Below are 72089 nucleotides of genomic sequence, written 5' to 3'. Positions count from 1 at the left end.
TATACTCAAATGCTTTGAGCTCGTCAAAATCAAATGGGGTTTTAATCAATCACTCCACAATCTCCTCCTTTTTGATGATGACAAAACTTTGAGTATATGTAAAATGAATTGCTCAATAAATAATGAAATAAAATCCATAAATGAATTCAAATATCTGGTAATTCAATTTATCCAAGCTTTGAAAGGAGTGAAACAATAAATTTCGGAGTTAAAGCTCCCCCTTTCATTTGGAATTCTATAAGCCTTCATATTATGCAATCAATTGTTTGGCTTATATGTCATTAATGATTTAGTTTGATTAAAATTCAGATTCTCCCCCTCAACATATGCATTCAACTATGTTTTGATTCTCTGAATTTCCTTTTAATGCTTTGAAGTTTTTGAACTGAATTTTTTGTATTTAGAGGGAAAATCTGTCAATTTGTTCTTGAGTAGGATTCAGCTAATCTCCGAATATCCCTTGAATAGATTCTGGAGATTACTCCATTAGGAGCCCCAAAAGAGAGATAATGAGCCTCGAGGTACCGAATCCACTTAGAACAAATTTGTGTGTTTTAAGAGTTTATCTTTCCATTGATTCCTTTTACATATTTTATGCATATTTCTCCCCCTTTTACATATTTTATACATATTTCTCCCCCTTTTTGTCATCATATCAAAAAGGAGGTAATCAGAACACACAATCAAACATAGATCAAAAGGCACAGTATTGAAGAAAAATGCGGCTACTCATTGTATTAATTTGTATGTAAGTACATTTCAGAATACAATAAGTAAAGCAAAACAATACATGTCAAAACAAAACACAAAAAGTAGCTATGGTCTCCTCGAGGATGTAGCTCCTCCTCTCGAGGATGTGGCTCCTCCTCTCGAGGATGTGTCTCCTCGAGGCATGCGCTCCACGAGTGATTGGACCGCATTGGTGACGTTCTCGAGCTGGCGAATGATGGCCTGGATGGCCCTGCTCTGTGTCGTATCCAGCTCGAGCACCGACTTCTGCATTTCGTCCAGTTTGTAGATGAGCACATTCGACAAGCGCTCGGCCCCTGCGGTGGTGGTGGACATGTCACGGCCGATGTCATCCCGCATCTGTCGAGTGGTGCTCGTGACCTCACTCATGCTGTGGAACTGGGCCTGTATCAAGGTCCTCATGTTGTATATCTCTTGCCGCACCTCAGCCGTCATGTCTGTCACGGCTGTCAGGGAAGGGACCAATGCGGAAGATGTGGGCGCAGGAGAGGGAGTAGGCACCGAACCTCGGAGCTCCCGAAGCAACTCATCCCTCAGATCTCGGACTATCTCCTGCCGCAGCTCCCGGAGCTGCTCAGGATCAATGCGGACCTCCATGGGTGGTGGAGCCGAGGAGGAAGGTCCAGCGGAGGTGGTAGGAGCAGGAGTGGATGGAAGATCTGGTAAGTCTGGAAAGTCAGAGTCTGGCTCAGGACTGGGGGAAGGTCTGGTGGTCTGTGTGGTGAGGGTAGACTTCCTAACCCAAATCCCCTCTCTCTTCCGAAACCCCATCCTGTGTAGGGTCCCCGGACGCATGCGATCAGTCCATCGCAATGCGCGAGAGGGTTCCCCCTCAGGGATAGGAATCTCGTACTCCCTAAATAATAATGTGAAGACCATGCCGTAGGGTAGGGTGAGCCTAGGTCTGTCTAGTGGCTCACACATGTATCGATATATGAGTTTGGGGAAGTTGATTGGGGTGTCATGAAGCGTATAGAACATCAGAGCTAGGTCTCTCTCATTTACAAAATCAAATCTCCCTGTCTTAGGGAAGATGGACCTAGACAATATACTCAAGAGGATCCGCACCTCAATCGGTAGTGAGCTAGCGGATACCTCGTCTAGAGGTGACTGGGGTGGATGTCCTAGAACGGCCGTAAGGGCCTCAACCCTATCCTCAGGGTGTGCGGGAGCCACCCCTGCTAATGGAAGGTGGAGGATGTGGGCAATAAGATCCTCCGTGACACGCAAAGGAACACCGGCTACTGTGCCCTCGATACCCCCATCTCCCCGATGGACGGTACCGTAAAACTCTCTAACAAGGCCAGGGTACGTGGGGAGATCTAAGGTGAGGAAATACTCTAAGCCCTGGGCCCTGAGTCTATCACCTATAATGAACCCTTCCCGGGAGAGATAGTCGAAGTCGACATATCTCCCGGTGGTGACGGCCTTCCCGGCTAATGGCCTCGCGGGAACCGCCCTAGGCGGGGAACGAGCCGGAGGTGGTTGCCTCGCGGGATCGTGCCGCGCCTTGGAGCGCCGCTCGGGACCGGCCTCGGGTCGGGACCTCTTCCTAACTACGGTCTTACGCGGCATTTTGACCTAAACAGAGAGGAAAAACCTAGAGGACGGTGAAAGACCGACGGAAAAGACTCGGAACCGACCGGGAATGACCTAGGAAGGGAGGAGAACTCAATGTCCGGTGAAGAATCGACGGGAAAATGGCTTGGAGACGATCGGGGACGACCTAGGAGTCGGCTCTAGGGTTTTTTGAACAGTGGTGGCTTGAAAGAAAAGTGTTTTCGAAACGACAAATCTAGGGTTAAAAAGTCGGATCCCGACTGCGAGTCGACTCCACTGAGTCGCGAGTCGACTCGACCTCGATTCGACTCCAGAATATGCGCGAGTCGACTCTCCTTATGCGCCTGTGGACCTCGAGTCGACTCCCGACAGTATGCGAGTCGACTCCCCCTCTGCTGCCATCTTTGCGAGTCGACTCCCGCCAATGCGCGAGTCGACTCCCGCTTAGGAGCCGGTGATGGGGGCTCACGGTCCAAAGCCCCTCACCAAGCCTCTTTTCCTTGCGCTCCTCGCGTGCGCCTCCAAAATCCTTTGATGGTGGACCGATTGTAGGTAACGCCGGTGGATTAACTCAATGAAAGAGATCAACAATGAAAGAAGACTTGATTTGTATTCCACTAACTTGAAGAACGAAGAACAATAATAAAGAAAGCAAAAGAAATCTAGAAAGAGATTGAAGGGATCTCTTCCTAGCCCAATCTAGTGGAGATTGATGTATCTACCACTAGCCCAAGTCCTAGAACACAAGATCTAAGACCGAACTCGGCACAAACGCCGCCCAAGCCTTCCGGCCGACATAACCATGACTCTCCAAAGAACTCTTCATGGCCTCCAATGGCCCCTTTACATCTCTTTTTATACCCTAAGCCCTAGACAAAACATGGTACTATGGATCCAAGGCTTCTCCTCCGTTGATTGGCATGAGATGGATGGCTAAAGATCACCCAAGAAGGGCCCTCCCACGGCTGAACTTTGGCTTGCACTTTGGCCCTTGGATGAAAAGGGATGGAGGGTGGGATCTGCCAGGTTCCGCGGACCGGACGCACGGGACGCGAGTCCCGGTTGACCGGGTCGCGCGTCCCGGCTGGGCGTGTCCCAGTCCGGGCGGGACTGGGACTGGGCGCGCGCCAGGCGGGCGGGCGCGCACGGGCGCGCGCGTGGGCGCTGGCGCACGGGCGGGCGCGGTCGGCTGGCGCTGGCGCACGGGCGGGCGCAGGCGGGCGGGTGCAGGCGCGCGGGCGGGCGCGGGCGCGCGGGCGCGCGGGCGGGCGCGCGGGCGGGCGCGCGGGCGGGCGCGGGCGCGCTGGCTGGCGTGCGGGCGGGCGCGGGCGGTCGGCCTGCTGGGCGCACGGGCGGGCAGGCGCGCGGGCGGGGCTGGGCGCGGACCTGGGCGCGCAGGCGGGGCTGGGCGCGCAGGGGCCTGGGCACGGGCACTGTAGCACTGTAGCATGCGAGGTTCTTGGCCAAGAACCTCGCTGCACTGTAGCAATGGCAGGATTGGGCTGTGGCTTGGCTTTGGCGGGGCGGTGCGCGCGGCGGGTTCGGCCAAGGTTGGGCATGCTTGGCCATGGCTTGGGCATGCATGGGCACATGTTTGGCTTGGCCGAGGTTGGGCGTGCTCGGCCGTATGAAGGTGGTTGGCCAAGGCTTTCCAAGCAAAGTAGTTGGCCTTGGCTTGACCCTCCGTTGGCCTCCTTGTGGTCCGATGGCCCTCTTTGGTTGGCATGGCTACTTTGGCCCTCAGTTGGTGTGCGACTGTTGCTCCTCTTGCGGCGTGGCTTGCGGGGGTCCTCAACATTCCTCCTCCCTTGAAGAACATCCTTGCCCTCAAGGATGAAGTTAGGGTACCTCTGAGAGACCTCGTCATAGTCCTCCCACGTAGCATCTTCCTTGGGCAAGCCGCCCCACTGAATCAAGACTTGCCAGATTTTGCGTCGTTCTCGGCCTCGTCTCCATATGCGGTACTTGAGAGCTTCAACTGGTTGTAGAAGTAGTCGACCCTCTTCGTTGAATGTGGGAAGGTCCGGTGCAACTAATGTCGGGTCACCAACCTTCTCTTTGAGCAACGACACATGGAAGACTGGATGCAGATGAGATGAGGCGGGTAACTCCAGTCGGTAGGCAACCTCTCCGATGCGTTCTATGATTCTGAACGGTCCATAAAATTTTTGAGATAGCTTGCGGCTGAACTTGTCTTTTAATGATTTCTGTTGGTAGGGCTTCAGCTTTAAGTAGACATACTGGCCAGGGTTGAAGACAACTTCTCGGCGACCTTGGTCATAGTACCTCTTCATTCTTTCTTGTGCCTTCTGAAGCTCTCTTTTTGCATTTGCTAGGACTTCGTCTCTTGTCATTAATTCTTGTTCAACTTCCTCACTTCGGGCCGTGCCTCTCTCATATGTAGTCAGTAGTGGAGGGGGCCTCCCATACACAAGTTCAAAAGGACTCAATTTAATGGATGAGTGGTAGGAAGTATTATACCAGAATTCAGCCCAGGGTATGAAAGCTTCCCATCGTGATTGTTGCTCATGGCAGAAGCAGCGCAAGTATTGCCCCAAGGTCCTGTTGACTATCTCTGTTTGTCCGTCCGTCTGCGGGTGGTAAGAGGAACTGGCTTTCAGTTTGCTTCCTTGCAAGGTGAACAGCTCCTTCCAGAAAGTACTCATGAAGACTCGATCTCGGTCGGTGACGATGCTCCTTGGTACTCCATGGAGTCGAACAATGGTCTCCACGAATGCATGTGCAACTGACTTGGCTGTGTAAGGATGTTTAAGAGGTATGAAGTGTGCATACTTACTTAGCCGATCAACCACCACTAGGATCACTTCGTAGCCTTTGCTTGCTGGTAGACCCTCGATGAAGTCCATGGTCAGATCCTCCCATATCATGTTCGGAATGGGAAGTGGTTGCAGCAGTCCGGTGGGTGCCCGTGGATCATATTTGGTCTTCTGGCATGTCTCGCACTCGGCCACCAAGGTTTTGACGTCGCGCTTCAACCCTTCCCAATAGAAAAAGTGCTTCACACGAAGATAGGTGCGAAGCCATCCTGAATGGCCACCTTCCTTGCTGTTGTGGAAGTGGTCTAAGATGTTTCTTCTCAAGTCGGGGACGTCGGGGACATAGATATTTCCCTTGTAAAAAATCAGACCATCGCGCACCTTAAATTCTGCAACACCCGTAGCCGCTGCATCAAGTTTCTCTTGGATTTCTTGTGCTCGGGCGTCAAGCTTTGATGCTTCACGAACTCGGTCCCAAATCCTCCAATCAACGCCGCTGATTGCTGCAAAATTCTGCGGCTCATCCATGTCTTCAGCCACCCACAACATCTGGTCGTTCTCCCTTCGCGACAACGCGTCAGCCACTTTGTTTTCTTTGCCGGGTTGATAGATGATGTCGTACTCGAATCCCAGCAATTTGACAAGAAATTTTTGCTGCTCGGGAGTCACTATCTTCTGTTGAAGTAGATGGCGGAGGGCTTGCTGGTCTGTGATGATGGTGAAGCGCCGGCCGAGAAGGTATGGCCTCCAAATCTTCACCGCATGTACAACCGCCAACAATTCTCTTGCGTAGGTGCTCCAAGCCTTCTTTCTTGGCCCTAATGCTTTGGAAATAAAGGCCAAGGGTCGTCTTTCCTGCACCAAAACAGCACCTATACCTTCGCCACTGGCGTCGGTGTAGACCTCGAATGGTTTGGAAAAGTCAGGCAAGGCAAGTACCGGTGTTTGTGTCATAGCTTCCTTGAGGTCTTCGAATGCCTTGCGTGCTTGAATGGTCCACATGAAACCTCCTTTCTTCAGCATGGTGGTTAGTGGCTTTGCAATCAGCCCATAATCCTTTACGAATCGTCGGTAGTAGCCTGTTAGCCCCAAAAATCCTCTTAGGGCTGTGATATCCTTCGGCCATGGCCAATCGAGCATGGCCTGAATTTTTCGCTGATCCACACGAACTCCTTCGGCTGAAATTATGTGGCCCAAGTACTCGAGCTCCGCTTGTGCGAATGCACACTTTGAAGGCTTGATGTGAAAGTGGTGCTCCTCCAAGGTGCGTAGAACAATCTCCAAGTGCTCAAGGTGCTCGTCCATGGATCTGGAATATATCAAGATGTCATCAAAAAATACTAAGACAAACCTTCGCAAGTGGGGTCTGAAAATTTCGTTCATGGCCGCTTGGAATGTTGATGGCGCATTGCATAGACCGAATGGCATCACCAAGTACTCGTAGTGGCCGGAATGTGTCCTGAAGGCCGTCTTGTGCACATCCTCCTCTTTCATTCTGATTTGATGGTAGCCGGCTCGTAAGTCCAATTTGGTGAAGAACTTGGCACCATGCAATTCATCGAGCATCTCGTCCACCGTAGGGATCGGAAAACGGTCTTTGATGGTTGCTTCATTAAGAGCTCGGTAGTCGGTGCAGAACCTCCATGAGCCATCCTTCTTTCTCACCAATAGGACGGGTGAGGAGAAGGGACTCGAGCTATGTCGGATCAGCCCCTGGCTAAGCATTTCATCAACTTGACGCTCAATTTCTCCCTTTTGAAAGTGTGCGTACCTGTATGGTGGAACATTGACTGCAGCAGCCTCATCTTTCATCCGAATTGGATGATCAAAGTCTCGTTGTGGCGGGAGGGAAGTAGGCTTCTGGAGGACACTTTGATGAGCCTCTAACACCCTCCGGATTGGTGGTGGCAGCCCCTCAAGTGCTTGCTGCTGTTGCTGAATTTCTGCATCATCTTGGAGAGGACCTTCTTGGTTCGGGCTAGCCATAACAACGGCAAAGCAGCTAGCCCCTCCTTTGCATAGTTTTTCTATCATGTTGGCCTCGCAAGGCCGTACTTCCTTGCTGCTCAAGGCCGTCCATGTCCTCTTTCGGCCACCAAGTTTAAACTCCATGGTCATTGCGTCGAAGTCGGTCACCACCCGGCCTAGACTGCGTAACCATGCATTTCCCAATACAATGTCTAAGCCGACTAATTGAAGTACATGTAGATCGGCTTTAACTCTCACCCCTTGTACATTCATCCTTACATTATTAACAATTTCAGCACATAGCAATTTTTCACCACTAGCAATTTTTACGTCAAACGGTGAAACCGATGTACCTTTGAGTCCAACCTTGCGTACGATTGCTGAGTTGATGAAATTGTGAGAAGAGCCGCTGTCCACTAACAAGGAGACTTCATGCTTGCCGATCCAAGCCATGAGCCTCATTGTCGAGGGTTTTGGTGCGCCGCAAAGTGCATTGAGTGACAATTCGGCTTGCTGATTTTCTGCACATGGTTCGGTCTCTTCGGGGTGATCTTCCTCCTCGCTGCTGCTATCTGAATTTTCAGATGCAGCGGGCTCTTCGTCGCTGCTTGCATCAAGGACATAGACTTGGCCGGTCTTACAACGATGCTCCCGGCTCCACTTTTCACCGCACTTGAAACATAGACCCTTTTTTATGTAGTCTTGCAGCTCATCACGTGACAACTTCTTTACCTCCCTTTGCTGATTTTTGGAACCTGTTGAAGTTATCTCTTTGGATCTGAAATTTACCTTGGATGGTTGTGGTTTGGTGAACTTGCTGATGGCACCATCCTTGGTTGGACGTTGTTCCGGGTTGTAGCTTTGGTCTAGGATCTCCGCCATGCGCATTGCCTCTTGTAGCCGTGTTGGTTGTTTGAGTTTGATCTCCTTGGCTAGCCATGGTTTGAGGCCGTCGATGAAGGTACCAAGCAAGGCTTCGTCGGACCATCCGCTGACCATAGTTTGTAATTGCCGGAACTCATCGATGTAGGTCTGGACTTTGCCTTCTTGTTTAAGTTTTGCAAGTTGACCATGATGATTGACAATGGGGGATGGTCCCCATTGTTTCATGAATTCATCCATAAAGGCCGTCCACCCCAACCTTCTCCCTTCTTTCTCATACAAGGCCCGGATCCACCTCCACCATCGGCTAGCCCTACCCTCTAAGTGAAAACTGGCTAGGGTCACCCGATCAGCCCGTGGGATGTCATAAACGTCAAAGTACTGATCCGCCTTGTCAAGCCACTCATACGGGTCTCCTCCACCAAACTTTGGGAAGTCAATTTTGGGTTTCCTAAGCCCTTCTCCTCTAGGCCGTGGACCCCTATAGTCATCATCTCCAAAGTCATTACCCCGCATGTTTCTTCCTCTCCTTGCCATGGGTTCTCTCCGGCCATAAGGCCTTTGAGCATGGAAGGGGCGTTCTTCGGGTTCACTATCGGCCTCATCATGATTGTTATGGCCATTACTAACCCGCTCATCATCAAGCCACCTCTCAAACACTAAGCCTTCGGCTTCAATCCTTCCTCCCATTCGCCCATGGTGCCTAATGTCATGATCTACATGATGTGTACCCTGAACACTAATGGCATCGCTCTCATACCTTGCCCGGCCCTGCCGTGCGGCATGCGACCTAGGCACTTCCTCTTGCACCCTCTTATGTTCCCTCTCTAGCATCCTCCTTTCCAACCTCTCCATGTTGGCATTGTTTTCTCTCCTTATTTCAGCCATATTTGCAGCCATAGTATTGGACAAGGTTTCCAATGCGCGGTTAAGGTTGGCTGAACTAACTTCAAGGGCTTCTAACCTCCTATCTTGGTTGCTATAATGGGGGGACTCCATCTCCTGTTAACCCTCTGTTTTAGGACTCTAAAACCTTGAGACAATAGCCCCTCAAACTCCCAAAAACCAACCCACTCAAGCCCCAAAGACTTGCTGCAGAAAATTTCTGGACTGCAGAAAATTTCTGCGGCAGTCCACAAACTTCAGCAGCCAAGATCTCCCTCAAAACAGAACCAAATCAACACGTGGGGATGCCTATTACAGTGAATAATAAGCTCTGAAACTCTCCACCAAAACTCAAAATCAAAGCTTCAGAACCCTGTTCTTAACACCCAAAGCAAGCACCTAGTTGCAGAATTTTTCTGCAACAAAGGAACTTCACAAACCAGCCCCCAATCCTCCTGCGGTTGTCACCCAATGGATGAACCAACCCACCTCACGTGTACACCACTCAATCAGCCTCCGACAGGGGTTTTACAATAATAAAAACAGAAATTAAACATCCCCCAATCGTATACAAATTCAAGCCAAATATAGGATGCAGAATTTTTATGAACTTCCCCAAAATCTATGATCTGAATTTTAACTTTAGATCAAACAGAATATGCAACGAAAATTCAGATCTGGAAGATTGGGATTCAAGCGTTACCTCCTTGAGAGGATCTCTCAATGAAAGCACCAAATTGATGGGGGCTCACGGTCCAAAGCCCCTCACCAAGCCTCTTTTCCTTGCGCTCCTCGCGTGCGCCTCCAAAATCCTTTGATGGTGGACCGATTGTAGGTAACGCCGGTGGATTAACTCAATGAAAGAGATCAACAATGAAAGAAGACTTGATTTGTATTCCACTAACTTGAAGAACGAAGAACAATAATAAAGAAAGCAAAAGAAATCTAGAAAGAGATTGAAGGGATCTCTTCCTAGCCCAATCTAGTGGAGATTGATGTATCTACCACTAGCCCAAGTCCTAGAACACAAGATCTAAGACCGAACTCGGCACAAACGCCGCCCAAGCCTTCCGGCCGACATAACCATGACTCTCCAAAGAACTCTTCATGGCCTCCAATGGCCCCTTTACATCTCTTTTTATACCCTAAGCCCTAGACAAAACATGGTACTATGGATCCAAGGCTTCTCCTCCGTTGATTGGCATGAGATGGATGGCTAAAGATCACCCAAGAAGGGCCCTCCCACGGCTGAACTTTGGCTTGCACTTTGGCCCTTGGATGAAAAGGGATGGAGGGTGGGATCTGCCAGGTTCCGCGGGCGGTCGGCCTGCTGGGCGCACGGGCGGGCAGGCGCGCGGGCGGGGCTGGGCGCGGGCCTGGGCGCGCGGGCGGGGCTGGGCGCGGGCCTGGGCGCGCAGGGGCCTGGGCACGGGCACTGTAGCACTGTAGCATGCGAGGTTCTTGGCCAAGAACCTCGCTGCACTGTAGCAATGGCAGGATTGGGCTGTGGCTTGGCTTTGGCGGGGCGGTGCGCGCGGCGGGTTCGGCCAAGGTTGGGCATGCTTGGCCATGGCTTGGGCATGCATGGGCACATGTTTGGCTTGGCCGAGGTTGGGCGTGCTCGGCCGTATGAAGGTGGTTGGCCAAGGCTTTCCAAGCAAAGTAGTTGGCCTTGGCTTGACCCTCCGTTGGCCTCCTTGTGGTCCGATGGCCCTCTTTGGTTGGCATGGCTACTTTGGCCCTCAGTTGGTGTGCGACTGTTGCTCCTCTTGCGGCGTGGCTTGCGGGGGTCCTCAACAGCCGGCTCTGAAACTTACTCGAGTCGTCTCTAACTTTGGCACGCACCTAAAAATCATGCTACATTCGTGCCAAATGAGGGAAAAACACTAAAGTATGATCTGATTTGATGATCAGGGAAAAGAAACTCTATTTTAACCACAATCTAATCATCAAAATCAATGAATCTAGTGGAAACTACCACTAGGATGGATCAATCACTCCTAATCCCCTTCTAAGCACACTAAACCTCTCTTCACTTAGAGGTTTTGTAAAAATATCTGCTAATTGATCATCAGTACAAACAAATTGGAGTGTCACATCACCATTCAATACATGGTCTCTTATGAAGTGATGTCTTATCTCAATGTGTTTAGTTCTTGAATGCTGAATTGGATTTTTAGTTAGATTAATGGCACTTGTATTATCACAATTAATGGGAATTTTATCTTGCTTAATGCCATAATCTTCTAGTTGTTATTTAATCCACAAGATTTGAGCACAACAACTCCCGGCTGCAACATATTCAGCTTCAGCAGTAGATAATGCAACCGAATTTTGTTTCTTGCTAAACCATGAGATTAAGTTTTCTCCTAGGAATTGACATGACCCGCTGGTGCTTTTTCTATCAAGTTTACATCCAGCAAAGTCTGAATCTGTGTATCCTATTAAGTTTAGGCTAGATTCTTTAGAGTACCATAATCCTATATTCTTAGTTCCTATTAAGTATTTAAAAATTCTCTTAACTGCAACTAGATGTGATTCCTTAGGATTAGCCTGATATCTAGCACACATGCAGACACTAAACATAATATCAGGTCTACTTGCAGTAAGATACAATAAAGATCCTATCATACCTCTATACAGTTTCTGATCTACAGATTTACCTGATTCATCTTGGTCTAATTTGCATGATGAGCTCATGGGGGTGCTGATTGACTTGTTTCCCTCCATTTCAAACTTCTTGAGCATCTCCTTGATATATTTGGCTTGATTGATGAAGATGCCTCCTTCAGACTGTTTGATTTGAAGCCCAAGAAAGTAGTTCAGCTCTCCCATCATGCTCATCTCAAATTCACTCTGCATCAAATCAGCAAATTCTTCGCAGAGGCGATTGTTAGTAGCACCGAAAATGATATCATCAACATAAATCTGTACTAGTAGCATATCTTGGTTTTTCTTTTTCAGAAATAGTGTTGTATCTACATTACCCCTAGAGAACTCATGTTCTAGTAGGAATTTGCTAAGCCTCTCATACCATGCTCTAGGTGCTTGTTTTAAACCATAAAGTGCTTTGTTCAGTTTATATACATGATTAGGGTATTGATGATTTTCAAAACCAGGAGGTTGTTCTACATATACCTCCTCATTTATATACCCATTTAAAAATGCACTTTTTACATCCATTTGAAATAGTTTGAAGTCCTTAGAGCATGCATATGCTAATAATAATCTAATAGCCTCAAGTCTAGCTACAGGAGCAAAGGTTTCATCAAAATCTATACCTTCTTCTTGATTATAACCCTTTGCTACTAGTCTAGCCTTATTCCTTATAACAATTCCATTTTCATCAAGTTTATTTTTATAAATCCATTTAGTACCTATAATCGGATATTCAGACGGTCTCTCTACTAGATTCTATACCTTGTTTCTAGTAAATTGGTTTAATTCTTCTTGCATTGCATTTATCCAATTTACATCTTTTTCAGCTTCTTCTATGTGTTTGGGCTCAAAATGAGAAACAAAGGCTAGATGATTATTTAAGTTCCTAAGGGATGCCCTAGTCCTAATAGGTTGAGATGGATCATCTAGAACTAATTCCTTAGGATGCCCGTGAGCATACCTCCAAGCTTTAGTTAGTCCATGATCCACAATAGCCTCTTGGCTTGAAGATGCATCTTCAATTAATTTTTGATTATCATCTTGTAATGTCATCTCATCTATCTTTTCTTCAAGAATTTCAGCATCATCATCAAAATTAACTCTCTTGCTAGAAGTGATGTCACTAGAATCATCAAATACAACATGTATAGATTCTTCTATAACTAGGGTTTTTTTATTAAAGACTCTATAGGCTTTGCTAGTTGTAGAGTACCCCAAGAATATAGCCTCATCAGATTTTGAGTCAAATTTTCCTAGATTATCTTTCCCATTATTATGAACAAAACACCTACATCCAAAAACATGAAAGTAGTTTACCTTTGGTTTTCTATTTTTCCAAAGTTCATAAGGTGTTTTCTTTATAATGGGTCTCAATAAAACTCTATTTAATATATGACAAGAAGTATTAATGGCTTCTCCCCAAAAGTACTTAGGGAGGTTACTTTCACATAACATAGTTCTAGCCATTTCCTCTAGAGTTCTATTTTTCCTTTCCACAACTCCATTTTGTTGTGGTGTCCTAGGTGCAGAAAAATTATGAGTTATTCCCTTTTTACTACAAAACTCATCAAATAAATGATTCTCAAATTCGGTTCCATGGTCACTTCTAATAGCTATGACTGAAGTATCTCTAGCATTTGTTACTTCTTTGTGAAATTTCTTGAAGACTGAAAATGCTTGATCCTTATGATTTAAGAACATGACCCAAGTGTATCTAGAATAATCATCTACAATAACTAGACCATATTTATTTCCACCTAGACTTGTGGTTCTAGTTGGTCCGAATAGGTCCATGTGTAGTAGTTCTAGAGGTCTAGAGGTAGAGACACAATTGATAGATTTAAAGGAGTTCCTTGATTGTTTGCCAAATTGACATGCTTCACATATTTTATTCTTTTCAAACTTTAGTTTTGGCAAACCTATTACGGAATCTCTCTTAACTAGTTTTGATATTGTGTCCATGCTTGCATGACCTAACTTACGGTGCCATAACCAACTAGCATCATTGTCCTTAGTTTCATTAACAACTAAGCATGGGTTGTGTTTGGCAAGATCCTCAAGATCTATAACATACACATTCCCACGTCTTATTCCTTTAGAAACTAAACTATTGTCATTTGAGTTGGTTATGATGCATAGTGATGGTTTGAACAAAACATCAAAACCTCTATCACACAATTGACTAATGCTAAGTAAATTATGCTTAAGACCATCAACATATCTAACATTATCAATAAAAGTAGAAGGGGTGATTTGAACTTTACCAATACCAATGATGTGACCTTGGTTGTTGTCTCCAAAAGTCACAGCACCTCTCTTCTTAGCTTCAAGGGTGAAAAATTGATCTTTGTCACCCGTCATGTGCCTTGAGCAGCCACTATCCAAGTACCAGCAGTTTTTGTTGACCTTGGCTGCAAGACACTCCTACACAAGCAAATCATGTCATCTTAGGTACCCAAGTTTTCTTGGGTCCTTCATGGTTAGTCAAGTTGGTTCCTTTTGGAACCCATACCCTTTTAATTTTCTTTTTTATTTTATTTTTCCTAAAATTACACACATTCGCTTTATGACCTATAGTACCACAGCAAAAGCAAGTTATTTTCTTAGTTTTAGTTTCCCCAGCTTTAACAAAGAAGTTACTAAGAAGTTTTTGTTTATTTCTTGGTTTGTACCCTAAACCCGCTTTATTAAATACGGCTCGTTGACTATTAAGTATCATGTTTAATTTTTCAGAACTATATGTAAATTTTTCAACTAAGGGTTTGTATTTGTTAAGTTCTTTAGTTAGAGTTTGATTTTCTGCTTTTAGGTCATTAAGTTCTTTTGTGAGATCCTTATTTAAGATTTGTTTATGATTTTTAAGTTCTGAAAGTTCCTTAGTTAGTTTTTCATTATCTTTAGTTAAGGTACTAGTCTTTTGAGTTAAAAGTTGGTTGCTTGTCTTAAGTTCTATATTTTCTTTGATGATTAAATCCTTATCCTTAACTAATTTATCGTATTTATGTAGGTATGATTGATTAGCTATTTTTAGTTCTTTATTCTTAAGATTTATGGCCTTATATTCTACCATTAATTCATTAAATGCATCATAAAGTTCATCAAAAGAAAAATCAGGATGCGTATCGGAAGTTACCTCGTTTTTATTGGCCATGAAGCAGAAATTGGCCTTCTCTTCTTGTTCATCATCTGATGAGGAGGAGGATGAGTCGGAGTCGGATAGTGTTGTGACAAGAGCCTTCTTCTTCTTGTACTTACTCCCCTTCTTCAGTAAGGGGCACTCAGCTCTTATGTGACCCGGCTTCTTGCACTCGTAACACCCAATCCCCTCATTTTCCCTTTCCTTACCTTTGTCCTTGCGGTAGGAATTTGAGGGGCCTCTCCTTTGATGATAGGACTTCTTGTGGTTGATGAATTTCTTGAACTTGCGCACAAGAAGAGCCTCACCATCATCTTCCTCATTCTCTTCTTCGTCACTGCTGCTACTGCAAGACAAGTCCTTGTTAGATGAAGTAGACTTAAGAGCTATTACCTTTTTCTTGTGGGAGGACTCCTCCTCGTTGTGTTGCTTCATGGTTAGCTCGTGCGTCATTAGGGATCCAAGAAGCTCCTCAAGTGGTAACTTGTTCAAGTCCTTGGCTTCTTGGATTGCCGTCACTTTAGCTTCCCATGACCTTGGTAGACAACGAAGGATTTTCCTGACAAGCTCACTGTTAGTATAGTTCTTGCCAAGGCTTTTTAGGCCATTGACAATGTCAGTAAACCTAGTGAACATGCATGTGATTGTTTCATTAGAATCCATTTTAAATAGTTCATACTTATGAACCAAAATATTTATTTTGGATTTTTTGACTTGATTCGTGCCCTCATGGGTCACTTCAAGTCTGTCCCAAATCTCTTTTGCAGAATTGCAAGTTGAGATCCTATTGAATTCATTTCTATCTAAGGCACAATAAAGCACATTCATAGCTTTAGAGTTTAGTTGTGCCTTTCTCATGTCATGTTCATCCCAATCCTTTTCTAGTTTGGGTACCGTGACATCCTCTACATATATGGATGGGATGTATGGCCCATTTACTACAATGGTCCACATCTCATAGTCTTGGGCTTGGATGAATATTCTCATCCTAGCCTTCCAATATGAGTAGTCGGATCCATTAAAGAATGGGGGTCTTTGGGTGGACTGACCCTCAATGTGGGAAGATCCAAATGGGGTTGTCATTTCGATCTTTTACTCTTGGGTAGAAGAGTTTAGGCTCTGATGCCACTTGTTGCCCAGATAGACAACCCAAGAGGGGGGGTGAATTGGGTTTTAAAATAATTTGAATAATTAAAACGATGTGGTTGACTAATTAAAAACTATTGCAAGTTATCTAATTAATGCTAAGTGCTGTGAGTGATGTGAGGGGAAGAAGAATAGAGACAATCCAACACAAACACAAGGTTTTATAGTGGTTCGGAGCTAACCCTTGCTCCTACGTCCACTCCCCAAGTCTCACTTGGGAATTCACTATAACCCCCTTGGATTACAGCCGGTTGTTTTCCAAGCTCACAACCAAACATGTTGTTTTACGAGCTCACAACGAACTCGGTCGATTTTTCCAGGCTCACCGACTAGAACCGCCCCGATTGTTTTTCCGGGATCACAATCAAACCCTTACACACGTTGGTTTTAACTCGGCTCACCAACCAACCTCAATCCCCTTGATTCAATCCCCGATTGAACTAAGTAAATACAAGTTGTAGAAAGAAAACAGAAAATGAGCTTCTCAAAAAGCAGATGAAAACAATATGAACAATGAATGAAGTTAAGAAGCCTCAAATGCTTTTAGATTGGAGATGAGGAATGGCTTCTTAAACTTCTGGTCTCCTCTTGAAAGAGTAGTCGACTTGAATGCAGGAGAAGGAGGCTTTAATTGCTGGGAAGATGTAGTTGGAAGCAGTAAATGCAGATCTTCCTCTTTTTCGTTGAAGAGCACATTGCAGAGCTTGAGTGCTTGATTAGTTGGAGTGGAATGGTTGTTCTCTACTTTGCTACAGTCTTCTGTGGCTATTTAAACCAACCCCCACGGAAACTAGCCGTTAGACACCTTTTTCTGCCCGTTCTGCACACTCTGCACAGCCTGACAATGTGTCCGTTGGTGGGTTGGAGTCGACTCGCGCGATCAGGAGTCGACTCGAGCTTTTCCGGAGTCGACTCGGCAACTGTTCCCAGTTTGAATTAAAGTTGCTGTCTTGACTGGGAGTCGACTCGTCTTGACCCGGAGTCGACTCGCCAACTTCTGGCGCTGACCTGGCAATTTTGGAGTCGGCTCATCCTCTGTAGTCCGTGGATCCAAATTTGAATTTTGTCCACTCGAGTCGACTCGACTGTCCTGGGAGTCGACTCGAATCTCAGAGTCCGAACTCTCGATTCTCTGTCTTTTGGCTCATCCAGTCTTGGAGTTGACTCGAACTTCCTTGGAGTCGACTCGGCTCTCAGTTTCCGAAAGTTGGTCTTCTGCCTTTTGACGTGAAGCTTGTCTTGGAGTCGACTCGAGCTGTCTGGGAGTCGACTCGAATCTCAGAGGCAGTAACTTGGTTTTCTGTCTGTCTTGGGGTCGCGGTGTCTTGGAGTCGACTCGCGTATTGCGGGAGTCGACTCGAATCTCAGAGTCCATAAAATGCTCTCTGACTTTTTCTTTATGTACCGCTGAGAGTCGACTCTTGCTTTCTCTGGAGTCGACTTGCCACCTATCGGAGTCGACTCGCGTTCCACTGGAGTCGACTCGAATCTCAGACCCGAAAACTGTTCTCTGACTTTTCTGCCTGTGACTGCTTGGAGTCGACTCTTATTTCCTTGGAGTCGACTCGGTGAACATCGGAGTCGACTCGCGCACTTCGGGAGTCGACTCGCTGACAGGTTCTGAGTTAAAGCTTTCTGTTCTTCTGTCTGTTCTCAGTCGGAGTCGACTCGTACTTATCTGGAGTCGACTCGAGCTCGTGCCAGTGAACTTGATACGCATGGAGTCGACTCGTGATACTCGGGAGTCGACTCGAGTCTCAGACATTGGTTCAAACAGACTCCTTAACTTATCCAAAAATTATGAACCAAGTCTTGGGACACTTAGACAGGATTTTCACTGAAACACTCAATTGAATTCATTAGTAATCAAAAGATATACTCAAATGCTTTGAGCTCGTCAAAATCAAATGGGGTTTTAATCAATCACTCCACACTCTGGACGGCCGAATGTCAAGCAGCATTCGACCAGCTCAAGGAATACCTGGCGTCTCCTCCCCTGCTGTCCAAGCCGCAAGAAGGGGAGATGCTCTACCTCTATCTGGCGGTCTCCCCAACCGCGGTCAGTGCGGTGCTGGTTCGGGAAGAGGCAAAGCTCCAGAAGCCCGTGTACTACATCAGCCGGGTCCTACGGGATGCCGAGACGCGGTATACGAAGGCTGAAAAGATCGCCTTCGCGCTGCTGACCGCGACCAGGAGGCTCCGCCCCTATTTCCAAGCCCATTCTGTCACCCTCTTAACTGATCAACCACTACGACAGATCCTCAGCAACCCCGAGAATGCGGGACGGCTGGTGAAGTGGGCAGTAGAACTCGGTGAGTTCGACATCCGCTACCAGCCTCGACCCGCCATCAAGGCCCAGGTGCTCGCGGACTTCCTCGCTGAGTGCACGGTGCAGGAGACGGAGCCTAGACCGTCGGAAACGCCCAGCCTCGACCTTCCGACCTGGACGCTTCACATCGATGGGTCGTCGAACCCCGAGGGTGGAAGAGCCGGGCTGATCCTTACCAGTCCTGATGGAGTGATAGCCGAGTATGCCTTGAGGTTTGGATTTCCAGTGACCAACAACGAGGCGGAGTACGAGGCCCTAGTCGCGGGACTCAAACTCACCGGGGAGCTCGGCATCCGGCGTTTGAAGGTTTTCACCGACTCCCAGCTGGTGGTCGGGCAGGTCCGTGGGGAGTTCGAGGCCCGGAGCCCGACCATGCAGAACTACGTCCGGAAGGTGCAAGCACTCATTCCCGACCTCGGCAGCGTCGACCTCCAGCAGGTCCCCAGAAGCGAAAATGCCAGGGCCGACAGGTTGTCCCGCTTGGTGGGCGCAGAGGCGCACAACTTGTCGAGGGCAATCTACCTGGAGACCCTGGATGCCCCGAGCATCGGCGAGGCTGGAGCGGTGATGGTGATTGATCCAGAGCCGTCTTGGATGGACCCGCTCGTCGCCTACCTCGCCGAAGGAATCCTCCCTGAAGACGAAGATCAAGCTCGGCGACTTGTCAGGAAGTCCGCCCACTACGTACTCTATGAAGGGAGGCTGTATCGGACCTCATTTACCGCCCCCCTCTTAAGGTGCCTCTGCCCCTCGGAGGCGGCCTACGTCCTCGGCGAAGTCCACGAGGGCGTCTGCGGATCGCACTCGGGGGCTAGGTCCTTGGCGCACAAGATCATGAGGCAAGGCTATTATTGGCCTACCTTGTTGGAGGGCTCAAAGGGTCACGTACGGAAATGCGACGCCTGCCAGCGCCACGCCAACGTCCAGAGAGTCCCTTCTGTCCCCTTGGCACCAATCACCGCACCCTGGCCCTTCGCACAATGGGGAATGGATATCCTCGGACCATTCCCCGTCGCTTCCGCCCAGCGGAAATTCTTGATTGTTGCAATCGACTACTTCACCAAGTGGGTGGAGGCAGAGCCGCTGGCCACTATCACGGAGGCGCAAGTCCGGAAGTTCGTGAAGAAAAACATCATTGTCCGATTTGGGGTATCCCGGGTCCTCATCTCGGATAATGGTCGACAGTTCGACAACAAGCATTTCCGTGACTTCTGTGAGGGGTTCGGGATCGAGCATCGGTTCACATCTGTGTCGCATCCCCAAACCAACGGCGAGGCCGAGGTGACAAATCGGACAATCCTCCAAGGAATTAAGGCGCGAATCGGTCGGACGAGGCAAGCTTGGGTCGAAGAACTCGAGAACGTCCTTTGGGCGTATCGGACCACGCATCGGACCCCTACCGGGAGGACGCCTTTCAGCCTAACCTATGGCACGGAAGCGGTTGTCCCCGTGGAGCTCGGACTCCCCTCGCCCCGGGTGGCCGCGCACCGACCCGAGGCCAATTCGGAGCAACTCCGAGGGAACCTGGACCTCTTGGAAGAAGCGAGGAAAATGGCGCAGGTTCGGATGGCGATGTATCAGCGGAGGGTGGCCCGATATTATAACTCCAAGGTTCGACCAAAACTTTTCAGAATCGGAGATCTGGTGCTAAGGCGAACCAAAGCATCTCAACCCGCGGAAGGTGGGAAGCTGGCGCCAAATTGGGAAGGCCCGTATAGGGTTCGCTGGGTAAACCGACCTGGCTCCTACCAGTTGGAGGCCCTAGATGGTCGAGAAATTCCAAGGAGCTGGAATTCCGCTAACCTGCGGGTATATTACCAGTAGAAAGACAAATCCAGAAAGACAGTTCAAAAAAATATATAGTTCTTTTCATTTCAATAATTTCTGGTTACAATGGCGTGTTCGTGTGATTACAAAGAATTCCCAGAGGGGGATTGGGGAGTAAAGAAAGTAAGGAAGAGGTGGGAACTCCGTGGAGCTGAAGATCTGGGATCCCGAACCCTCCGCCCGAAGCAGCTACAATCCCACTGGCCGTGGGTGCTTCCCCCCGGAGGCGCCATCGACGCCTCACGCAAAAGACGAAGAGCCGGCGCGGACGAAGAAGAAGTTCACACTGCTTCTAGAGGAACGCCACCTCCAAGGGATATTCCGGTCTTCCCCAGAAGAAGGGGAGGAAAGGAATACAAGGGAGAAGAGCGCGAGGAGGCGCGATCCCGGATGAAGCGTCTAGCGCAGAGCTCAATCGGGAGGTGGGACTGAAAAGAGGGGGGATGTGATCCCGGATGAAACGCCTAGGGCGGAGTTCCACCGGGGAGAATCTTCCCGTTGATCCCAGATGAAACGGCTAGTTGGCGGAAGTCGCGAGGGGCGCGCCTCCCGTTCCTCCGGCAGGGATTTCCCAGCCACGCGCCGGAGAGGAGGTCCACGACCCATGGCAACCTGAACAGCTCCGGCTTGGCAGGCTCCACCGCACCTACGCTTATATTTATAGCCAAACTGTGGCCCCCCGGTCGTTCCGATGCGGGTGGCTCCAATAAATGCGGGCACATCGAATCCAGAGCCGTTCCGGCTCTCGAGGCATATCCCCCCACGATCTCCTAAGCGTCGTTCTCCTTAATTGTATTCTTCGTGCAGGACACTCCGGGCGGCGTGTATCCCGCGGCCCCCGTATCTCCGCATGCGCCCAGGCCGCATCCGCCTCGAAGAACGCGCGTATCGCGGCTGCTTAACTGGCACTCCTCGCAAGCAGCAACTGGCCGGTCCGATTTCCCAGGTAACGCCTCAATTAGCATTTAATGGTCTTTTGGTGTTCCCCAGGTGACACTTCGAGAGGAGGAGAAACACGATCGCAGCTGGCCACGGAGAAACCCCGTCGAGCGGCAAGTGATAGGCGCGCGACCAACGAGCGGAATTCCCCGAGGCTCGGCCCTCGGATGCCAGGCTAACCCGATGATCATCCCGGGAGCAGACTAGCCTGAAGCCCCGACCGGTCGCCTCGGCTTGCGCCAGCCTTGGCCGACCAACGAGCGGAATTCCCCGAGGCTCGGCCCTCGGATGCCAGGCTAACCCGATGATCATCCCGGGAGCAGACTAACCTGAAGCCCCGACCGGTCGCCTCGGCTTGCGCCAGCCTTGGCCGACCAACGAGCGGAATTCTCCAAGGCTCGGCCCTCGGATGCCAGGCTAACCCGATGATCATCCCGGGAGCAGACTAGCCTGAAGCCCCGACCGGTCGCCTCGGCTTGCGCCAGCCTTGGCCGACCAACGAGCGGAATTCTCCGAGGCTCGGCCCTCGGATGCCAGGCTAACCCGATGATCATCCCGGGAGCAGACTAGCTTGAAGCCCCGACCGGTCGCCTCGGCTTGCGCCAGCCTTGGCCGACCAACGAGCGAAATTCTCCGAGGCTCGGCCCTCGGATGCCAGGCTAACCCGATGATCATCCCGGGAGCAGACTAGCCTGAAGCCCCGACCGGTCGCCTCGGCTTGCGCCAGCCTTGGCCGACCAACGAGCGGAATTCCCCGAGGCTCGGCCCTCGGATGCCAGGCTAACCCGATGATCATCCCGGGAGCAGACTAGCCTGAAGCCCCGACCGGTCGCCTCGGCTTGCGCCAGCCTTGGCCGACCAACGAGCGGAATTCCCCAAGGCTCGGCCCTCGGATGCCAGGCTAACCCGATGATCATCCCGGGAGCAGACTAGCCTGAAGCCCCGACCGGTCGCTTCGGCTTGCGCCAGCCTTGGCCGACCAGCGGAAGAATTTCCTGAGGCCTAACCCTCGGATGCCTGACCTAGCGCCGGAAGAATTTTCTGAGGCCTAACCCTCGGATGCCTGGCCTGGCGCCGGAAGAATTTCCTGAGGCCTAACCCTCGGATGCCTGGCCTAGCGCCGGAAGAATTTCCTGAGGCCTAACCCTCGGATGCCTGGCCTGGCGCCGGAAGAATTTCCTGAGGCCTAACCCTCGGATGCCTGGCCTGGCGCCGGAAGAATTTTCTGAGGCCTAACCCTCGGATGCCTGGCCTGGCGCCGGGAGAATTTCCTGAGGCCTAACCCTCGGATGCCTGGCCTGGCGCCGGGAGAATTTCCTGAGGCCTAACCCTCGGATGCCTGGCCTGGCGCCGGGAGAATTTCCTGAGGCCTAACCCTCGGATGCCTGGCCTGGCGCCGGAAGAATTTCCTGAGGCCTAACCCTCGGATGCCTGGCCTGGCGCCGGAAGAATTTCCTGAGGCCTAACCCTCGGATGCCTGGCCTGGCGCCGGAAGAATTTCCTGAGGCCTAACCCTCGGATGCCTGGCCTGGCGCCGGAAGAATTTTCTGAGGCCTAACCCTCGGATGCCTGGCCTGGCGCCGGAAGAATCTCCTGAGGCCTAACCCTCGGATGCCTGGCCTAGCGCCGGAAGAATTTCCTGAGGCCAAACCCTCGGATGCCTGGCCTAGCGCCGGAAGAATTTCCTGAGGCCTAACCCTCGGATGCCTGGCCTAGCGCCGGAGGAACTTCAAGAGTCAGGAGTCGGCGAGACGCTACTAAGAGTTAAAAAGAGGAAGGACGAAAGTGAAATGAGGAAACACTTTGTTTGCATTAACTTTCGTTGCATCAGGGCCGAGACCCATACAACATGGCAAAACGCCAACATACAAAGAAAAGAACAAAGAAAAGTACAGAGAGTCAGCTTGGAGGAACCCCTGGGTCTGGAACGGCGAGCACGTCCGCGAAGGGAAGGGAGAACGGCTCCGAGAGCGTCAAAGGAGGAGCGAACGAACAGTCCGACGGCAACGGCAGCAGCACAAGGGAGAAACTCGAGGATGCCTGTGAAGAGAAAAGCGGACGGGGGAGGGCCCCCGGTCAAATAGGCGGAAAGGCGGGTGACGCCTCGGTGACGCCAGAGGACGCCCGGCTGCCGAAGGATCGTTCGCGCCCCAAAGGCGAATCGACGCCATTAAGGAAGGATGTCCGCCGAAATCCGCAGACTGCCAAATCAGCGACAACCGCCATACGCCATAAAGAAGGCGGGGAGCTCGGAGCGCGCGCGCCTTTCCGAGGGATGGCGGCAATCTCGAAGCGTCACTCCCTTCACCCGTTCCCCTCCTGGTTCCAGGCTCGGAAGTGGGGGGCTACTGTTACGGGGGAACTTAGCCACCATGCCCCACGTGACCGGCACGCGCGCCCAGGAAGACTACGGCTGCCCCTTGATCCAGCAATCCGACCTCGGGTCGGATATCTTCGGCTCCGCAGCCCGACCCCGAGTCGGCTGCCCCTTGGTCCAGCAATCCGACCTCGGGTCGGATATCTTCGGCTCCGCAGCCCGACCCCGGGTCGGCTGCCCCTTGATCCAGCAATCCGACCTCGGGTCGGATATCTTCGGCTCCGCAGCCCGACCCCGAGTTGGGTGCCCCTTGGTCCAGCAATCCGACCCCAAGTCGGCAATCTCTTGACAACAACAGACTGTTCCCCTGAGGCACGCCGCGGCCCCCTGCTCCACTACTCCCCGCAACGGCCGTATCCGGCGCTGCCCCACGATCCCCTGTGACAGCCGTACAAAGCGGAGCTCCACTACGCCCTGCCATGGCCGTACCCAGCGCTGCCCCACGACGCCCTGTAACGACCATGTCAGTGGCAATCCCATCGTGCCACACGATGACCGATCCCCAGAAAAACCCCCCAGCCTGATATATATGCGGCTGGGGGGGAAGGGGAGGGTAAGCAAGATTTTCCAGAGTATTATCTTACCTGCTACCTCTTCTTCTCCTTCGATCTCCCCTAACTTGATCGTCGGAGGGCCCCCACTACCCCGGTGGTGGTGCGAGGCTTGCTTGCAGGTTTCCCGGCGGAAGGTGGAGCGCAACCGAAGTAATTCCAAGGGAACCCCGTTCACACCGCTGTGCCAATCGTTCTCGGTTTGGACCCCCAGCAACAAATATGTTGGACCGTACATTGTTTAGGGTTATGCTATGATGAATAAAAATTGATTCTCGTTCTTTCTATCCTGATGTGAAGCCAAGAGCAAGAGCTAGGTGAGAAACCTAGTTTCCTTTCCTTTCTCTCTTTTCTCTTTTCTCTCCTTCCTCTTCTCTCCTTCTCTCTTTCTTCCTCTTTTCCCTACTATCCTGCATCAACTTTGGTATCATAGCCTCTAGCTTTGCCTCTGTTGCCAAAGCCCCAATCCAGTTTATCGGAGCACGGCTACACAAAAGGAGAAAATCTTGAGTTATTGTGGGCCGTGGGCTCGGGCTTCACGCGGGAGGGAAAACTTTAGGGCGTCTTCTTCAGAAGATTCACTGTTCCCTCTTCCGCCTCCCCGTTCTCATTTCTTCTTCCAAAGCCAAACTTCCACACCCCATTCCCGTGAGCATCTCCTCCTTCCGGCGGCGCACGAGAAGAGAAAGGGAGCCCTTAAGACGCAGCGGCTCCCAAGGAAAGCATAAGGAAACCCCTCCTCCACCGTCATCCTTGTTCAGATCTGGAAAAAGGGTGCCCCTCTCCGCCGCCCCCCATGCACCGGTCGCCACGGAAGCCGACGTAACCACCGGCAACAACCCATGAAGAAGGTACATAGTAACGGATATGGAACGGATTATCAGGTTGGATTGTACCCGTTAAACCCGAATTCTTTTGAGTTTGATTTTTTAAAAAAAAAGGGCACGTGACCCTTAAGTCACGCACGTGGACCATAGCAAGTTATTGGAGCAGCTTGTGCCCGATAACCCGAATCCTAACGGTCCCTCTTTTCCCTCTTCTCTCCTTCCTCTTCTCTCATTTTCTCTTTCTCCCTTTTCTTCCCTGCTGTCAGTAGAATCACAAAAAAATACTCGGAAATCCACGAAGAGAGAGAGAGAGAGAGAGAGAGAGAGAGAGAAATAGGTGAGGGAGAGAAGGCACTGTAGTGTCTATAATTGATGCATACTTTAATAGTTTAATTGATTAAGAATATTAGTTAATTATACAAGAATGACCAAATATTTAATTAGAAGAGCTAATTCTAACTAAAGGCATTTATCAGATTGTGTGAGATACTTTAAACATTTATGCTACGATGGCCAAAACTCAAGGACAATAAAACTAACTTTATTCGCTTTTAGAAGTACTATTGATTTAAATGTTGAATTGAGGCCACTGAGATGTCTCGTGAGAAGATCTCTAGCTTGAGCAAGCTGGGTTGTCATGAGAGCTAGCCCTAGCTCAACTAAAATCTATCTCCCAATCATATCCAAAGCCAACCCAATGTTGTGTCTTGATTTCTCTAATCCAATACAATCTAATCCCATCTTAAGCTGATTTGAATGGGCTAGTATTTAGTTGAATTGGGCTAGATTAGATTTATTGACATAGGTCAAGTCAAATAGGTAATTCAAGAATGGCAAAACAATTTTAACATTCATATTACAGTAACATTGGAGTGGTTGAAATATTATGTGCATTATCCAATTTGATGACCCGATAGAATTGAAGATATAGTTAAAATAAAACATATAAATATTTATTCAAAATATAAATATAAACTTAATTATTTATAGATGGGTTCGGATCTGATTGGATTTTGATAAAGTTTAAGCATAATCCTGTCCCGTCTTTAACTGGGATAGGGTTGGAATTTGCAAGCCTAACCCAACTTAAAAACACCGGAGCAATCCAACAAAATTAGCATGTTGTATTTGTTGGATCCATATGAGGATGAATTTTGATCTAACAATAAGGTTGCTCCATTACAACCTGAAGGTCCTATATTTGAAACATAGAAATAATCTCTTCATACATGAGAGTAAGGCTGTGTATTTCATCCTTTCTAGATCCTGCAATGGTAGGAGTCTCATGCCCTAAACCATTCTTTTTTACTTGTTGAGTGTAGCCCAACTAGAGTTGCAGTCCTAGACACTGCATTCTATGAAAACCCTGGATAACCATATATTTCGTGCATTCCTATTAAGATGATAAACGTTGCCTTTAATCATGACCTTATGGGAGGTAGATTCCCATCTGGTGGAGAATGGCCTATGTAGATGAGAAAATTTGATGCTTTTACATCCAAATTTTACAACATCTAACCGAACATCTCCCATCATGTCAGGCGGGTGATGAGTGGAGGTTGTGTGGCTGCGGGTCTTTACATATTGTATATTGTACATGATTTGACGGAGAAATGAACAAAACCCACACAAGAAGGGATAGGAGCGAAGGACTTCACCTGGCTATTTTGTATATCGTATCTTGTATATTTCACAAGACTATTTTGGTGACCAAGCCCAATAAATATCGGGCTGGGCGGGGCCACCTGGCCCATGATGAGCTCTAGCCTGACCTGATTCTAAGCAGCCTTCTCTCTTTTTTTTTGCTAAAACAAAAGGGGTAGGGGGGAGGAAGGGACAAGCCCACCCCCGCGTAGCAGCCCCCAACTGGGCCCCCACCCCGCTAGGAGAATGTTCGATGCGGGCAGAAATGGCCGTGTGTTGGGCACCCCGACCGGTTTTACTCATACCCTCCCCACCCGTGGGCCCGGCTCAGCTACTCCTCTGAGCTCTGGCTCGAGTCCCACGTGTGAGTACGTCACACCCGGCACCACCCCGGTTACTAGCGGTACAAGAGCGGTCCTACACCACAAGTCCAAACAGTGGCCAAAGTAGTAAGCTCCGGTCCACAATTTAATCGTCGCTGCAGCGATTCGAACTTGGGACCTTGTGGTTAGAATTGCTGCCCAGTACCACTAGGCTACCACCTTGGTGGCAAGCAGCCTTCTCTCTTCACCGTGAGAATTGCAACGGAAGAATATTGCAGATGGTCGATAGTACTGCTTTGGTTTTAACAAATTTACAGGAAAGGAATCATTCAAAATGCTTGTGCAGCAGCATGGGTGCTTGTGATAGCAGTGCATATGTAGTCATAGGAGTCCACCAATTAGGTAATAAATTGACAAATTCTCAATCTACAGAGGTTTCAATCTTTTTACCCAAAATAAGAAATAAGAAAACCAAGGAGGGTTATAATTTTCTTTTTATTTTTTGAGAAGAAAAATAAAAGATTCTAATTGTGGAGAAGAAAAGTAAATTAAACCAACTATTGATTATTTTTTTTTTTTTTTTTTTTGATGAAGGTCTAATATAGACTATTGAATGCTAGAACATGTACCATTATGGATATAATCGCTTGGACGCTATCTAGTGAATGTTATAGTCTAATCATCAAGGAGTATTCTCATTGTTGGTCACATCGATATTAATCATTGGAAAGGGTTTTAACATATGTTAGCTGCAGGAATATGGTTATCCTTTCTTTCCCTGAGGGAGAAGAAAAAAAAACCAGGAATCTCTAAGGTAATGATAAGTTTAGGACCTAATTTTTGGCATCAATTTTCTTTTTTTTCCTATGAACTTGTTTGTTTGCTGCAAATAATTTTCTGAAGTTCCTTATCCGTCCCAAATAGCTGAAAAAGGAGGCTAGATGATTATAATTATAATAAATGAGCTTTGATCCGGAAATTACATACACAAGGTCAATGAAACTCATTAACAACTTGGGCCGACACCACAGCTGATTTCATGGATAGCATAATTTCCATCATGCTTCCTCAATTGAACTTTTCTCACGGTCAGTGTATTTCACATATTATGTAGTCAAATTTCAATCATTTCCCATAAGTACAAGACTTCTCTTGGCGAGAAGATGGAAGTCTAATAAAGGACTTCGATATCATATTTTTTTAATCAAAAAAGAACATAACAAAGCTTTACATCAAAGGAACCGCGGACCAAGACCAAGATAACGTGTTTAGCCAAATATTTTCTTTTGATGTAGTTGTTACATTGGGCTGCTTTTTATGACCTATTTTTTGAGAAGAAAAATTAAACGTTCTAATTGTGGAGAAGAAAAGTAAACCTACTATTGATTTTTTTTATTTTTTGGATGAAAAGCCTACTATTGACTATTGAATGCTGGAACACTTACCATTATGGATATAATCGCTTGGACGCTATCTGGTGAAGATCGTACTAATCAAAATAAAAAAAAAAATGTTGTAGTCTAATCATCAAGGAGTATTCTCATTACTTGCTGGTCATATGGACATTAGTCACTGGAAAGGGTTTGAACATATGTTGGCTGCAGGAATATGGTTATCCTTTCTTTCCTTAAGGGAGAAGAAAAAAAACCAGGAATCTGATTGTCATTTGCTCATAACTGTCACAAGTAATGATAAGTTTAGGACCTAATTTTTGGCATCAGTTTTCTAGTTTTTTTTTTCCCTCGATGAACTTGTTGGTTTGCCTCAAATAATTTTCTGAAGTTCCTTATCGATCCCAAGTATCTGAGAAAAGGCTGGTTGATTATAGTTATAATAAATGAGCTCCTGATAAGAAAATTACATAGAGAGGGTCAACGAAAATCTAGATCCTAGTTTTAAAATCAACAGAAGCTCATTAACAACTTGGGCCCACACCATAGCGGTTTTCATGGATAGCATAATTTCCATCAAGCTTCCTCCGTTGAACTTTTCTAATGGACCTTTGAAATTTGGAAAAAGAATCGGGGCTTTCCGCCCTTGGACGGTAGTCTACAATTTCCACGCATGAGCATGGAATTCCAATCATTTTCCATACGTACCAGACTTCTCTTGGCGAGAAGATGGAAGTCTTCGTCGCATACTCGCATCTGAGGCGGCCATGACGGAGACCGCCGTTAAGTACCAGTGTTTTACACATGCTATGATGCATGGATCACAGGGTTGTGATGTCCGATTAAATTAAGGACTTGTATTCTAATTAATATTTCTTTGATCTATTTAAAAGACTTATAATCATATTTCTGTTATATGTTATATCTACTCCTTTCTGAATTCGTATTCTTGGTTGCTTCAGTCCATAAGAGCAAGAAGTAAAATAGGAGGCACCTTTTCTTATAGAGTGGGCCTCCTTGTCGTCCGCCTTTGCTGTTGGAGCCGACTCCCCTTCCCAATCTAGGATCATTGGCCATGCACTACCAAGCCTACCTCTGGTTTGTGGGACACCATGGACCAGGACCAAGATAGCGCGTTGACTCCGCCTTATTCCTGAAAAGTCTTTCTCCTTGTTCTGTTTTTCTCTTCTTGATCCTATCAACTTTTATGATCAAATTTCACTATCGCTAACCCATTTCGTCCCACCATCTTCGGTGAGAGAGGTATCTTACTCTTCGTATCGGAGCCTCACCTTCGTTTATCCAATCATGGCCGGCAAAGGAAGCTGTGCCGTGCTTTTTTTTCTCATGTTCATATCCATGTTTTCAGCTGAATTCTCTCACTCAACAGACACTCTACTGTCAACCCAATCCATGAGAGATGGACAGAAACTTGTGTCTGCCAACAATACCTTCGAACTCGGTTTCTTCAGCCCCAACAGTTCGAGCAACCGTTATCTTGGCATATGGTATCACCAGATTCCGGAACAGACTATAGTATGGACTGCAAATAGAGACAGTCCGATCACCGATACCTCCGGTTTCCTTACGCTCAGCGATGACGGAGATCTGATGATCTTCGATGGCAGAGGGAGTTCATCAACAGTAGCTTCTGGTTCTGGAACAAATAACACGGCACTCACCATCTTGGATTCAGGGAATCTTGTTCTGAGGGACGCCAATAATTTATCACGGATCTTCTGGCAGAGTTTTGATTCTCCTACCGACACTCTCCTCCCTGGCATGAAGCTTCGTCGGAGGATTAGGCAAAACCAGTTGCTGACCTCATGGAAAAGCTTCGACGACCCTGCTTCTGGGGTTTTTTCTTTTGGGATCGATCCCAATGGCACGGCACAACTCTTTTCCTGGCGGGAGGGGAATATCTCCTGGGCAAGTGGGGTTTGGAACGGCCGGGAATTCAGCCTTGCTCCAGACTTAACAGAATCTAGCATCATGAATTATGAATTTGTTACCAACAACGATGAATCATACTTCACATACCACGTCAATGAAAGCATCATTACAAGGTTTATAATAGATCTTTTAGGGCAAATCCAGAAAATGACATGGCTGGAGGACACTCAAGAATGGATCCTGTTCTGGTCTCAGCCAAGAACCCAGTGTGAGGTGTACAATCGATGCGGCGCTTTTGGAGTCTGCAATGACCAAAGGTCGCCCTTCTGCCGCTGCTTGGAGGGCTTTGAGCCAGCGTCTTTGGCAGATTCGAACAATGCAGATTGGAGCCAAGGGTGCATCAGAAAAACCAGCTTGCAATGCAACGAGACTGGAGGAGAGAAGGATGCGTTTCTTGGCATGGGCCATATGAAGTTTCCCGCAGATCCGGTTGATTTGTATATTGGAAAGCCTGAAGAATGTAAAATCGCCTGTTTGAATAACTGCTCATGTAATGCATATGATTTTTCCAAAGGCTGTAAATTGTGGTACGGGGACCTTAAAAATCTGCGGGAAAATGACACGGACATTGGAGATGGAACTCTTTATCTTCGCCTTGCTGCTTCCGAGTTAGCATCTGGAGGTACAAAGCAAATGGCTAATGCTTCCGAGTTAGCATATGGAGGTACAAGGTTGACTTGAACAATAGGCTTCAGACCAAATTTTTTACTTCAAAATAAAACGTTTTTTAGATTGATCATTTATGGTAGCTAATTCAAGCTTGGTTTGATTTTGAACATCACTGAAATAAATGATATAAGCAGATAAAATTGTCTTTCTTTCAAATGCAGGGCAAAAGACGAAGAAGAGGCATCTCTTGATTATTATCACTGTAGCAACATCTTTCACATTGTTCATTTTATGCTTGCTGGTTTGTTATCTGAGGATAAAAAGACGGCGAAGAGGTGAAGTTTGCACAAAATTATGGGTTACATTACTTTGGCACATATAGCTAAAACAAAAACATTTTTTTGGGCATACAAATTAGGAATCAAGAGACCGTATGAGGGGCAACCTTTATTCACAATGAGCAATGACATAGCAATTAACCTTGGGGAAAGTGAGGACAAGGGTGGTCCAGAGTTCTCGTTGTTCCATTTCTCTCGCATAGCAGATGCCACGAACAACTTCTCAGCTGAAAATAAGCTTGGAGAGGGCGGGTTTGGACCAGTGTATAAGGTAAGATTCATGAACCAGTCTCATTACCATAAGAAAATAGGAATTCCTAAAGACCAGATATTTTCCCCATCAGCGTGCCTTTGTTATTATCTTGCTTTCTACCATTATTTGCATCATCCGTGTAGGATCAACCAGAATTTACTAGTCTTCATCCTAATTAAGGATGAACGAGATCAGTTAACAGAAGTAGGTGACAGGTAAATATGCACATCCCTGTTTCAAACTGAGCTCATTTTGAACTCAGGACCTGTTGTATCACTGGTTTGTGTTAAGCTAATTGGTAAAAACCATAATTGTCCCCAGGTGTTTCATTAGTGTTGTCCTCTTAGCTTGAAATATGAAAACAACTTTGCAAGTTCGCTCTATCTATATCTCCCGAGTTAAGATATGCCTTATTTCAGGGCCAACTGCCAGAGGGGCATGAGATAGCAGTAAAAAGGCTAGCTGCACACTCAGGACAGGGACTGGTGGAGTTTAAGAACGAAGTTCTTCTTATAGCCAAGCTTCAGCATAGAAATTTAGTGAGGCTTTTGGGTTGCTGCATGCAAGGAGAAGAGAAGATATTGATCTATGAATACATGCCAAACAAAAGCTTGGACTTCTTCCTGTTTGGTTTGTTATCGCTAGTAACTCGCTATATTAACTTTTTTGCGTTACTCTCTCGGGTAATCTATGACGGTTCTAAATCATGTCATCTCAAATTTACCTAGATGCGGCCAGAGGAGCACTATTGGACTGGGGCAGGCGCTTGCACATCATTGAAGGGATTGTTCAAGGCCTTCTTTATCTTCACAAGCATTCTAGACTGCGAATCATCCATAGGGATATGAAAGCCAGCAACATTCTCCTGGACGCAGATATGAACCCTAAAATATCTGATTTTGGCCTGGCTAGAATTTTTGCCTCAAATGAAACCCAAGCAAACACAAACAGAATAGTTGGCACATAGTAAGTATATTCCAGTTTTACGAATGCATAAGACAGCAGGGTTGCAATGTTGTTACTGACAAATGAGATATATATGGCTTAATTTTGTTTTTCAGCGGCTACATGTCTCCAGAGTATGCTGCAGAGGGTCTTTTCTCTATCAAGTCTGATGTTTTTAGCTTTGGAGTCCTGCTTTTAGAGATTGTAAGTGGAAAAAGAAACGCTGGATTTCATCAATATGGCAACTCTCTTAACCTCCTAGGATTTGTAAGTATCCAAGCCTATAAATACTATCATTATTGCCTCCTTTTTTTTTATTTAGAGCAACATCCATTTGTTCTCCTATCTCAAAAACATCAAGTTGTTCTCTCATCAGCTAATTAGTGGAATTGTGTCAGGCATGGGAGTTATGGAAAGAGGGTAAATGGTTGGAGCTTATAGATCCAGCATTAGCTGATGAGTGTCCCAGACATGAGATATCAAGATGCATTCATGTGGCACTAATGTGTGTGCAAGAGAACGCCACTGACCGACCCACTATGTCGGATGTGGTTTCTATGCTTGCTAAAGAAAGTTCAGCCTTTCCAGATCCTAAACAGCCTGGTTTCTTCACTGTTAGAATTGCAACCGAAGGAGATTTACCATCAAAAATGGACGGAAGCTGTTCTCCAAATAATCTAACAATCACGTTTCCAGATGGTCGGTAGTACAATTTCAGTTTTGTAATTCTATTACATCAACCTAAATGCAAGTGGGAACACCACCAACGAAGAAAAGCTTGAATGAGTTGCAAAATCGTAAATTCCTGATAATGATGGTGCCTGTGTAATTGTGCGAGTCGCAAGTGAGTCCATGGTTCATCATTGAAGGTTTCAGTTCAATGTAGGCACAGATTTCAAATATGTGTGTTATATCTTGGAAACAATCTGCTGGAGATCTTTGCCTATAGCCTACCTACAAAAGAGATAAGAAAAAAAAAATAGTCAAACAAAGAATGAAATCATAGTTCAAATCATCAGGGATGTGCGGACACTTGGCATTAGAAAGGTGTTTGGATGCATATAGGTGCATTGAACATTATACTTCGTATGTTCCTTCTGTGGCCAAGATTTCTTTGCCGAGCTCTTTAGATTTCCAACCTCAAGTTCCAGGGCACCATGGACCAGGGCTGAAACACCATGCTCGTTTAACTTCAGGAACACAATAGAAAATAGCAAACCTGGCCCCTGTCAAGCTAATCACTTGCCGCAAAAGGATAACCAAGCAATGGATGTTCTATTTTTCTGTTTCTCATGATCCTAACCATTGTTATGATTAAATTCCCTATTGTTAATGCATTTCACCACACCATCTACAAGAGAGACATATTCCTTCTATAAGAACTTTCCCCTTGCTGCTTCCTGCTTCTGTTTCTTAACATGATATCCAAATTTTCTACTTTTTTTATTCGCTCGATCAGACAGTGCTGCCGCATAATAAAATCGTCATTAGTTGACAAAATTACATATGTATGCATTAGAAATACCAAAAACCCTTTGACTGCATTTCTCAAGCAAACCTGCCATGGATCACCTGCCGCGCACCAAGTTCGATAAATGACTACAGCTGGTAGCCTTTATTTCTCTCCAGTGTCAATTACAAGTGGATTTAGTTACTCTATGCAATTTGAGGGATCAATTTACCTCAACCGACCTTACATGCTTCTCAATGCAACAACTGTTTTGTGTATGACCTCTCAAAGGTGAATCTTCCTTGAACCCAGCCCTCAATGTAACAACTGTTTTGTGCTTGAAATTCTGGCCAAACCTGAATCAGGTATCTCTGGATTCATGCCACTATCTAGAAGTATGTTGCTGATTATCAGATTTCTATGAATAAATTTGGAGTAATTGTGGAAGATAGAGAAGCCCCAGGCCAATTCCTTCAATAATATGGAAATGCTTCCTCCAATATAACTCTCCACCTATGACTGGATCTGCTCGTGATTTTAATATATATTTCAATTCTTCAAAAATAGCAATTAGTGTTGACATAAAGAAGCTGATATGGAATTAGGTTGTTAATGATCAAACCCAATGTGTAATAATCCAAGCTTTTTTTGGTCGTGGACTCATAGATCAGTATCTTATTCCGTACGCAGTAGCTAAGTAGCCTGAAAAGTTTCAATGTTTAAGATTAGAAATAAGGGCAATCTCATTTTTATACTCCTCAAACCACTCGTCCTGAACTTTTTGACAGCCTCATCTCCTTTCACCCCCACCCCACCCCCCCCCAAAAAAAAAATCATCCATCAACAGTTAAAATTTTCATATTATCCACACTAATACTCTACCTGATTAGGCATCTACTAGCTGCTTGTAATCTAGTGGTAGAGAGAGCTATCCTTAAAACCTTATATGCTTTTGCGAACTGAAAAAAGTGGGATCACATTATTATGCTTTTTTTTTAACTATATAGTTTCAAACCTGTTGCATCAAAAAAGAAGCCAACAATCTACAAATCTAGCCCTGTTGGTCTAGGAGGTCAGTTACCTTATAAACTGGCCCAAAACCACCCACTCCTAGTTTATTTGAGACAGAGGAATTGTTTGTAGCTGTTGTGATATGATAGTGATGTTGAATGAAGAACAATCTGAGCCTTTCTTCAAGCATGTCCCTTCTCTTCCTGCAATTGCTAATTAACAAATATTAGGGAGAACATTGAACACTGGCCTTTCTCCATTAATGGTACCATATCAAGGCACCTAATAGAAGTGCCATGAATGCAGCTTCCACTGAAATTACTATAATTACCACCCTCTTCTCTTCATTATCTGTATCAATTAACCATGTCTAAGCAAATGAAAAATTAAAACAAGTTTTCCACCCTAAAATTAGCAATTATATTGTTATAACTGCTAAGTGAGGTACCTTGGTTTATGACTTCATAGTTTCCACATAGAGTTTGTTCAGGAATTCTTTAGTGTCGCTTTTTTCAAGATGCAGACTACTTACGACGCTCTAAAGCAATCACAGACCTCTACAGAATGCAAGTAGTTTCTATGATTTTTGAGCTGCATTTAACGGATATTTTTTTAGCCATTAATGTAGAATGAACAGCAATGTGTAATGATCTACTAACAATATGAAGAAATCAGATGGGGATCCAGGTGATAGATAAAGTCATCAAGTAAAACACTTCAAATTGCAGGTAAATGATATTGATAAGAAGATTTTGAGGAACAAAGCACATAATTGAATTATACTTCTCAATGTGTGGCTTAAATAAAAATTCTTTTGATGTAGTTGTTACATTGGGTTGCTTTCCATGACCTATTCCAGGTCTGTTGCCAGAGGGGCAGGAGATAGCAGTTAAAAGGCTTTCTTTCCATTCTAATAAGTTTGAGAATGAAATTCAGCTTATAGCCAAGCATAGGAATTTGGTAAGACTTTTGAGTTGCAGCATTCAAGAAGAGAAGATACTCATCTATGAATACATGCCAAACGAAAGCCTGGTTTTCTTTCTTCCTCTATGGTTTGTTATCAGATAAACAAACTACTTCAGCTCTTCAACTTTCTGTAATCCTCTTCATCAATTTGTGTAAATTCTGTCCCACATTATCTTGATGTTGCCTGGACTCAACCAGAGGAGCTCTTTTAGACTGGGGTAAGCGCTTCCACATCATTGAATGAATAGCACGAACTTCTTTATCTTCACAAGCACTCTCGGCTGTGAATTGTCCACAAGGACCTGAAAGCCAGCAACATTCTCTTGGATGATGTCTGATGTCTTTACTCTTTAGCTTTCGTATGTTGCTTTAAGAGATTATAAGTGGAAAGAGATGCCGGCTTTAATCAACATTGGCAACTCTCTTAATTTCTTAGGCTGTGTGAGCGTCAGAGCTGATCGATACCTTTTTATTGCCTTTTCTTCCTAAAACAAAATCTAGTTATAACTTATCAGCTAATAGTGTGACAGAATTGTCAGGCATGGAAGTTATGGAAGACGGTAAGTGGTCGGAGCTTATAGATTCATAATTAGCTGATGAATGTCCCAGACATGCGGAAGCAAGATGTATTCACATGGCAATAATGCGTGTGCAAGAGCATGCCACTGATTGACCCACCGAAGCAAATGTTATTCCTATGCTTACTTGTTATAGTGCAGCAATGCCAGATCCAAAGCAGCCTGGTTTCTTCACTGCTAGAATTTCAACTGAAGGATATTAAACATAAAAAATGAATGGAAGCTTTTCTTCAGAAGATGGGACCATCATACTTCCAGATGGTCGGTAGTACTATTAGATTTATCAATTATACAGAATAGAACATCAATGTAAATGCAAGTGAGAATACCACACCAATGAAGAAAAGCTTGCATGAACTGCATGAATCCTTAACTGCTTAAAATGGTGGTGCATGTGAGTCCACCAATGAGTTAATAAATGGTTTATCAGCAAAGGTGCAGTTTTATTCCGGCACAAAAAGATTTCAAATAAGAACATCGTGAAAAAAAAATTAAGCTACTAGCCTACAACAGATTACTAGAAAAGTATGCTTTACATCCATGATCGCTAGAAGGTCTTATAACCATGCCGCAGGAAACTATTTTCTGGAGATCTTCTTCTGTACCCTACGAAAAAAAAAGTAGCTCAAACCATTAAGATTTGTGGTTTCTAGCAATTATTGATCATATAAATTTGGAAGCAATGCAGGTGTTTGAATGCATATAATAAAGATTATCATTTGCTAGTAACGATCGAGATACTTTGTAAAAATATGCCTTCTTTATTTGGGAATATTAAGTTTAGAACATAAATTTCTTAGATTGGCATCAGTTTTCTGTGACATCATATCTCGGTTTCTATAAGCTGGTTTGTTTTCGTCAGTTTCCAACTAGGAAATTCATTCTCTTCTTCTTCTTGCAGCAATTGATTTTGTAAAGTGGAGCAGCATGATTGGAAAATTACAGATGAAGGGAGAGGGAGAAAAGTCACACTTACAAGCTCAACGAAAGTGAAACTTCCTGTTATCAACTTGTACGATGAAAACATTCACACCATAGGCTGAAGGTCTGCTACCTATACAAACCATGACGACGAGCAACAATAAAATATGGCTGAGTTTTATCCTAATTGGTTGGTTAGTGTCTGATACATGTTGAATACTTTCTCATTGTTGGTGCCTTATAAGTGGATCCCTCTATATGGAACCCCATTTATTATGGAATGAGAATAAGGGATTCCATGAAGTTCATGACTGCAATGGCCTTATAAGAATCTTGATAAGTGATAATAAAAATTGGAGAAAAAGGCCTCACGCTAAACTTAGGCACAAGCCCCAACAACTTCCACAAAAAGAAGTCTCAAAATCTACACCAATAAGCACAAGAAGTCACACTTCTAGTTTTCTCAAGAGCACCAAACTTGCCATTGTCAAACATGTGACCTCCTCCAAGTTTATCCCACTTAAATATAGTTTTCTAGTAAATGCACACAAACATAAACATGAGTAAAATAGATCTCGCATGCATTGCAGCTAATGTAAGATTATAGATGAAAAGATGATATATAAAAGAAATTGTTATGGTACCAAAATCAGCAACCCCTTTTAAGGGCATTAACTGCACTAGCATTTGGCATGAGTAAATGCATGTAATGCTCTAAGTTTGTGGCCAGCATTATATCAACACTTCATCTTCGAGCTACATATATTTGAATGGTTATATATGCACTCCTTATCATTAGTGCCTTGGGCCACTTTTGAATGGGCCTTGGGCCACTTTTGAATGGTATCTTCCATTTTAGGCACCTAGCAACAACACCTATGACTCCCAAGACAGCACCCAGTGACAAGATATCTTAGAGGACTATTGAAATTTAACATGTTTGATGCCGGACAGCAGGGGAGGGAAGAAAGAGAGAAGAAAAAAATAGAGGAGAGAGGAGGGAGGAGGAAGAAAGAACTAGGCTTTGCATCTAGCCCTGCTCAGGGCTTCACGCCAGAGCTAAAAGAAAGGAATCACAATTTCATTCATAGTATACCCTAAATGGTACATGGTCCAACATATTTATAAGACCCAGAAAATGTAAAGAGACCCCTAAAAAGAAATTAATCTCATAAAGACCCTCAAAAATAACAAAATACCCTAATAAGCCCAAATAACATAAAATCACTCCAAAATAAAATCAAATTGTCCGAACCATCCTCCTGCGGCACCTGTAGATCCAAGTGATAGGTGATTTGGCACTGGTGTCCGCACCAGCTCCCTCCCAGGTGGAAAGAAGTCGACCTCAATGAGCACGGCTCGGTGTAGCTTTGGTAGTACTCCAATAGGTCTGGGTCAACCCGCTGAAGCTCCTCGAGTGTGATCCAAGTAGAGTTGGACTCCAATTTTCCTCGCCAACGAACCAAGAAGCGCTGGATCCTCCATCACTAGTAAAAATTGTTTGATCATCTAAAATAGCATCAATGTGCTCTTGTTGCGCTCGGTGAAGGGGTAAATGAATCAAAGCTGGTATGCAATCAATAATAAGGGAATCATCGGGCTCAAGAGATAGCTCAACAAAAGGATCATTGGGGATTGTTGGTGGGCCCTTGTAAGCAGCCAAATCTTCAACATTAAAAGTCGGGCTAATACCAAAATCAGAGGGGAGGTCAAGGACATAGGCGTTGGTGCCAACCCTGTGCAACACCCTAAATGGCCCAGCACTATGAGCCTGCAAGTTCCTAACGGTTCCAGGAAGAAACCGCTTAGGCTGAATACGGTTCATTACATAATCCTTAGTTTGAAATTTCTTAGCATGAGAATTAGTTTGCATCTTATATTGAGCATTACTTGCATGAATGCGCTTGTGGATTTTCTGATGCAACTCATGAATGTGTTGTGCAAATGCATGTGTAGACTCAAAAATCCTAACATGTGATGACATAGGTAAGAGATCTAAAGGTTTTCTAGCTGTATAACCATACAGTACCTCAAATGAATTCATGCCTACGGATCTGTTGACTGAATTATTGTATGCAAATTGTGCTACAGGTAGGATTGAATCCCAATTACGGGTGTGTTCACTATGATTGTACCGGTGAACTTTTCTGACAAGTAGAGCGAACATCAAAGAATCACTAAACACTTTCCGCTCAAATTCAGTGGGACACAGGATGTGGAGATCCTTATCCTTTGACACTTCATTTTTTTGTTCTTATCAGGTGCCTTGGGTGGCAAAGGATTGTGCTTAACTTTTTTGCCCTCGAACACAAAAGAACAAGAGTTGGATCGACCATAGATGGTGACTTCAAGGTCGAACAACCAAGATCTCCCCAAAATTAGGTGTCCTACATCCATCGAGATTACATCACACCATATGGTATCTTTGTAAAAAAAGACGTGAATAGGCACAAGACATCTTTCTTTGATGTGAATAGAAGTTGTGTCAATCCAAGAGACCTTATAGGGTTGTGGTTGGGGAACGGGAGTCAAACCTAGGCGGAAGACGATGTTGGAGGATATTGACCTTACAATCTCTCTCTGCACTTAATATAAGTATGAAAAATCGAGGTTTTTCTCCAGTCATCAATTTTTTTGGGTTGTGTGAGTGCACATTTGACTACACTCATGGTGGACTAGTCAAACTCTCTCTAAAGGTGTAAATGATATTGGTGTAGTGCGGATGCATTCTAGGATATCAGGTCCTTCATCACATGCTTCCTTATCAATGTTCTGAATGTCATCGATGTTTGGTTCATAGACTTGCTCCTCCAAGTCATCTGTGTCACCTCTCTGCTCTTGCTGTGCAATGACGAGAGATTTGTTAGCACATTGGGAGGTAACGTGACCAAAACCTTGGCATTTGTAGCACTAAAGTCTGAAATATAGTTTGGGAGGCTCACCAAGACTTCTCTTGCCTTTAGTGTCTCAGCTTAGGACAGAGGCGGTAGGAGTTTTAGGGACAGAGGACCCCACAAAAGGTCTGGGCCCCGAAGAATGAGGATTAGTGGAAGTGCCCCGATCATCAAAGCGCCTCACAAACATGGACTTGGAGACCTACTCATAGTTCTGCACGAATGTATATGCGTAGTCTAAAGTAGACACCTCTCAGAGGACAAGTTCCTTCCTAAGTTCATCATTAAGACCTCTTCGGAACCGGCTCAGAACCATCCTCTCATCTTTGATCACATTACATCGCATCATGTATTCATCAAATTGGGCAATGTAGTCCGTAGCTGAACGGGGGCCTTGTCTCAAGTTATTCCATTGGTCAAGGAGATCATCTTGGTAGCTAAAGGGCAAGTATTTTTTCTTAAGTTTTTCTTTCATTTCTATCCAATCAGTTATGGCAGGTTGACGTCTCCTATCTAGGAGCTGTTCAGTGTTTTGCCAGAAGAGCTTAGCTCGATCAATGAGCTTCATTCTGGCAAACCGAACCTTTTCTTCAGACAAATTATACCACTCAAAGAAGTGGTCCATTTCATGCAACCAGTCTGAGAAGACCTTTGGGTCAAGGCGACCATCAAAGGTGAGGGCTTCAACCCAAATGCCTTTCATCACATCTTCATCATGGTCACGAGGCTCTCTAGGTTCTACATTGTGGCGATAACCCCTATCGACATTATGGACTGGACCCGGTCCTCTGTGACGAAGGCAGGTTGGTGGACGGCTTGAGAAAGGATTAGTGTCAAAGTGGGCCTGTCGAACAGATCCTAGGTAGTCTATGGTTTCATCTTTGATCTCTAGGCCTTCCAAATGGGAGGCACTACCTTCTTTAGATCCCATAATTCTCTGAAGAAAAGCCTCAGCTGAGTCTAATCGGGTATGGGCTTGGGTGGACACTGGTCAAGTCTTGGACAACCTTTAGCAAGGCTTCGATGTTAGGATCCATGGCAAGTTGGGATTCTAACTAAGAAACAATACGACTACTATGAAGATGCATATAATGAGTGTGAAAAGGTGCATGGCCCTACAATGCTAAGATAGTGGTGGTTCCAAGGTAGACCTACTGCATGAAAGTAATACCTAGAGCTCAATGTATATGCTCAATATAAATAGAAAGCTAATTTTAGCAAATGAAATCAAGCAGGGAATCACGTAATAAGTGAAAGCGAGTAATTGCAGTCAAATAGTGCCAGTCTTCCGTGTGCTGCTAGATAACATGGTGCTTCGAAGAACTCCCAAAGATTAGGCAACCCTACAGTTAATGGTGAAAATGGGCCACTACAAGGGTTTCTCAGGTTGTTTGGGGTGTATGTGTGAAATTCATAGTAAAATAAGTCAACAGAGCATATAAGAGTTCATCAATGCGGAGTTTAGACGAGCAAATAGCTTTTTTCCAATAAGAGAAGAATCCTAACCTAGGTTGGGGATGACAATCAGAAGCACGGTCGCAGTAAGTAGGCTCGTCAAATGGCTCAAATCGGGTATGATCACAGCATGTCGGCGGCCTGGAGCTCGGCAACTCGTAGGGCCTGAGTGGCATGCGAGCTAAAAAAAGGAGAGAAACAAGCCTGCGGATGAGAGGCTTTTGGGGGGGGGGAGCATGTGGGCTGATGTTAAAACGGGCTTGTCGGGCCCGAGAAAAAAAGAAGGGGGGTGTGGTGCGGTTGGGCCCGTTGGGCTTGTGAAATGAAGAAGGGGGAAGGGGTTGCAGGGGGGTTGGATTGGGCTCTGCAGTGGTGGCACGGGCTTGAGGACTTGGGCCCATGAGAAAGAACTGGGAGGGAGGGGGGAGGGTGATGTGCGGTGGCTTGATGACAAGGAGTGGGACGAAAAAGGGGTTGGAAGGGGCGAACGGGGAAGACGAAGGAGGGGGCAGAGTGCGGCAGAAGGGGGCGGGCCTGCAAGGGGTGGCGGGGCGGCGATGGTGGTATGCGGTGGGGACGAAACCGTGGAGAGGGAAGAGGGTACCGATCCCTCTGGTTTCGAAAAGAGAGGGGGAGAGGGGTACGGTGGGGGTGGATAGTTGCAGGCGGTGGTCTTAGGTTCCGACCCTTATTGTTGAAGAGGGGAAGGTTCGGAAAGGAGGCAAAGATCTGTGAGGAAGGGAAGAAAATCCCTCAAAAAAAAAAGGAAGCAGCGGAAGAAGGAAGGTGAGAGAGGAGCGGAGCTTTGCGGTGGAAGAGCTCAGGTCGGCAGAGTTTGGCGGCGGGAACCCGTGATGGGTCAAGGGTTCCGAGAAGCTTCACGACGGCGGTAAGGCGGAGGCAGAAGCGTCGAAGGCGAAAACGGCGAAAACGGAAGCGGCGAAAACGGAAGCGGCATCGATGGAGGCAGACCCGACGAGGGCGTAGGCGGCAGTGGTGTTGCATGCGATCGAAGGAAGAAGGCAAAGGTGGCGGTGGTGCTGCGGGCGATCGGAGGAAGAAGATGAACAGGTAAGGGTTTTTTTTTAAACTCGGATCCGTTATAATTTGGGTTATCGGGCATGACCCGCTCCGATAACCCGTTATGGGTCCGTCACATGCAAGTCACGTATGTCTCTTTTTTCTTTTTATTTTGCTGAGTGGCTTCGGGTTAACGAGCGCAACCCACTCCGCTAACCCAATACATACCCACTAGGTCTTCTCCTTCGCGGGTTACTGTTGTCAGCCACGCCGACTTCCGCGGTGATTGGTGCATGGGGCAAGACGGTTGGAGGTGGCCGAGCTCCTCTCCCAAATCTGGCCACGGGCGGTGGCGACAAGGACACGGCCGGGGCCGAGCACGTCCTCCTTGCTCAAGCACGGCCACAGTTGGCCAGTGGCTCGGGGAGGTCTCCTCCGTCAGATCGTGGGGCACACGATTGAAGCTCTCGGCGGCGAACCTCGCAACGGCGTTGGGGCATCGAACGAGGGGATGGGGGGAGGAATAGGGGTTGTCCACGGAAAGGAAGGATTTCTTTTTTTTTGTTATTGTTTTGGTGTTGCTTCTCTATGAGGCCTAATCCCCACAGGACACCCACTGAGGAGGACATGGCAAAACGCTTCAGACGAAGGAGGGATTGGAACCCTTTCTCAGCTAAGGAAGAAGTCGCCCAAATGTGAAAAGTCTGAGCCCTCACGTGAAGAACAATGTCACAGCAGCCCAGAAAATTTCTTTTGATGCCCTTCTCTGATACCAATGCTGATGCCAGACAGCAGGGGAGGGAAGAAAGAGAGAATGAGAAATGGAGAAGGAGAGAGCGAGGAGGAAGAAAGAACTAGGCTTTGCACCTAGCCTTGCTCAGGGCTTCACGCCAGAGCTAAAAGAAAGGAATCACAATTTCATTCATAGCATATCCTAAACGGTATACGATCCAACATATTTATAAATCCGAAAAATGCAAAAAGACCCCTAAAAAGAAATTAATCTCACAAAGATCCTCAAAGATAACAAAATACCAAAATAAGCTCTAAACACTGTCAAATAACAAAATACCCTAATAAGCCCAAATAATATCAAATCACTCCAAAATAAAATCAAACTGGCTGGACCATCCTCCTGCGACGCCTGTAGACCCAAGTGACGAGTGACCTGGCATTGGTATTCGCACCAATATCGGTGATAATGGATTATTTAGGATTATCTTTTTATACTAAGATGTTTTCCATGTGAGCTCCAGAGATTTTTTTACTTGTTTCTGTTTTCCAGTGAATCTACATAAGTGATACAACTACTCAAAATTTATAGCATCAGATATGTAATTTTCAATAGTAACCAAGAAAAGCTGAACCGGCCGGTTCAACCCGAATCGAGCCGACCCGGCCGGACCGGTAGTAGAAAATGGTTTCAGCCCCTAGGGTGTCGTAACTTGATTGGCTCTGACTGAAACTGGCCGGAATCGGATGGAACCAGACGGAATAGGGGCCAAAACCTGATTGGCCTAACTGAAACCAGCCAGAATCGGATGGAACCCGGTTCGACTCGGTTTGAACCGATACCAACCCGTACCGAATGCCGACCAGTACGGGTATCGGTACCGGTCCGGCGAACATTAATAGTAACCAAAGGTTTTATAGCAGCATATTGAAGTATTACAAAATATCAAAATATTTAATTTTAATGACACTATAATATTTTTAAAGCAGTATTACTACATGCATTTTGCAATTCATATAAATAGTTCTAAAATAAAAACCAAATAATTCTTTAACAAATTAGGAAACCTCTAACTATTCTAGATAAAGTACAAAAATGCAAAATGTGGCCTCTAATTCTGAATTCAATATGATCCTTTCTTAAGGAGACTGATCACCCCACATGAGGCAATTAGATGGCCATCAGACATGACATATTCCAGTTTAGGGAGTTTGAACTTTGAACAGAGATGCCAAACTATTCCTACTCAAATACATGAATGCCATGTTTTTAGCTCACCCAATGCTCCAACATATAGAATCAAATAATTTGGTATATAACATGGTGATAGAAACTCCGTGCTCATAACAGCTTAAAATAACAAAAAGATAAAGTTCAAATAAAAGAATAGTTTAAAATACCAACCACTTGCATAGAAATAATCAAAATCTGAAAACCGTGAATACATCAAAGTAAATACCTCAAGAACATCAGTTGCAACTTCGCAGAGAAAAAGAATACTTTTAAACACCCGAACAACAAAAGACAGGTAAGCTTAATAGCAGTACAACTGTACATGTATGATATAGTAAAGTCCAGTAAACTTACCAACCAGTGACCACAAAATTCAATATGAACAACCTTGCAAAAAGGCTTTGATCAATTAGTTCCATTTATTTTGAGAAACTCTTGTTGACAAGTTTGAACAGAGACAAAAACAAATAGAGCCAATCAATTCTTGAAAGGTGTCTACTTTGATTCCCACTATTCATCTCAAAAGCCCATAGAGAAAAAATTAACATCAAACATCAAGTATATGCAATCAGTATATAATTGAGTAAAGAAAATCCAGATGATTATGCATAAAGGTTTTAGCTCCATTCCCTCCATCCATCTCAGACATTACCACAGGAAGAGATCGCACACCAAGTAGCAAAGAAATTGATGCAAACAAAAACAACAAGATAATTCTTAATCATAGACTAGTTGTCTCGATCAATCAGAGAAATGCCTAGCCGACAAGATCCAATGCCACATAAAAAGTAACAAATTCAAATAAATAAACATAGAGATCTTTGTGGCTTCTGTGATCAATATATCATTCAATCCGGCATTCATAATTGATATGGGATAAAAATTTCAAAAGCTTAATAAGCAAAAATACTATATTAATGCCAAAACAGTGTCATTGTTATAATATATTTATTACTTTTTTTTCTTACTAGTAAACCAGCACACAAATATTGCATGCCAAAAGCAAAGACCATTTTTATAGTACATCATACATATTATTATAACGATTATAAATTAGATATCAAAACACTTACCAAAATACTGAACCTAAATTGTCTGCACAGAACAAAAGGGGAAAAAATCATATATCATGGCACAGACAAATTCAAGAAACACAAAATAACCAGAAAGGCACAGCACAGTAGGATAGTTATCATTCAAGATTACCACACATAATGCTGTTTGAAAAGATATAATACACCACAACCTTGACTACCACAAAATTGAGAAGTGCCAGGAAAGCAACAGCAACCATCATCATCCATAATCTCTGAATGGACGTGAACAAGAATATGAGAACTTAGAAATTACCACTAATCATGCCATACAAAAGAATAAGATATTCTGCTGCCAGAAGAGCAACAAATACATCATCTTCCTTTATAACCTTGTAAAGGCCACCGAATATCCCCACCCCCCCAACCCCCACTCCACCCCCGCCCCGAAAAAAAAAAAGTTTCTGAAACATGAAAGACAGATGTTAGTAAAAAATCAAGAAAAAATCTGCAGGAGGATAAAATCCTAGAAGGAATGATCAAAATCCATATGCTCCCACTGAAGTGAAAATTAGCTCATAGCGAAATTCCTTCTATCCATTTTACAAACCCTGCAGGAAAATTCACATATTGTATAATTTGTAACCACGTTAACAAATAAAGCCATGTAACTTTTACACTACTCATCTTAGAAAGCACTACAAGAAAGTAAAAATAACACGTGACAACAAACAGAGGAGAAAAAGAAACTAGATGACTCTTTACAGGAGCAGAAGACCAATTTTGCGTGTCGCCCTCAAATACATCTCAGAAACCCACTAGGGAATGAGCAAACAAGATCCACATGTCAACAGAACTAACTCCTACAAGAAAAATATTAAATGCCATTTATTTTTAAAATCAAATGATCAGACTATTATTATGAGATTAATAACTTCAGTTACCTCTATTCATCATATAGCAAGATGTTAACAGCTTGGAAAAGTTCAGGTTTCATATGAATCATGATTACAAAATGAAAGGTAAATGAGCTCCTAAAAGCACAAAAAGGTATCATGATGGAACTCCAATCACCAGCATTCTGAAGGAAGCACCAAACTTAAAAGCTGATTTTTGTTGTGATCTGTGGCCAAACATCACTATTTTTTGCACGAATAAAAAAGGCAAAGAAACAGATGCATCATGTAATGTGAAGTGAGAACCGGTCATCAATTAGGAAGAAGTTTGATTAATACCACAATTAGATCATAAGAGTGGGATCTATTAGATATTTACAATCATTTACAAATATAGGCTTTTAGCAATTAAAAGCTTCAAGAACCTTCCCCTGAAAAAACAATGTTACATGAACCATAGGCTTCACGGCCTGAACCATTGAAAACTATTAAGGAAATGAAAAAAAAGAGAGTAAATTACAAACCGCACCCCCCCCCAGATTTATGTTCATTACATTTACACCCAATAGTTTGCAAAACCTACACTTACACCCAGTTAAATTAATGGCATTAGTGAAACCGTTAACCTCATATAAGAAGTCATAGCCGCCCTTAGGTGGGAAGGAGGATGCACACGTTTACTTATATTCTTGGGTGATTGTTACGTCACTTAAGATTATTTTAGTCATTTCTTAATTTTTTCCTAGCAAGGCACTTGGGTCCCATAATGTTAAAGGTTTGACAAATGTTCTGTTAAGTCATGAGTTAAAGTGTCGGATAAAAATAAACCTCAGGGGGGTAAGCTTAGGTTTTCCAAACTATTAGGTGTAAGTGTAACTTATCCGTAATCTCAAGGAAGTTTTTGTAATTTACTCAAAATAAAAATATGATTAAAAATTTCAGATATCAGCAAAAACTGTACCACAATTATTGGCTTCTATTTGAGAGCAGAGCGGCAAAGATTCTTGTATTGTTATATTTCAAAAAATCAGAAGGAAACCTATCCATAGAAACACATACAGCTAGAAGAAGAAGAATAGCTCGGTTAGCAAACACCCATGAAAGCACAAGTTTAATAATTCAATGGTAATAGCTAGATCAGAGTTTGCATACATGTATTAACATTGATAGTTCTCTGCTAGAACTTACAGATTGCAAAAATTCATTGTCATCAGCAACCAAAGTTTCCCCCAAAAAATACAAAAAGGGAAGCAACTCCTACAAGTTGAAAGGAACTCACCAGCCAAAAAAAGTGAAGCGTTAACATTGATAGTTCTCTGCTAGAACTTACGGGTTGCAAAAATTCATTGTCATCAGCAACCAAAGTTTCCCACAAAAAATACAAAAAGAAAAGCAGCTCCTACAAGTTGAAAGGAACTCACCAGCCAAAAAATTGAAGTGCAATCACAACACAAGCGCCAAATTTTTCTAGAACTTAAGAGAAAGGGAAAACCTTTCAACAACTTCAACAGCATCTCAAGGCACAAGACAGAACTGCAGAAAAATGGTTATCTTTCAAAGATAACATTCATAAGACTTGCAGATATTGTTGTTGACATATCTCCTCCTCTACTACTACATCGCTTTGCTTGGTAAAAGCCTATCTCTCCACATCATGCTTGGTTGAACTTATAATTGCACATGACTGCCTCTATTAAGTATATGTTTCGCATTCTATCTTTCAAAGATAACATTCATAAGACTTGCAGATATTGTTGTTGACATATCTCCTCCTCTACTACTACATCGCTTTGCTTGGTAAAAGCCTATCTCTCCACATCATGCTTGGTTGAACTTATAATTGCACATGACTGCCTCTATTAAGTATATGTTTCGCATTCCGTCTTGCTAGAAGACCAAAATGTATCCTAGTGATTTGTCTCAAGCACTAGTCTGTATGAATGACAATTTCAACAGAAGAAAATGCATTAAATTATTTATCCGCAGTTTATTGGCAGATCATATTTCATTCTATGCCCACACAAGAATCTGACAGAAGGGCCAAGTCTGGCAGCTCGCTGAGTACGCTTACTTGATTAAGTAATAGACATAACAGATTAGCTTCATGAATGATCCCATCAGAGTCATTATTTTGAATATAATCTCCAATTGCTTAGCAAGGGTCTCCCTTACTCATTCTTCCACACATTCTACTCCTTAAGATTGATACACAGACTTGAGAAACATAGCTCAAGCAAGAAGAGGATATTATTTTCAAAGAAATTGCGTAATGTGAATCCTATATACCAAGAGTCCAAGTGGCATAATTCATAATCTCTGCTGGACATAAACAAGATTATAAGATAATCAAAACTACCACTGATCATGCTTTTGGAATAACATAACATATCACAAAAGACAGGTCAGAATAATAGTAAAATTATAATATGGTAGAGAAAATGACTTGCATCATCAAGAGGGCACCTTTGAGCGACTGGATTAATAAATGACCAAAAGTTCAGTAATCATCCCATCCAGTGAATAGTGATATATTGGCACATTTTTTAATTATCAAACATCCCTGCAAGAAGAATCTAACAATATGTGACATAATGATGAAATCATAATATGGTAGAGAAAAATGGCTTTCATCTTCCACAAAATATCCCCAGTAAAAATAGCATTTAATAATACATTAGCACATGGCAGCAATCCCAAGAAAGGATGATTTAAGCACAGTGTCGCAACAAACAAGCTATTTTTTTTAAAAAAAAAGAGCATTTCTAACAATATGAGTTCATTGTTTTCACTCCTCTAACCATCATGTGTCATTTGACACTCAAACTACAAGAGCAGAATGACTCCTACAAGATCATAACTTCAGTTCTCTATATCCCTCTACAAACATACAAAATGGAATATTCAGAAACTAGTTATAAAAAAGATTAAAAATAAATTAAAATAAAGTGAAAACATAAAAAATATAAAAGTAAAATGAAATATATAATAAACATGAGAGAACATAAACTCAAAAAAAAAAAAGAGTTTTCAAAAGTGAAAAAAAAGATGCAAAAAAACAGAAAATATTATACTATAAAAGAGAAATAAATCAAATTTTAGTAAACAAAATAGAATAATATTTGAGAAAAGCATAAAAGACCAGATTGCTGAAGCCCTATTAGAGAACAGATCAGAAACAAAATAAAATAAACTTAAAACTGATTCACACATGAAAAGATGACAAACTAATTGATTAAAAAAAGTGGAAATAAAGAAAGCTGGACTCCTAAAAGTAAAAATATGAAGGAGCACTAAAAATTCAGTAAAATAAATAATTTGTCATGATTTGTGTTTCTAGGCTTAAATATGTTCAACAATATATGTTATGTCCTTTTCCCCTCTGTTTTCTATAGTATCTCTCTTTTTTTCTGTATTTAAAAGAATGGTGCATTAAATATGCCTATCAAGGAGTAGACACCATTTACAATAACATAAAGTTGGCAGATATGCATAAGTACCAAAAATACAAATAACACAACCTCATCACCCACAATGTATCAATAAAAAAATATTTTAAGCATCTAAATATGATTATTATCCAAATTACTAAAACTAAGTCACATCATATTTGAATCCCACTTGCCACGTTTTCGAAAGAGATATGGATTCTACAACATCAAAAGCTGCAGCCAGCTTCATTGAATAAGATTGCCAGTGATTCTTGTAGCAACAAATCATCAAAATTCTCTACAGAAGTCCTAATTTGCCATCTGCATTAAGTGTGTGCGTATGAGAGACAAGCATTGAAGTAAAATGGATGAATCTAATTTTTCCTATTCAAACACAAACACATAACTTCAGCGTCTTGGAAGAAAATAAGTGGGATTTCATGGAGCAACAAGTGCAGTAAGAGAGCATCGCTTATCCAAAAGTGTAGTGATTCAACGACGAAAATCACATTGAACATCTGCATTAAATAAAGTTAATAACAAAGGCAGACCTCATGATACATGAATTACAGAATTTTTTACTTGGATACTAATTAGAAATATGAAATCAAACTATTGCAAGAGACTGCACATGTATATCGGCCAGAAAAATAAAGCAGATAATAAAAATTACAATAACTGCATTCACAAGCAAGCTAGGCGAAGCAGACAAAGATAAATACACAGATGAAGCCATCTGAACACAAATAAGAAGTTTTTACTTCAATCACCAACCCAAGTACCAAATGTTTCAAAGAAGTATCAGCAAACAAATGGAAGCAGACAATTAACAAAACAAAATGCTTACAGACACTAGCTTGTAGAAATTCCCCTGTTAACCACACTGCTTACACCTCCGTGTGAACCAAATGATTGCATAACAACAGAACAAATAGACAAAACCCCACTCAAACACAAATTAAACTCCAAATCCCACTCAAACACATAAATTAAACTCCAAATCCCACTCAAACCAAGAAAAGCAAAAACAGCAAAGACGTTGAGAATTTATCCCAATCATCACGCGATAGTGTAGAAGATTAAAATCAAAGACTATCAAAAGATCAAAAAGAAATATCCTTTTGAATGCCAGTTGCAAATCAAGGGAAAAACAGAGAATAATATAAAAGATATATCAGCAATAAAGTAAAACCACTTCAATCAGTAAAAAATATCTCACAGAGACTAGATACATTTCCAACTCCGATCCCTGCAGAACAGTGGTTAACCTCCACAAGAATGCAAACATCATCAGACATGTTAACAATTCAACCTTTATAAAATCTATTGAAATTGGCATGAAACTAAACAAGAAACTTTTATAAAATCATAGGAACAAATAGTTCTATCAACCTATTCATATGGAAAATGATCTAACACCATGTTCAGCAAAATCTATTGAAATTGGCATAAAAACAAACCCCAAGAACGAAAATAAAACATCAAAATCTCCACAATGTTGAATAAATCACATAGGGCAAGTCCCGGAACTAGATGATCATCACAAAACTAGAACCCAACAAATCATAGCTAGGACACGAAATAACACGGAGATCACCGCCTAACCCTAAAACCATATTAGAAATCAAGAACCGACCAAACCCGAACTTGAAACCAAGAACAATCACCGGAATCCAAAGAACACCGAGACCAAGCTAGATAATAAGAAGATATAACCCTAAAACCAGACTAGCAATTAAGAACCAACTAAAACCGAACCGGAAACCAAGAAACATCTCAGCAAACCAACGAACGCCGAAACCAAACTTGAAAACAAGAAACAAGTAATCAGTAGCCGAATCAAGAATGCAAAAAGGCGAAAAGACACGAAATGGGGACGGATCGCTTGCCTCCACGTCGCTTCTCGTCTTCCGGAGGTGGCTGAGGTTGATAGAGGGATCGCCGCTGCAGGGGCGCAAAGAAGAAGGCCGACTCCAGGGTTGTGACTGCCCGGCTCGCCATCCGTTCAAGCCACTCGCGCGAAAGAGAGCTCAGGTTCTCCATATCAAGGCGGCCCGATCGCCAGATCCCGGTTGGGAGAGAAGGGGAGAGAGTCGGAGGGAGGATAAAAGTCCCCACATAACCCTTCAAGCCTCTCGCGCGAACGCCGAAATAGTTCTCAGGTTCTCGATCGCCGAATCCTGATGGATCGTTGGAATAGAACGGGGCAGAGCGAGGGGGCAGTCAAAAGTTTCGAAGAAAGGTCAAGTATATAGGCGACGTCAGCTTCACCTCTACGGCTCCACGTTACTTAAAATAAATTAAAATAATAATTTTTAATAAAAAATATCGAATTTTGAACAATATTATTTTAATAACCGGTGGAACGCTATAAAAACTGAGGGTGAATTTTGATACAATAATCAAGTTGCTTCATTGCAACCCAAAGGACATAGGTGGGCCGTTCTGGCGGCTGGGAAAAAAAAGGGGAACGGGGCTCCGGAGAGGAGGGTCCCTGAGGGAGATGGTGGGGCGATGCGTCGGCGTTCATCGGGAACTTGGGGGTCATCGCCGTCGAATCATCGGAGAGTAGACAGGGATCCGGAGAGGGTCTGAGCCTGTGAGGAGAGAACAGGCTGAGCGAGTGATCTAAGACGCAAACAGTCAAACAGTTGTGCGAGTGTGAAGGGAGGAGGTTAAGAAATGGCCTCTACTGGGGAGGGAAGACCGGCGAAGCCACCGCAGGGGAAGGAGGGGGGATCGGGTAACCCTTTTCCGGGCGGTGCTGCGAAGACCCCGTCGTGGGCAGATGTGACGAGGGGGATGTCGAGACGACCGGCTTGGACCAACCACCGGATCTCTGCACGGGAGCTGGCATCGCTTCAGAGGCGTTTCACTGAGGTTGTGGAGATCCCGGAGGAGGAGTTGGAGGGGACCAGGGCAATTTGGCGGAGCTCGACAGTGTTAGTGCGAAGCTTGGGGAGGAGCGTACCGGCGGAGTGGGTGGCGAAGGAGTTCCGGAGAGTGGGGAAACTGGATTATGATGTGGAATGTTTTCCCCTGTTGGAAGGCTTTGTGGCGGCGAGGTTTGCGACGGAACAGGATCGGGAAGCTGCTCTGCTAAATGGTCCCTGGACAGTAGCTGGTCAATTGCTCGCCGTGGAGCGTTGGCGTCCAAACTTTGTGCCGGGTGCGGATGGAGTGGGGAGAGTGGTAGTCTGGCTCCGGTTACCGGGGTTACCGCTGGACTATTGGAAGCCAACCACCATTCTTCGGATTGCAGCGGCGGCGGGCAACCCATTAGCAGTGGACGGCATCACGGAACAGGGTCGACGGTTCGGATATGCCAGGGTGAAGGTGGAGGTGGACTGCTCAGCCCCTCTCAAACCGGGAACCTTCGTTATGGGCCGATCGTCTGGGAGTGGGGCGAGTTTCTGGCAGGGGTTCGTTTATGAGAACCTGCCAGCCCCGTGCACCATCTGTGGGAGAGTTGGTCATGTTGGGGGGGATTGCAGAATGTCCGCCCCAGCGACAATGGAGGAGGAGGAAGAAAAGAGACGACGGAAGGGAAAAATGCCAGCTGAGGGCGTAATCCCGGAGCAAGTGGATGTGGAGGTAGCTGTGCCAGAGGAGCAACCGGTTTTCGGCCCCTGGTTGGTGACGAATAGGATTTGGCAGCAGCGGCCAGCCAAGCCGGCCGTGAGGAAGAAGGTGGCGGACGAGTCGGTGGTGAGCCAGGACCCAGTTCCGACACCTCTGCGCACAGATCCGGTTTCAAAGGGTGACAAGCCGATTACGATTGTCTCTCCGATAGACCTTGAGGGCTGGCAGAAACCCTCAAAGGTTGCACGGAGGAAAACGCCGGAGAAGGATGTGGCGTTGGCTGGAGCGGGCACAAGCGGAGGGGAAGGGCTGAGTCAACTCAGTGTGTGCACCGAGCTGGGCGCCAAATCAAGCTCCAGGCCGGTTGTGGGTGGGCTCAAACCGTTATCGGGCCGGGTCGTTGAGGGGCCCAAAAACATTCCTGCGGGGCGCGCGGGCGGACCGGGCCTCAGCCCACGGAAGCGGTCGAGGAGCCCTATTAAGCTCCCGGTACTGGGACCGGCTCGCTCCGCGGGGTTCTTCTCAGGATCTACCGGGCCGATGAGGGGGCAGGTGGGGGGTAATCGCCGGAGGAGCAAGAGCTCCCCCCCGCCACTGTCGGCGACACGCGGTAGACCTCCCCGGGCGGAGCTGGTGTGCCGAGAGGCCGGTCATCTACCGGTCACCGGGGGAGTGAAGGCTTTGGGCAAGGCGCGGCTGTTCCGGGTGGCATCGGCGGCGGCCTCCTTGTCGGAGTTGGGGGCTGCGGCGGCGACGTCGGAATCGAGCGGCGGATCGGTGGTGGAGGGGAATGGTGCGGCGGGGGGGGCTGCAGGTGTCGATGCCAGCCACTGTGTGCTCATCCCGTCGGAACCCCTTCAACCGATGAACAGTGTGCCAGGCTATGTGGCACAGAGCCAGATTGTTACAGCTATGGAGGGGATTACAAGGCGTCCCGGGGATTCAATTACTGCTTTGGAGGAGGGAGGGCATCAGAGGAGGTTGGAGGAGGCGGGGGAATCCGGTGCCACAGCGTGCCATTTGGCACAGACCAATAGTGAAGCTCACAACATGGTATTGGCCCAGATTATGAATGCTGTTAAGGGAGGGTCTACAACTCAGGAGGTGAGCACAGGCGAGATGATTGTGGAAGATTCTTGTAGGTGTGGCCCCGGGGAGCTGGGTTGCGCCAATCCACCTAGTGATTTATGAAGATTCTACTTTGGAATTGTCATGGTGCGGGGAAACCTTCCTTTGCCCCGGCTTTTCGCAGGTTGATGCTCCAGCACAACCCGGATATTTGTGTTTTATTGGAGACTCGGTTATCTGGTAGAAGTTTAGAGAAGGCAAGGAGGGCCGTGCCGAGGTCATGGGGTTTCTACGCAGTGGATTCTCAAGGTCTTTCAGGAGGTATCATTGTTACTTGGGCTCAGAATGATTATAGAATTGACATTTTCAATGTGTGTACTCAAGAGGTAATCTTGGTTATCTCGGATGGCAACCGGAGGCCATGGGTCTTTGCAGCGGTATATGCTAGCACAGACTATAGGGAGAGGAGGATTTTGTGGGAGGAGGCATCTCTATTGATCAGCCAGGGCCAACCGATGTTAGTAGCAGGGGACTTCAATTGCATTACCAACTCTCAGGAGAAGATGGGGGGTAAGGCCTTCACCTTTAAAAAGAAAGTCAAAGAGTTTCGGGATTTCCTTGACTTGAATGGATTGGTTGACTTGGGCTACTCTGGCCCGAGGTTTACCTGGTGTAATAATCAATAGGGGCAGGCCCGAGTTTGGGAGAGACTGGACAGAGTTTGTGCGACGGCAGGATGGGTTCAGTGCTTTCCAGATTATCACGTCAGACATTTGCCGAGGATTGCATCGGACCATTGCCCATTACTAGTGAGTATGGATACATTTACTCCGGTTCGCCCCCCGTTTAGATTTGAGAAGATCTGGCTCTGCTACCCTCGGTCGTGGGAGATGGTTAGGGAGGCGTGGAGTTTGCCCGTCCGGGGAGATGCCATGTACCGTGTTTCCCGGAGGTTGGAGTTGACCTCTAGACGGTTGAGGAGGTGGAACCGTGAGGAGGTGGGGAATATTTTCAGGAGGATAGAGGATTTGGAGGAGGTCATATCCAGATTACAGTCTCAGGAGGTGCAGAGTGGAGGCTTATCGGAGGGGGAGTTGGGGGAGCTCAGGTCACACTTGGCTCTACATGATTCGCTTCTTAGACAGCAGGAGATTTTTTGGAGACAGAAGTCAAGGGTTCAGTGGATTCAGGAAGGGGATCGGAACACCAGATTCTTTCATCAGTCTACAGTGATTAGGAGGCATCAGAATAGGATCAAGGCTATCAAGGGTGAGGATGGGCAGATGATGGAGGACCCGGACACGATACAGAGGATTTTGGAGAGTTTCTTCAGAGTTAGATGGACAGAGCAGACACAGGTTGGGAGTCTAGTGGATATCCCGAGGCCTCAGATCCAGGTGTCGGATGAGGAGACTGCTGCATTGATCAGGCCGGTATCAGAGAGGGAGATCAGGGAGTCAGTTTGGTCTCTTCAAGGGGAAAAGGCTCCAGGGCCGGATGGTTTTCCTCCAGTGTTTTTCAGGAGGTATTGGTCGATTGTGGGACAGGAAGTGACAGAGGCTATTCAGCAGTTCTTTAGTACAGCTATGATGTCGAGGGATTGGCAGAGGACATTTATCACACTGATACCTAAACGACAGGATGCTACTGAGCCGGGGCATTTTCGGCCGATCAGTTTGTGCTCGACTTTGTACAAGGCTACGACGAAGATACTTGCAGTCAGATTGAGGGACATTCTTCCGAGGTTGATCAGTCTGGAGCAGGGAGCCTTTTTGGGTGGGCGGAGTATTACAGATAATGTGCTTATTGCTCAGGAGTTTATGTTTGATCTTCGTAGGGCCCCGATGAGGAGGAGCCTGATGGGGATTAAGCTTGACATGGAGCGGGCTTATGACAGGGTGAGATGGGATTTTTTGCAGCAGTCTTTGCAGGGGTTTGGGTTTCCCGAGATTTGGATTAGTTGGGTGATGAGTTGTGTGCGGTGTCCCTCCTTCGCCATCCTGGTGAACGGCACTCCATCCCGCTTCTTTGAGTCTAGCCGAGGGTTGCGCCAGGGTTGCCCTCTTTCTCCTTTGCTCTTCACGGTGTGCGCAGATGCGCTCTCCAGGCTTCTTAGACATGCTACATCCACACAGGAGTTAGAGGCCTATAGGCCGGCAGAGGGGGCAGTGTCGATCTCTCACATTCTTTATGCTGATGATTGTTTATTGTTGGCTCGGTCGACTCCGCAGGCCGTGCAGGTCATCTGTAGGATTCTGCGTGTCTACTGCGCAGTGTCAGGGCAGTGTGTTAATTTGTCCAAATCAGCAATATGTTTCAGTCCGAAGACGAGAGTGGCAGCGAAGCATTCCATTCTGGAGATTTTGGGGGTGGGGGAGCAGGTGGGCATATTGACATACTTGGGGATCCCGATCTCAGGGCAGCGGCTTCGCAGTAGGGACCTTACCTTTTTGGAGCTTAGTATCAGACAGAGACTGGAGGGCTGGCAGAGACTCACACTGTCGATGATGGGGAGGATCACCTTGGTTCGGTCAGTTCTCTCGGCGATTCCGACTTACTTCCTCTCTAACTCTCTTATCCCTATGGAGGTCTTGAGGACTATTGAGCAGCTCTTTAGGGACTTCATCTGGGGGGGGAGTGGTGGCAGAGGCGGTATACATCTGGTTGCATGGGAGGTGGTGTGCCAGCCGACCAGGGCTGGAGGATTGGGATTGCAATCCATGGTGGTGAGACGGGAGGCGTTAGCGGCACTTCATGTAGCTAGATTCTGCTAGAGCCTGACAGTTTGTGGTCTTCATTGATGAGGGCCAAATATGGGGCCCTAGTTCCGGGGATTCGGGCAGGACGACACCATTCGCCGGTCTGGAGGGAGATGTGTGCCAGAGCTGTGCAGGTGCTTCCGGAGATTACATGGTCTATTGGGGATGGTCGGTCGATAGATGTTCTGGCGGACAGATGGGTGACTGAGCAGCCGATTAGTCTTCTGCCGACTCTGGTGGACTCGGCGAGATTGGTTGGATGCAGAGTTTGTGACTTATATGACCAGGCTGGGGGTCAGTGGAGGGAGGGGCTGGTTCGGGAGACTTTTGGAGAGTAGCTGGCAGAGGCGATTCTGGCTTTACCGGCTCTTTTGCGGGAGGAGTCAGATAGGCTAGTGTGGAGGCCGTCGGGACGGACGCGGGTCCGAGCTAGAGATCTTCTTCCCCTATTCAGGAGGGAGTCCGGTCGGCAGATAGAGGGAGGTTGGATTTGGAGGTTGCGGGTTCACCCGCGTGTGGCTTTGTTCATCTGGAAGGTGGCGTGGGGTTGCCTACCTTCCAGAAGCGTACTTGTTCGGAGAGGAGTACGGATCTCGCAGTGGTGCATGGTGTGTACGGAGGTGGAGGAGACTATTGATCATGTTCTTGTGCAGTGCCCGAGGGCAAGAGAGATCTGGAGTAGATCGCCGGTTCCCCTGCCCCAGTCGGTGGAGTCGGCTCAGGCCTTGATTTCTTTATTGAGAGGATCTATGCGGAGCCCCAGCTTGTGGGAGGAGGGTATTCTTAGAGCATATCTGGCTTACCATATCTGGTTGGACAGGAATGCTGGCATTTTTGAGGGTCGGAGGATTTCATCGAGGATGGTGGTTGATAGAGCTCTATTACAGGTTGGGGAGGTCACGGCAGCCTCAGCGGTATTCACTAATGAGATGGCTAGGGACATCTGGGGCACTTCACCCGCTTTTACAGCGCCCAGGTTCGCCCTCGTCTCTTGGGTGCCCCCACCCCTTGGTCATCTCAAAGTGAATTTCGATGGGAGCATGATGATGGATGGTGTATTTGGAGGGGTTGGATTTGTGATCAGGGACTCCTGGGGTAGGATGGTGGCAGCAGGGGGTCAGCGCACGATGGGTCTCTCAGTTGTTGGGGCTGAGCTTCGAGCTGCATGGGAGGGTTTGTCTTTTGCGAAGAGAGTCCTTAGTGCCGAGTGGGTGCTACTGGAGGGGGATTCCTCTGTGGTGGTTGATTGGATCCGAGGTGTGGATAGATATGGGGATGGTCATCCCCTCATTAGAGAGATTCGGAGACTGGCTCAGGAGTTCGGTGGCTTCCAGGTAGCCCACGTATATCGGGAGGCGAACAGGGTAGCAGACTGGGTCGCCTCCTTCATCGCACGACACTCTGGGGAGTTCCTTTGGACATCTGTAGGAGAGATTTCTTCAGATTTGTACTCTTTACTTTATCGTGATCTGGCAGGATGTACTCACTTTAGAGCTATATAATTTGCCGTTTTGACAAAAAAAAAAAAAAAAAAAAAAGGACATAGGTTTGAAACATGGAAAGGCTTTCTGGATATATGGAGATAAGTCTGTATATTTCACCCTTTTCAAACCCCACAATGCTGGGAGTTTTATACGTTGAACCATCCCTTTTGGTTCAACCCAATTGATGTTACACTCCTGGCATCCCATGAAAATCCAAAATAACTATATATTTCATGCATTCTTGTTAAGATGATAGCCTCTGTCTTTTGTCATGATTATATGGGAGGTAGATTCCCACCCCACAGAGAAAGAGTAGATAAAAATTTGATGCTAGTACATCCAAATTTTAGAACAGCCAACCGAACACTTTCCCATCATATCAGTCAGCTAATGAGAGGGTGCATGGTTGGGGATCATTGCATACTGTATGCTGTATATGATTTGAAGGAGAAATGAATAAAAACCACACAACAGGGTTTAGGAGCCAAGGAGTTCCCCAAGGTCGTGAAAAAGGACACTCTAATAACTTGCCATTTTAGTTTTGGCTTCATGGAAAAATAAAAGAAAATTAAAAATGTCTCTCTACTGATCTAATAGCAAATAAGGAGACCCTACAAAAAATAACCTATTAAATCCAATCCTTGTCCGTAGAGAAAAGGACAAACTAAAAATCAATTTTAGTATTTCTTTAGAATCTTTTGATGGCATAGTTGACATGTATGTAGATTTCCAGTAAAATCTTTGAAAGTTAGCATGAAGGATTTGGGTTAGAGACCCATTGCCAGCTCAATTTCAGTTACAATTTTCTATCTTATTTCAGGATCTCACTTAAAAAAAAAAATAGCCGAAAGATATTATTTGTACTTTTTGACTATGTATAAATATCCAAAATCTACACAATATATAGTGATATAAGACTAAATATATAGTAGCATGGGTCCTCACATACTTTCTCTATTTAAGCTTTAATATTCTCACTACATACCAGACAAAGGTTAAATCTAGGTAAATTTAATCATAAGTACTACAATCAACCCATGATGGGCCTAAAAAAACTCGTGCCTGCAGTGTATTCTAGTCCATATGGGCTATGTTCCAGGTTCCTTTTGATACAATTTAAAATAATTCTGGACATCATCTAAAAAAAAGTAGCCAAAAAATATTATTTGGATTTCTTGATTTTGTATAAGTATTCTAGATTTATTCAATACATAGGTGATGTGGGATTAAATATATGCACACATAGATCTTTGCATCTACTTCTACAAAAGTATTATATAGAAAAAAAAACAGCAGAGTGATTCCACTAGAGAATTGTTGGTCATATATTTTAGAAAACGCTTTCCAAGAGTCACTCAAGTGCAACTGTTGTGCTGGCCAAGAAGTCTCCCCCTTGTGTTTTCCTTTCTTAAAAAAACAAATGCATACACAGATTTATACAGGTAAGCCCCCACTAGTATGCTATGTTTGATTACGGCAGACGGACGGGAAGAGAATGCTATACGCGCGTGGTATTATACGTAACGTTTGTGGCAGGTTGTCTTGTAACAGTTGGCATTACATGGATCCGAATGGGCCCACCGCATCTCATGCCTTATAGATTGGGCCTCACCTTTCCAACCCATTATTTCCCCTTCCATTCCAGAACACGACGGAGAGAGAGAGTCGAAGGAAAGGAGGCCCCTCGCCGAGCGGCGGACGGGAGGTATAGGCATTGGCAGTTCCATTCACTATAAATCTTCACCAGTGCTTTCGGTATTCTATCTCTCATCTCTCCTCTCTTTCTTTTCCCCTTCACTCTTCTTGTTCTTCCTTTCATGAGATCCTTGGTCCTTCTAGGGTTTTGAAAAAAAGCCGCGTGTTTCTGACCTACGGTTTCGATTCTTGCTTCACTTGTTTTTTGAGTTCCAGTGAAAATTAACTGTTTCTTGTTCCAGTGGGGTTACTCATGGATTCTTGGAGGGTTTTAGCTTGTGGGGTTTTGATTCATTGCTAGTTTCTTTTATTTCCTGATTCGTATTATCATTAATATTTTTCTTTTTTAGTTTCAAAAAACTGAAACTAAGATCCCGTTTGGGAGAGCTTTTGGAGGGCCAGAAAGTACTTTTTAACCCTCCAAAAGTAATTTTGGATGAAAAAGGATGTTTGGTAAAAATTTTGGAAAGCTGTTTTAGCTTTTCCAGAAAGCTGAGGGAGAAGCTTAATTTTGGAGCTTTCCGAAAACGCTGTTTTCAGATTTATCGGGAAACTATTTTTTTGACCACAATAACCTCATTCATTTTTTTCCTTCCAAAACACTCATCTCACCGTCTCTTCCACTCCCACCCATCCCCCTTCCTCTCCGCCGCCGCTGCCCCCAATGCCTCTACCCCACAGTGGGAAGGTGCCGAATAAGAAGGAGAAGAAGGGTCGGTCTCCCTCTTCCCACGATCGATGTCCCCATCATAGATGGGGAGGTGCCAAAGAAGGAGGTCAGTCGCCACGGATGTCCCCGCCCCCACAGTGGGAAGGTACCGAAGAAGAGGAAGAAGAAGGGGGCTGCCCTTCCGCTTCCTGCGGCCGCCGCCGGCCACGACCCGCCCCCCACTCGCGTCCGCCTCGGCCCGGCCTCTTTCCGGTGCCATCGACCTCGCGGGAGGAGAATACTTCGCAGGGGGCCAGCCGCGGCGGCCGAGACTACCGCAGGCGCCGTTAGCCATAGCCCGGCTCCCTCCCGTGGCCGCCGCGGCCTGGCCCCCTTTTGGCGCCGCCGGCCGCGCGGGAGGAGAAGAAAGGGAAGGGGGAGAGGAAGGAAGGAGAAGAAGAGAAGAAAAAAGAAAAGAAAAAGAAAAGGAAAAAAAGAAGAAAAAGGAAAGAAAAAAAAGAGAAGAAAGAAAAGAATAAATAAATAAATGCATAAATAAATATGTATATAAATGAATGAATGAATGAATAAATAAATAAGATAATAAATAATATATTTCAATGAATAAAATAATAAATAAATAAATACATAAATAAATATATTTACGAATGAATGTATAAATAAATAAATAAATAAAATAAAATAATGAGTGAGTGGAAAATAATATGATCTTTATGATATTGATATGTACAGTGAATTTGTCGCCATTGCAAATAGTTAAGTAAAGAGAATCTGTTAAAAGAGATAAATAGTCATTAGAAGGATGAAAAATTAATTTACACTAATAATTATAATATTTTATACATTTATTGTTGTATTATACTATAAATATAATATTATATTACATTATATCATAATATATTAATATGTTATGTTAAATAATTTAATATTATGTTACATTATGGAAAACTAATTTATACTAATAATTATAATATTTTATACCTTTATTATGTATTATACTATAAATATAATATTATAATATATTATATCATAATACATTAATATGTTATGTTAAATAATTTAATATTATGCTATATTATGAGAAATTAATTTATACTAATTAATTATAATATTTTATACTTTTATTATTGTATTATACTATAAATATTATATTATATTACATTGTATCATAATACATTAATATCTTATTTTAAATAATTAATATTATGTTATATTATGAAAAATTAATTTATACTAATAATTATAATATTTTATACCTTTATTATTGTATTATGCTATAAATATAATATATATTACATTATATCATAATACATTAATATATTATGTTAAATAATTTAATATTATGTTATATTATGAAAAATTAATTTACTCTAATAATTGTATTACTATTATGCTATGCTATACAATGTTCATATTACTATATTATAATAATATTATTTTACATTACAGTAACATTATACTATATCGTATATTATGTATTAATATATATTATGTTTTATTATGCTTTGTTGTATAATACCATGCAATATCATCTCAGTTTGTTTACCAAACACATGTTAAAGTGTCACATCACTTTAGAAATGTAGTTACCAAATAGCAAACATCTTTTTATAAAAGCTCTACTTCAGACAGCTCTACTTCCAACAGCTCTACTGCCAACAGCTCTCCCAAACCGGGACTAAGAGAAGTGACATAAGGTCGGTAACTTAACCGAGTAGATGATGAAGAAAGAGAGGATCTTGGTGCAGTGCCAATGGACATAACGGTAGGTTGGACCATGTTCGGTGTTTATTTTTTGTTTTTTTTTATTTTCACAATGCTACTGAAAATATGGTGCAACGTTGCTTCCTTTAACCAAATATGAATGAAACTTCCAATCAAAAGGAGGGCAAAGGTGAAGGTAGTAGGGACCTTATCGATGATGGTGGCTTAGATGCATGGGGAGGACTCTGATGGAACTGATGATGAGAGGAGAGGATCAGGAGAATCTGGGGTGTGGTGGTGGAAAGAGATGATGGGAAGGAAGTAAGGAATAGAATATTGTAAGAAGACATATAAGATGTATGAAAATTTCATTTGTTTATATATTGTTTATTTTAGTATTATATATTGAAAAGCGTTCAAAGTAGCAAATTCTCCTCGGTTTCACGGAGATAAGATTAAGAGATTCAGGTGTAAGAAAGAAAAAACAGTGCTTTCAGCTACAAACATAGGGCTCGTTTGGTTCGCGGGAAAAGAAGGGGGAAAAGTGTGGTCAACGGAAAAGTAATAAGATGCCTCTTGTTTGGTTGGAGTTTTCAAAGGAGAGAGATGGGAAAGTTGTATTCCCATGGGAATATGATTCCCATATTTCATGGGAAAGTCTTTCCTATGAGAAACATAGGAAGGTTACTTTCCCGTGGGCGGGAATCACTTTATTTTTATTTTTTCTCAAAAAGCCCCTTCAGCATTAAAGAGGCATTAAAGACCTATTTTTATTAAGGGCATAATAGGAATTATTACATAACTTTTCCAGGAAAGTGGATGGCCAACCAAACATAAGCACTTTGGAAGTTTGTCACTTTCCCATCGTCAACCAAACATGCCAAAAGTACTTTCCTTAGGCCATCCTCTTTCTAGAAATTTGTTTCATATTCCTAGGAGAGAAAATGCTTCCCGCGAACCAAACGAGCCCATAGTTCGCACTACCAATGAATTTTAAAGAAAATATATATGCAAATACTGTTCCTCTACAAACAAGAATAATAAGTGAAGAAGAACAAGAACCAAAACCGATTATGCGATTTTAGGTGACGGTGAGTGAATAGGAATAAAACTTCAAGAAATATTATCTAGAACATTATCGCAAATGCAGTAGTGATATTAAAACTAGTTCACTGGCATCAAAATACATTATCTTCAGATTTTCTAACTTACGATATTAGAACAGAATACATTTTCACCTGAGCTATTCCAACAGAGTCTCCTGAGTTGGAGAATTGCCTGACTAATATATTTGTAGAATCCCCCCACACAAACACACACACACACACACACACAAAAAAAAAAAAAAAACTCATGTCAGAGATTTCTATCGACCTTCAATTGTAACTGTAAGTTTATTGCTGGAAGACCAATCTCTTTCCATCAAGGAGTTGCTATGCAGAAGCCTGGCCTTTTAGGCTGAGGTAGCAGTGCACTTTCAGTGCCTAACATGAGTACTACCTCTGCCATTGTCGGTCTATCTTCGCTCCCTTCTTGCACACACAAGAGAGCCACTTGGATACACCGTAATACTTTAGACTCTGGATATGCACATCCCACTGCTTCATCAAGTATTTCCAAGCATCTACTTTCTGTCCATAGTCTCCATGCCTGTGATAACTCATGGATGTTTAGAATGAACAACTACAAGTTATATTTAGAATGATGACATTATTGCATTTTGAGTACTCACATGTCCTAAAAGGTTTAAGCAAGCTTTTGCTTGATTGATCATTCTGTTCTTCTTACCACTTAAGATTTCTAACACTAGAACACCAAAGCTGAAGACATCTGATTTCACTGAAAAGATACCATCCATTGCATTACTCCGGTGACATATATCCACTGCATGTCATTAGCAAAATTAGTTTATGCAACTAGGATATTGCACTCAGGTTTATACTTTATGAATTGATACACTTATGTACTTACTATGTCCCAACAATTCTGATTGTATTCTCTTCAATTTGGTCAACCTTAAAATTCTTGCAGTGCCGAAGTCTGAGATTTTTGGGTTTAGCTCCTCATCAAGAAGAATATTACTGGCCTTCAAATCTCTGTGGAATAATTTTCAACCTAGAGTCTTGGTGAAGGTAAAGAAGTCCTCGAGCAATTCCTAAGATCATGTCGAGGCGCTTTTGCCAGTTCAAAAGTGCACTTCTTCTCCTATCTGGTCCAAAGTTACACTCTTTATTAGTTTGACAAATGTATTCTGAAATTCAACCTTAGCTACTTGTTCTTTACCTTTTTTCCCTTTGAGATAAGTCCACTACATATTCCAAATAAACATAATTTATCATTTAGAAATATTATACTCTTCAAATTCATGAATAAACTTATAATCATAAGTTGAACTTATATTTAGCACCAGGAAGAATGCCTTATATACTAATCCTTATATGAGATGAAATAAAATAGTTTTGCACCTTAGTTATTAGCGATTGATGTGAGGTTGAGATTCTGTCCATTTCATTTCAATAGGAGATCTAATACGTAGTGGTGAGATTATGGGTAAAGGAAGTGCCAAGTTAGAGAAGTCAGATTATCTACTGCCACCATTACCACCACCTCTGTTGATTCTTTTAAAATAACCAACTTGATTAACTAAAATGCATTCTGTTATAATTTCAGTCCTCACAAATTCATGCCATATACCTTTTTTTTTGAATGATAAGAATGCACATAGTGTATGAAAAGTTAGATAGATATTCTTCATGGCGGTCTAAGCTTAACTAGCAATTATTATGTTTGGAAATAATTTAACCTGATATGGAAGAAAAATATATCCATCTTAATTGTTAATTCCATTGCCTCATAATCCCACTCTTGGTTTTCTAAAATCCTGCATAGTTTACCTTACTTAGAATACCTAAGCAGAAGTCTGAGCATGCGTGATGATCAACTAAATCAAATATTAGTCACTCAAGCATGCGAGATGTCCATCAGACATTGCATTGGAGTATAGAGCATAAAGTAGTCAAATGGTGCAAGGATAAAGACCAAACCGAATATGAAGCAGTCCAAACTTGTATTTTGCAAGTACTCATACACCAGCAATCGTTTCCTCTCCTTCAATGCAGCAGCCAAGAAGGCGAACAAGATTTCTGTGCTGAAGTTTGGCTATCAGCAACACCTCATTTGTGAATTCATGTATGCCTGCACAGAATCTTGGGACAACCTCCTTGACAGCAATATTTTCTCCATCTTCCCAACTGACCCTGCTAATTGCTATATTTAGGTGAGTTCCACAATGCTCTTTTTTCAAAAGTTTGTATCTTGCATAACTGTAGGATCAAGTAGTAGTATGCCCTATAGTCAAAAAAATTACCTTGTAAACGAGCGGCCAAATCCACCCTCTCCAAGTTTATTATCACAGAAAAGTTATTGGTGGCCAGTTCTTTATTGTATGTTATATCAAATGAAAGGTTAAACTCTGGCTCAATTTTCCTTCTGCTTTCCGTTTGTAGGGGGTACTAATTGTTTGTACCTAGCATGAAAGTTTAGTATAACAAAATCAATTATGTGAGATCTTGAATTCAACTGTACTCGCATCTCGCATCCCAAAAAAAATCAAACAAAGAGGAAAAAAATAATACTTGTAAACAAAAATAATACTTGGTAAAATTTCATTTAGACAGCAATTTTTTTAATTGATGCACAGTAATGTATTCACAAGGGGTACAATTGTGGAATTCATGGTTGACAGAGTGCTAGGGTACCAAGAGCTAAAGATATACTAGGTAACAATCAGAGCTCAGCAAGGTCTGTTGTTAGAACCGTGCTTAGATTGTTTAATGCTTGGGGGTCACCTCTGACTGGAAATAATGCAGAAGTCATGCCATGGTTCAGTAGAGATTATCGAATATCTTGTAATTTCTTCCTTTAGTTAAGCCTGCAAATGCCATTTGATATCTAATAGATTATGGGTGGGCCTATCCTTGTTTTTCCTCATTAACACAAAATATGTGCATGTACTCTAAATTTAGCATTATTAATGATAAACAATAGTTGAGGTAATGAATGTAGTCAGTTGTCAAATTGTAGAACAAGCCCTGCAGAACCATAATAAAACAAATGCACAAAGCAATCCATGCAAAGTTTGTTTTCCAATAATATGCCCAAGGAAATTATAGATGGGTTTAGAGGTTACCCAAACTACCAAGGGCAACAAATGTAGATGGATAGAGTTGCAACTACCAAGGGCGAACTTGTGAAGAAATAGATCAGAATTCGATATGTTGTAATAGCATATATTCCAAGACACAAGCATTTATTACAATTGAAAATGCTTGTCAATTGGGACATGTTATTTCTTACAACCAGACTGACTTTAATATATTTTCTATGATTTTCTGGAGCTTATAATATTATACTACCAACTACTAATATATGCATGTTTTGTATTTGGGGTGAATACTGGATCATGAGACAACAATGAGCATGATTTAATTAGCCGTTGGTATTGTTTTTGTTAAGGAGTTGTTGGTCATTTGATCGTTGGCTTTGTGAGCTTCTAGCTCTCTCATTTCCATTCTTGTTTAGAGCCTCCACATTCTCAAGTCTATTTTCTCTGTTGTTAATAGCAGTACGAGCTTGTCTCTTGGTTGTTCTACTTTGGATTTTTCTTGTCTTTCCCTTTTTTTTTTTTTTTTGAGAATATGATAGTTATTTGCCACTACTCAGGTTTGAATACGAGACCTCTCACTTGGAGAGATGGATGCCAACTAGCTTAGTTACCAGCTGTTAGTGTTGAATACCATTGTATTATTCTCTATCTTGGGGCATAGTGTGAAATGAGGGGCACTATTTCTCCACCAAAACCATATTCATTGGGGAGGATTTGGGTTGTGCTGCGGTGATGCAGTTTTTGGGGCATTGGATTCACATGGTTCGGTCCCAAGTCGGAATTTCTTTTATGTGTCTTTTCTAGTACATCATACCATATATATCCTTGCATAATATTGCTTTCCATATTTGCTTAAAATGATTTTGAAAGTTTTCTCATCGATTTCTTGGTTTTTGAGAATATATATTGTATTGATTTTTTATTTACATAAAATTCTTCTTAGAGTTACTTCTGAACTATTATCTGAATATAGGTGACACCTAAAGATCTTGCATCAGTCATCCATAATGGCCATAGAGCTTCAGCAGCTCTAGAAGCGATATGCACATGACTTGTCTTAGACAAGTTTTTTGATACCAAATCTTGTTAGAGGATACCCAATGGCCATTCGCAGCTACAGCTTTCTCCCTTGAGACACAATAAACACAAAAGCTAAACCAAAGAAAATCTTTATAGAAGGTAAATGTAGATGGAGAATCATGGGAGAAATTAGTCCTTATTTAACTGAAATTGAGCCAAGTCACACTCTAAACATTAAGGTGTTAAATGGATGGAGGAAGAGAACAAGGGAATCAGCAGCTTTCCACCATATTGATCTTTACTGCATCATTTTTCATCTTTAGGGATCATTTACTGATCAATATGTTCACTAATTGTTATTTCTTGGCCACAACTTTTTCTAGAAGGAAAACGCTCAATTGAACCTTTTTGTAGAACCTTAAAAAACACTTCCATTGCAATTAGAGGTGGCAATGCTTAATCTGTCTAACTTGATCATCTGTTGTAGGTCGGTTTGGATTACTTGTTTAATAAAATGGTCAAGCATGGGTCTGAATTTTTGATCTGTTTAATAAACAAGTTGGGTTTGAATAGACAGATTTTTGATCTATTTTGTATCGACCAGACCCGGATTTGGGTTGATCCGGCCCGATTGCCACCTCTAATTACAATGAGCTTGACATTTGCTCATATGTTTTGGTTCTGAAGAGTGAAGTAGGAAAATAAAATTTTCATTCCTTGTCTAGCTTTTCTTAGACATCAATTCCAAAAGGATTGTGATGTATCAAGGCATCCACAAACTAGCTCTACTGAAATAAACTAGAGAATTAAGATAGGAGTGAAATGCTTGTAATTTGACCAAATTGTTTGACATGGATGAAGTGGTCGTTTGTGCCTTAAGTTATCTAAAGAAAGCTATTTGGTGCACAGGACCAATACATTGCACTTCTAATGGACTCATGAAGATGCCAACTTAATTATTCTATGTATTGCACAACCTGAATGAAATCATAGGACTTGTTAGCTCGAGCATTGAATACTATTGTATGTCACTAGTAGGCATAAATTATTTGATGGATTCTTAGTGCCAAATGTTGATGAAATCTGTTCTGAGAATGTTGAAGAAATCAATGCTAATATTTCTAGAAGTACAATTTATCAATATTATATAATAGCAGGTATAAGTGATAGATCATGTCTTTTTGTGTAGGTTAAGGGGCCGGTAAGTACCTTGCTTTCTTTTTCTGTTCTTCTTCCACAGGAGTTGAATCAAGCACACAAACAGAAGAAACACTACCAATAAAGAAATGATTATGGCTATCACAGGCTTCTTTTTGGCATAATTACCGCTTATATGATCTGCACAACAATATTTTGGAATTAGGACTTTGACTTAGGGTACATTTTTTATGATATGGAATATCAGTTATATATTTTGTTCTCCGCTAACCTATCATATAAATGTGTTTTGTGACATGTATGTTAGAACTGGCATATAATTATATTTCTGCATGAGAAAATGTTCCTAGATTCAGCGTGCAGAGAATCACAACTTAACAGAACTATATCACCAAGTCATGTTCGCTTAGAACCATATAAAGCAACAAAGAAATGTATGGTAATGTTAATTGTAGAAAAATATACTCTCTCAAAATGTAGAAAAATGTCCTTGATGTTCCTTTTAGTGAGAAAGGGATGTGATTTGGCAAACGGATTAGTTATTAACTATTAATTTGTTGTTTATTTCATTGATTTTAAGATAAATCCTCCTCACTAGACATTATGTTAGCAAAATTACTTCCTTTTACATTACAAATATTGGATGTTATTTGGGAAAAAAAGGAGGCTACCATAAATTTTAATTGAAAAGAGTGCGTTCATAATACTGGCATATTAAAACCAATTGTCGAAAGTCCTAGCGTTGGATAAGAATAAGATGAGTAATAGGGAGAACATAGACCTTACTGCCAATCACAGGAAAAGTTTAATATCACGGAGTTGTCATTGCACTTATATAACTTAGATATTATCTTGATTAATTGGTAATATACAACATATTTTTCTAAACAAATAGACTTCATCATCACCTTGTCAGCAAAATGGAGGAAATTTTACCAGGAAAGACTGCAATACTCAGCAAAATGGAGGAACTTCTCAACATGGCTCTGGCTTGGATTCCATCCATTTGAAGAGAGAAAAACTACTTGTTATTTTAATTATTTCCCACCTGCTTATGTAGGTACTGTTACGGGGGAACTAAGCCGCCATGCTCCACTGGACCGGCACGCGCGCCCATGAAGACTACGGCTGTCCTCTGATACCAGCAATCGCGACCCCGAGTCGGACATCTTCGGCTCCACAGCCCGACATCGAGTCGGACATCTTCGGCTTCGCAGCCCGACCCCGAGTCGGCTGCCCTTAATCTAGCAATTCGACCCCAAGTCGGATATCCTCAGCACCGCAGCCCGACCCCCGAGTCGGCTGCCCCCTGATCCAGCACTCGACCCCGAGTCGGAGATCTCTTGATAACGACAGGCTGCTTCCCAGAGGCACGCCGAGGCTCCTGCTCCACTACTCCCTGCAACGGCTGTATCCGAACGCAGTTCCACGATCTCCTGTATCAGCCGTACAAAGCGGAACTCCACTACGCCCTGTCATGGCCGTACCCAGCGCTGCTCCACGACGCCCTGTAACGGCCATGTCAGTGGCCACTCCATCGCGCCCCACGATGACAAACCCCCCTGAGAGACCCCCCAGCCAGGTATATATGCGGCTGGGGGGAGAAGGGGGGGGGTAAGCAATATCTTCCAGAGCACTCTCTTGCTTGCGATTATCATCTCTCCTCCTCCTCCAATCTCCTCTGACTTGATCGTCGGAGGGCCCCACTACCCCAGTGGTGGTGCGAGGCTTGCTCGCAGGTTTCCCGGTGGAAGGTGGAGCACAATCAACATCGACCAAGGCAGCTCAGACGGAATCCCGTTCACACCGCCTGTGCCAATCGTTCTCGGTTTGGACCACCAGCAACAGTTGGCGCTAGAGGAAGGGACCTGATCTCAGAGCGATCGTAATGGCACGGCGAGGTGGTCGTGAGGCTTCCAATGCCTCCGGTCGCGGGGCCTCTCGCGCCTCCGGCCGGGAGGCCGCTGCGTCTCCAACACATTCTCAGCAACACTCCACCATTCCACCCCCCATTCAGATGGTCGAAGCCGCTCAGTTCGACCAGTTAGCCCAGCAGGTTCGCACCCTCGCGGAGGTAGTGCAGAACCTGCAGGGTGTGATGTCTCGAGCGCCACAGCGGGCCCAGGAGCCGCTGCCCCCCGAGCGCTCACCTGTCTTCCTCAACCCGCGCTCCTTCCTCTCCCATGGGGAGGAGCGCCGGCGCGAGGAAGGTTCTCGAGCACGGTCCATTCTGCCAGGACCTTCTCATCGAAGCTGCGCGGGGTACGAGAGGCGGACCCGGGCGCGTTCTCCGACCCCCCAGTCCTCGAGGGGCCCGCACTCCAGTCGGTCCCCTCGCGCCGCTCCTTGTCTCCCACCCACCGGTCGCGCTCCCTGGACCGGCGGGTGGACGATCTCCACAGACAACTCCAGGTCCTGAAGGGCCACTCCAAAGATCTCTTCGCCGACTTGGAGATCTCCTCCCAACCGGCGCTTGCCTCGAGGATCCTGCGGACCCCAAATCCGCCGGGATTCAAAATGCCGGCGATCGAGCCCTATGACGGGGCGGCGGACCCGCGGGATCACGTGGAGAGTTTCAGGACTCTTATGCTCCTCCATGGAGCATCAGATCCCCTCCTCTGCAAGGCCTTCCCGGCGACCCTCCGTGGCCCAGCCAGGGCGTGGTTCGCCGGCCTGGAGGCTGACTCTATCCAGTCCTTTGACCAGTTCACTCGCCTCTTCATCAGCCATTTCGCCGTCAGTAGCCGGCGGCGATTGGTTTCCGACTCCCTCTTTGATGTCCGGCAAAACGAGGGAGAAAGCCTGCGGGATTACCTTACCCGCTTCAACAAGGCTACATTGGAGGTCCGGAACCTGAGCCAGGAGGTGGCTCTCTCAGCCCTGAAGCGTGGCTTCCGGAAGGGCAGACTCACCTTCTCCCTGGACAAACGCCTGCCGCGGAGCTTCCAGGAGCTGTTGTCTCGGGCGAACCAGTATGCAGACGCCGAGGAGGCAGCCGCCCACCGGAACAAGGAGGCCGCCGAGGCCCCTCTAAAGCTCGGGAAGAAAAGGCGAAAAGAGGCACCCCAGAGGAGGAGCCCGACGCCTCAACATCGGC

At 44.5% G+C, this 72089-nt stretch overlaps 1 protein-coding gene and 2 long non-coding RNA genes across 3 annotated transcripts; 2 read left to right on the top strand and 1 right to left on the bottom strand.

The window, feature by feature from the left end:
* The first annotated feature begins 29144 nt into the window (after nucleotides 1-29144).
* LOC103699303 (G-type lectin S-receptor-like serine/threonine-protein kinase At1g11300) lies at nucleotides 29145-33050 on the top strand. The gene is made up of 7 exons (XM_039125863.1): nucleotides 29145-30587; nucleotides 30754-30867; nucleotides 30951-31141; nucleotides 31543-31753; nucleotides 31852-32089; nucleotides 32185-32335; nucleotides 32467-33050. The coding sequence occupies exons 1-7, from the start codon at nucleotides 29279-29281 to the stop codon at nucleotides 32773-32775; spliced, it is 2523 nt and encodes an 840-aa protein (XP_038981791.1). The 5' UTR covers nucleotides 29145-29278; the 3' UTR covers nucleotides 32776-33050.
* LOC120110562 lies at nucleotides 32914-45758 on the bottom strand. The gene is made up of 2 exons (XR_005511682.1): nucleotides 44556-45758; nucleotides 32914-33022 (listed from the first exon to the last, which is right to left on the bottom strand). It is a non-coding gene; the product is annotated as an uncharacterized LOC120110562 (long non-coding RNA).
* Nucleotides 45759-62583: 16825 nt separating this feature from the next.
* LOC120110561 lies at nucleotides 62584-67767 on the top strand. Its single transcript, XR_005511681.1, has 2 exons — nucleotides 62584-62710; nucleotides 67372-67767. It is a non-coding gene; the product is annotated as an uncharacterized LOC120110561 (long non-coding RNA).
* The last annotated feature ends 4322 nt before the right edge of the window (nucleotides 67768-72089 follow it).

This window comes from Phoenix dactylifera, chromosome 4 (genome assembly GCF_009389715.1).
Source record: "Phoenix dactylifera cultivar Barhee BC4 chromosome 4, palm_55x_up_171113_PBpolish2nd_filt_p, whole genome shotgun sequence".
Lineage (NCBI taxonomy): Eukaryota > Viridiplantae > Streptophyta > Magnoliopsida > Arecales > Arecaceae > Phoenix > Phoenix dactylifera.
The sequence above is the reverse complement of the archived record's forward strand: the minus strand, read 5'-3'. Positions and strand labels throughout refer to the sequence as shown.

Coding starts and splice junctions, on each gene's coding strand:
- LOC103699303 (XM_039125863.1), top strand. CDS start 29,279: ATGGCCGGCAAAGGAAGCTGTGCCGTGCTTTTTTTTCTCATGTTCATA. Junction 31,754..31,851: donor CTTGGACTTCTTCCTGTTTG/GTTTGTTATCGC, acceptor AAATTTACCTAG/ATGCGGCCAGAGGAGCACTA. Junction 32,336..32,466: donor CTCTTAACCTCCTAGGATTT/GTAAGTATCCAA, acceptor GAATTGTGTCAG/GCATGGGAGTTATGGAAAGA.